The sequence below is a fragment of the Mobula birostris genome, chromosome X, assembly GCF_030028105.1.
Source record: "Mobula birostris isolate sMobBir1 chromosome X, sMobBir1.hap1, whole genome shotgun sequence".
Taxonomy (NCBI): Eukaryota; Metazoa; Chordata; class Chondrichthyes; order Myliobatiformes; family Myliobatidae; genus Mobula; species Mobula birostris.
In genome coordinates this window covers 38,174,938-38,247,026 of record NC_092402.1, presented here as the reverse complement: position 1 = coordinate 38,247,026, position 72,089 = coordinate 38,174,938, and the positions used below count along the sequence as shown (strand labels likewise).

Sequence of the window (72,089 nt, the reverse complement as noted above, 5' to 3'; positions counted from 1 at the left end):
TAAGAGGCTCTTAAAGGCACATGCAGAAAATGGAGCAATGTGCGCGATATATGCATGCAGAAGCAATCCATTTAATGAAGTTTCAACTTTCCAATTATCTGCCACACCTGTATGTTATTTTATAAGAATGAGGGGGAATCTCATTTAAGCCCATCGAATATTGAGAGGCCTAAATTAGACTAGATTAGATTATGAGGACACTCAGTCCTCATTTAATGTCATTTAGAAATGCATGCATTAAAAAAGATACAATGTTCCTCCAGTATGATATCACAGAAACACAAGACAGACCAAGACTAAAACTGATAAAAACTACATAATTATAACATATGGTTACAACAGTGCAAAGCAATACCGTAATTTGATAAAGAGCAGACCATGGGCATGGTAAAAAAAAGTCTCAAAGTCTCGATAGCCTATCATCTCACGCAGATGGTAGAAGGAAGAAAAACTCTCCCTGCCATGAACCTCCAGCGCCGCAAACTTGCCGATGCAGCACCCTGGAAGCACCCAACCACAGCCGACTCTGAGTGCGTCCGAAAATTTTGACCCTCCGACCAGCCCTCCAACACCGAGCACCGAGCACCATCTCTGCTGAGCGCCTCGACCTCGGTCCCGGCCGCCAAGCAACAAGCCAAGGATTCGGGGCCTTCCCCTCTGGAGATTCTGGATCACACAGTAGCAGCGGTTGGAGGATGGATGGGGAGAGGATGCTTCCAATAGTGGGAGAGTCTTGGACCATAGGACACAGCCTCAGAATAGAAGGACATTGCTTTCGAACAGAATGAGGAAGAATTTCTTTAGCCAAAGGGTTATGAATCTGTGGAATTCATTGCCACATTCAGCTGTGGAGGTCAAGTCATTCAGTATATTTAAAGGTGAGATTGATAGGTTCTTGATGAGTCAGGGTGTCAGGGCTTACAGGGAATAGAAGAATAGGGTTGAGAGGGAAAATAAATCAGCCACAATCAAATGGCAGAGCAGACCTGATGGGCTGAATGGCCTAACTCTGCTTCTACAGTATATCTTATAGTTATGTGATCTAATCCTTTAACCAATTAACTCAAAATTTTGCTCATGTTTACTGATCTCTCTCTGCTTTCATTTTACTACCTTAGTCCTTCATAATTGTATCTACCACAATTAAATCTCCCCTCAGACTCCTTTGTTTCAAACAAAAATAAACAACTCCCTAGATGGTCTCAGCTCATAACTATAATTCTGCAGCCCTGACAATATCTTTATAAATCTTCTTTGCACTCTCTCTAGTGTTAACAAATCTCAGAGTACACAGTATTCTAGTTGTGTCCTATACCAACATTTTACATATTTCTAGCAAAACTTCCTGCCTTTTGTATTCTTTAACTCAGTCAATAAAGGCAAGAATCCTGTATGCATTCTTAACCACCTTATTTATTTCAACATCAGGGATTTCAGGACATGCACCCAAAGGTCCCTTTGTTCCTTTACACTTAAAAAAGTATTTGACTCTTTATTGTGTACTTCTTTGCCATGTTCACCCTCCCCAATTTGGTTACCATACACTTTGCCTGCCTAAACCACTCTTTCTCACTGTCAGCCACAGTGTCAAAATTGTAATTGAGACAAATTTCTTAATTGTAGTTCCCAAAAACAAATGTCGCATAAGCTTCAGGGATTCTTCAAAATACAATTAGTGAGTGAACTATTAGAGAAAGTAAACTGATCTACTAACATTACTATACTGATCCAAGGCATAAAGGTCACCTCAACACTGAATTCCCCTTAATCTTTATTCCCAGTGTACTTCTCACAAATGAACTGCAATGCCTCAGACTGAACATTTGTTCGTTGTTGAGATGCTTGCATATGCTGTATAAGGCTGCCTCCTTCATAGTAGCTTCAGTCACAGAGAAATGCAATTGTCAGGAAGATTAGTAGAGTCAGCACCCAGGAGGAATGACTTCAACTCTGAGCTGAATTTGAGAGGAGCTCAATACATCATTAAGAGCCAATCGGGGTAATTCTATGTTTGGCTCTTGGAGCCAAAGAAAATTTTATGCTGGGGTGGAAATTGATTCCATTGCTCCGGAATGTTCACCACTGAAGACCTATCTTCTGGACTTGATCCTATTCCATCGCACGCATATGAAGTACACATTTCAGAAATACACTTCCATTTTAAAGATAGCCTTGAGCATTAGCTCAAGTATCTCATTAAAGGAAGCAAATTTAAGTGCAATTGAATAACCTTTGCATTCTATAAAATGCAGTTTGACTGGAGCCCTCAAAATGCTCATTCTAAATCTATTTCTAAATAAAAGAACACAACAGCTTGATATGAACCTGCAGGTCTTTGTGATACTTTTCAAGCCTCTACAGATTTTACTCAGGCTAACATGGATTTCATTTACTGTCTTGCTTTGGTATGTTGATGAAGTGATTAGCTTTTCTCCTATCAAGTGTAGAGAATGTTTTTGTGATTTGTTGTTCAATCTTTGAACATTAAGTAGTTTCTGCAAAGAAGAGCCAATTTTCCACACCTTCCAACCTTGGAAAATATGACATCCCATAACATAGAAAAACTATAGTAATTCATAGCTCCTATCCAGACATGTGTTTTCAATATTGGGTATCATGTAAGGAGATATTTCCAAAGCAGTTATTAAGTCACCAATCACTCTAATGTAAAGCATTAAGTAAATAGTGCCATAGAAGAAATTAGGTCCTGTTTTCTGTCAATGCAATGGCATTTTTATTTATATCAGCTCTTCTTTATCATTTATTTTAATAGATTAAACAAAGCAGAGGAAATCATGCTGTCAGCAACATGACACTGATAGCACAGAATAAAAGTGAAAGATTTAAACTTACATTTTTAAAACAAAAAATGCCTTTATCTAACTAGTTAAGATCTATGTGTCAATTGACTAACATTTGGAGTGTCATGATTTTTGCTGTAAATATTTCTATTTTGTTAATTGCTTAATTAAAATCAGGATGTTAAAGTATTTATTCTTCTTTTTATCCATCTTATTATATTCACTGTATGGTTAACATGAAACAAAGATTATAAACACTGGATATTTGAAATTGCAAAAATGATAGAAAAAGATATCAGATCTTCCTATGTCTCCAAAGCAAAAGAGGCAAGTTTAACATATTGTTTGTTGGAACCTGGAGCTAAACAACTCTTTACTACAAATGAAGGAACTGAGAAAGAGATGAGAATTAGTAAATATCTGAATTGTGAAGGTTAATCCTATCAGAGGATTTCAAAAGTTCTTTCCAAAAATATATTGTACCTTAATCATAAAATTTGCAAATATATGGGATGAAGCATTCAAATTTCACCATTCACAGTACAAGGCATATCATTACATTTGTTTACAAGATTTACTTTATATCAGCATGGCATCAGTTTTTCCTTCACATGGTGATAAGCCTGAGGTTTTTAAAGATTTCAGCTCTGTGGTGTGCTATGGCCTTAAGACATGGCTATTTCCCATGAAGATTTTCCAATGGCTGGACCAGACTACAGGGCAGCCAAGAGTCAGCTCATTGCTTCAGTGATTGATGGCATATCGTTGCACAACCCTGCGTCGTATAGAGCGTCTTCATCGTTGCTCAGTTATACAGAGAGACAGCATGGATAAAGGCTCTTCAACCCACGGAGTGTGAACTGATCTTTAAGCATGCATTTTTCCACTAATCTTAACCTAAGCCATTTTATTCTCCCCACATTCCCACCAACTCTCCAACAACCCTGTATATTCTACTACTCATCTGGTTTTGATAGGCCAACAGGGACTCAGGATATACTTGCTGAGGTTTTGTTGTCATCTGCTTTGCAGGATATCAGAGTCAGAGTCAGGTTTATCATCACTGACATAGGTTGTGAAATCTGTTCTTTTGCAGCAGCGGTACAGTGCAATACGTTAAAACTTACAGCATTAGAACAGGTATAGTTGCAGCTATATAAAGATATGAGCAGAAATTATTTGTCCAGGGAATTCAGAAGTGTAAGTGATGGTGTTAAAGTAATTAGGGAAACTACAAGGAAAATGAAGGGAAACCATTTCTGCTGCTTGAAGAAAATGGAACTAGAGATAGTGTTCAAACCAAAGCCAGGCCTTTCAGGAGAGAATTTGGAGAAGCACGTACAGTACAGGCTGAGTACAAACATCTATCTGCAAACAGTAATTTATGCTAATTGTTATTTTTTAAATTTGCAATGGATGGATTTTTTTACACTAACGGCAATAAGGGACATGGAAGAATATCCTTCAGCATAGTTAGGTCAAAGATCAAATACAGAAAAGCAGCACATGCTTATTTTTGTGTTCCCACTTTCCCATGTTTCTTTTGATGGAAGTTGAGGAGTTGGGAGGTGAGAAACTTGACAAGCAAAAAATATGACTTTGACATGTTCGAGCCAGAGATTCTATATCCGTAGCTGGACCAGTCAGGTTTCTGGTCAATAACGACCCAGGAGTTGGTGCTGGTGGATCAAGCAAAGGAAATGAAGTTGAATATAAATAGGAGCTCAGTACCTTCACTTGTATAGCATTGATTCGACTAACTCTGGAATATGTTTCATCTCTTGCTACATACAATATAGATTGCTACATTAACTGTGGAGTTGTAAACATAGTCATCAACAAAATGTCCCAATTCTTACCTTTGGACACTTCCCTGAGGAACCTTGAAAGCCATTTACTCGGAATGAGGTGATTAGTCTTCAATAACCACAGACATTTCCCCATGGGATTCTTGATGGTAGATGGTTCCTGTCTTGCCAAAAGAGAGTGTGGAGGTATGGTAGATGTATGACAAGACGGCTAAGCCAGAACTGCTTCTATAGATACGGTGAAATGAAGTTAAATTTTACCACAGCAATCTGGGAAATTAAAGTTAAATTTATCAAAATTCCTTTTAGCAAAACCTAAAAGGACCATGAAACCACAGGAATCTTATAAAATCCCATCTGTTTCACTAATGCCACTTTAGGGAATGAGATTTTGTTTTCTTTGCCTGATCTGGCATATATGTGACTCTCAAATGACCTTCTGAAATAATCCAGCAAACTATTTGGCTCAAAGGCAATAGCAATTTCCAATGCACACATATCCTAATAATAAAAACAAACACAGTCACTCTCACCTCGCCTCTAGACTTCAACTTTTGTTTGTATTTGGATGAAATCTGCACCGATTACTGGAGCTGTGTACTCTTTGCAAGGAGATTTGGTATATCACAAAAGACGCTCGCAAATTTCTACAGATGTACCGTGGAGAGCATTCTGGCTGCATGACTGTCTGGTATGAAGGCTCCAATACACAGGGTTGAAAGTGGCTGCAGAGGACTGTAGACTCAGCCAGCTCTACCATGGACGTCAGCCTTCACCATTGGGGACATCTCCAAGAGGCTGTGCCTGAAGAATGTGCCTTCCATTATTAGGGGCCCTCACCATAGAGGACATGCCCCTTCTCATTACTACCATCAGAGGAGATACAGGAGCCTGAAGACAAACACTCAATGTTTTAGGAACAGCTTCCGCCCCTCTGCCATCAGTTTTCTGAACAGCTTATGAACACTACCTCAATATTCCTCTTTTGCATATTTATATTTTATTGTAACTTATAGTAATATTTTTTATATCCTGCTCTGTACTGCGGCCACAAAACAACAAATTCCACGCCAGTGATATCCATGTCAGTGGTAATAAAGCTGATTCTGAACTCAGTGAACGGGTTACTGCCGATGAAGATCCATTTGGTTTTGATGATGCATCCCTTTGCTAATAATTGATAGTAGACTGTTTGGGTCATAAGTGGCTTAATTAGATTTGTTCTGACTTCTATGGACAGGGCGTCCTTGAGTAGTTTTCCATCAGGTCAGGTCGATACTGGTTTTGCAGCTGTACGGGAGCAGCTTGGCTGAAGATGTAGCTTGTCCTGAAGCAAATGTCACCAATGTTCTATCTTGGTTTTACACACATCGAGGTGTCGACCCAATTCTATTCATCGTCGTCATGACTATCCCTCGAGGTCGAGGATGATGGTCTTCATTCTAAAGAAGTGGCCCACAGAGCGAAGACGCCTGTGCGTGTATTTGTTTAACGTGTACTTGATGTTGTACTCCAAGAAGCACACGATACTTTACAAATCAACCAACTGATTCCAATGGCATGGAAACCATGACAATTGGAGCTGATGGATTTGTTGCAACCTTCATCCGCCTTCACAGCCGTTGAGCTCGAAGTAACTTTGTCCGCCTGTTCCACCGTTGAGGTCTTGGTTAGATTGTTCTTTGTCAGGGACCTCACCCTCGACCTTACCACCATGGGTGACCCTACCAGGAGCATAGCTCCAGACGGCATTGCTCTCGGGATCACAGGACCACACAAGCTTCTCCACCATGACAAGGTGACAATTCACGGAGAAGCAATTCTATTACAAACAAGAACAAAAGAACCAAACTCTAGAGGTGAGGTGAGAGTGACTACCCTTGATATTGAAGCAATGGGACATCACAGAGCCCTAGTTAAAATGGAAATCAATGCAAATCATAGGAACTTCTTTCCACAGGATGAGTTACAGGGAAAGGTTGACTGTGTTAGGACTTTATTCTGTGGAGAGTAGGAGATCTTTATCAAGGTACACAAAATTATGAGGGGCATAGATAGGGTAAATACAAACAGGCTTTTCCCCTCAGGTTGGGTGAGAGTAGAACTAGAGGTCATAGGTTTAAGGTGAAAGGTGAAATATTTAAAAGGAACCTGAGTGGAAGCTGTTTCACTTCAAGAGTGGTGTGAGTGTGGAACAAGCTGCAAGCGGAGGTGGTGGATAAGGATTCAATCGCAACATTTAAGAGACATTTGGATTGGTGTATGGATTAGAGGGGCATAGAAGGTCATATCCGGGTGTGGTGGATGGGACTAGGCAGCAAAAAACAGGTTGGCATGGACTAGATAGGCCTAAGGGCCTGGTTCCGTGCTGTAGTTCTCTATGACTCTGTGGCTCACACAAACAAGCAAAGCTGTTGAAGGCCCATCATCTTGGCCCCAGGATATTGTTGCATTAATTCCTTAGAGTGAGGCCCAACCAACAGCAGCTGCCTCATCTGAAGCTTTGATATTAGGGTTATTTAATAATTACATTTGTAACTTTAAAACAAATAAATTAGTCCATGTCTGCATCAGGGCCAAACAATGATCATCTTCATGAAGGGAATGTCTGACCAATTACCTCTGGGAATTCAGTGGCATTGGATCATCAACAAGGTCTCACTACTGTTAAGAAGTTTGAGTCAAATAGCAACATAAGTACAATGGGTAACAGAGCAGATCAGAGACACAGTATATGAGGAGAGTGACTTACCTTCTAACAACCTAAAGCATTTCTACCCTCTACAAGGCAAAGCATCCCATTTGATTGGTAACCCCTACCCACCCCAATTCTTCTATCCTAAGCGTTCATTTCCCCCTCACACTGGTCCATTATGGCTGCAGTGTGTAGTATATACATAGTACTCTGCAATTACTCATCCAGGAAATTCCAATAATACTGCATACACCTAAAACCTCCAGCACCAAGAATGAGGAAGTTCCAAGTTCAAAGTAAATTAATGACAAAGAAAGAAGGAACACAGGAATACCACCACCTGCAAGTCCTCGTCTGAGTTACACATCATCCTGGACAGGAATTTACACTATCTCAGTCAGCTCTAATTCCCACAACTCCATCTGCAACAGCATTGGGGGATATCTTCCTCAGGAGGTGAAAAAAGTCACTCTCCTCATATACTGTGTCTCTGATCTGCTCTGTTACCCATTGTACTTATGTTGCTATTTGACTCAAGGAAATTAAGCCGGACTGTTGATGATTGAATAAACTTTACCATATTTCATGAAAGCAGTCCTTTCGTGACGTGGAGTAGGAAATAAAATTCGGTCAAATTTGGCTTCTATATTATTTCAGATCTCAGATGAACATTGAAGTGGATCATTCACCTGAAACTGTGGTTGAAGGTAGTTATAAACATTTAGGATAGCTGGGGCTTTGGCACTCATGGTCTTTACTAAAAGTAAGAATGGAGATATTCCATCTCTTCCTTTTAATTGTTTAATTGTTCACAATATGCATAAGCCTCCATCGGTCAGGGTCGACCAAGGATGTTGCGTCCTAACTATCTAGATACTCAAGCCTGGGCAGTACAGCATGGAGAACAAGCTATTGCCCTCTCCATTATCTGATGAACCCAAAGGAATGGCAGAGACCAATACAGTTTGACACCAGCAGCGTTGCAGGAGTTGCCAGCCAGTGTTGAACTCAACGTAGGACTGCCTTAGGAACTTCAGCTTTGGATTTTTCCCTTGGGGTTTACTCCCAAAGCCTTCCCCATGAGTAGGTATAGCCGCAAGGTAGTAGAGGCTTGAGATCAAAGTTTTCCTTCTTCAAGATGAGCTGCCAACCACAGCTGACAAGCTCCATCTGCCAGAAGCGACTGGTCTTAAGGTGTCAGTAACCCACCTTTGCCCGTTCTCCTGTCAGGAGAAACGATTCAGCCAGGCTAAGTAGCTAAGCCACACGTGAAAGCCAGGAGCTGGACTTGGTTGTCAGAGGTTAATTGAGGCACACACCATTGGAAGAATTTAATAGGTAGTGGGACCTTGTCCCCATTACCAGTCCCAGCTATAACAACCTTAAGGAACCATCATAAAATATATGCTAGGTGAATTCTTAGGTACTTTGCTATCAGAGCAATTAAAATTCATTAGACAGTGTTCTTGCCTCAACGTCAAATGTTTGTGAGTTCAAATTACATTGAAGTGATTTAAGCATAATGATTAGGCACATATTTGTGGGACTGAGGCAGCACTATACTGTCAAAGGTTAAGTCTTTCAGGTGAAACATTAATCCATGTCCCCGTCTATCCTCTCAGTTATCCTTTTTTGAAGGCAACACTTCCTAACACTTTGGTTAATAATATACCATAACCAACAATTGTAAAACAGATTATCTGATCATTATCTGCCCAATTTGGCCCTTACAATTCTTATATTACTAAAGTGACACCAATCAAAAGACTTCACTTGACTTTAAGGTGCACTAGGACGTTCTAGGCTTGTGAAGAGTGCTGAACAGATTCAGGTCTTTCTTTGACAAATACTAAACCACTTATTCATCTGCACTGATCGGGGGTTCAAGAATGGAGTGAATTTGATGGGTCACAATGTGAAAGGCTCAAGAGAATGTTAGCAAAAGTATACCCAATGTTGCCTTCATCCTAATGAACACCTTCGTATGTGGCTGTATCAGTTGGTGTGTGCACCCAAAGTACGTGAGCACCAAGAGTCACTACATGCTGATGTTCTATCTGTCCCTGATGTTGAGGACATTAGGCTTGTCCCATTTAATGAACAATATCTGTCCTTTGTGGAAGAGTTCTTCCAAGTAAACACCTTTGACCACAAGTCCATCAGGAAGTGGTCAGTGCAGAATGTACTGCAGACACTGCAGGACAGGGACACAGAGGACTCTGTAGGTTTTTTCCTTGAGCAAACAGTCTAAATTATCTGGCAGAATGCTCCATTGCCAGATCTGGCCAACAAGAACGAAGACCTCACTTGGCTGGTGGTGAGAGGTGTCCTTCCAGTTAGATCTTGGGGGTGATATGGCTCTACAGTCAACATATCACTTGCAATGTACACAGCCCTTAGGACAGCTGCAGTGGAGAAGAAACAATTACCCACCTCTTTTCAGATTGCAGATCTACTAAGAAGTTGTGGAGATAGATGCAGGGATCTGTGTCCCAGTTCATCGCCGCAGTTGCAAAACAGGGGTCTCTCTGATCTATGTGCTGTTCTCAGAGACACATGCTGAAATAGACATCAAGTGCTTCTGGAACGTCATCAGCTCAATAAAGGACACCCTTTACTCTGTCCAAAACTTGTTGGCCTTCTAGCATAGCGAGATATCTGTAAGGGAATGCTTCCAACTGGCACAGTCCAGGCTGTAGGAGTAAATGCTGAGGGGCACACTGAAGCTCAGTGCAGCCAATGCTGAGTCTCTGGAATAAGACCACTGTCTAGGCTACTTCCACTAGCACACATGGAGTGGCAGAGTTGGATGGGGAAGCCATTTGAACAATCAGAGTGTATTACCTCAGGGACCCACATGAGCGGCAATGGTGCAATGCTTGTTTGTGTCTTGTTTTCTCTATAAAGTTTGCATTACTGAATTCCAACCACAAATGCAGCTGTTTTCTGCATTCTTTCTTCCTTTGTATATTTTTTGTCATGAATAAAATCTAATTTTGAAATTTAAAGAATCTGTAGTGATCAATGTCTATACTGGCTTCCCCTCAGAAAAGCTGCCAATTCACCACAATGGAACTCACACTCTGGGATGATCAGGGATGCGCCTCAGCCTATTGCAAGGCAGATAGATTAAATTAGTTTATTGTCATATACACCAGGGTGCAATGAAATCCCTTGTTCACTTGAAGCTCACGGAATAAATAGCACTCAAAGAAATATTAAATACAACAATACGTACAATGATGAGCACAAAATAGCAGAATAGTTTGAAGGTTGTAGTGCAATCCGAGTAGAGCAAAAAAGAACATTAAAGTGGCAACAGCAAAACAACTGAGGGAGGTAAAGTTAAGAGTGTAAGTATGTGGCAGCATCATCCAGAAGAGGGTGTGAAAGAGGTGATTGGTTCTGAAGTCTGATAACACTGGGGAAGAACCATTTTTAAGATTAGACATCTTTGCTTTCAAACTCCTGTATTTTCTCCCAGAAGGTAGGAAAAAGAAAGGGGAATGACCTGGGCAGCAGGCATCCTTGACGATACTGTTGGCCTTCCTGGAGCAAAGCAGGTGAAGTTAGACTGGATGGAAGACAGTGATAAGCCAGTGATGGAGGGGCCAGTGTTTACTACTCTCTGTTGGTTCTGTCAGGCCAGAGAGCAGTTGCCATACCAGACTGAGATGCAACCTGTCAGGATACTTTTGATAGCACATCTGTAAAAGTTTGAGAGAATCCTTGTGGTTGTGCTGAATCCTCATATGCCTAAGAACCTGAATATGCTGATGTGCTTTCATGATCTCTGCATCAGTGCAAAGGGACCTGGTGAGGTTGCTGGTGATATGTATACCCAGGAACCTACAGTTGTTAGTCATCTCTAAATCAGCTCCATAGATGAGGACAAGTTTCTGTTCACTTCCCCAACTTCCTTAGATGAACAGCTATCTCTTTCACCTTGTTGCTGCTCTGACACCATAACGTGAGGTTTCCAATCTCTTTCCTGAACTCTGTCTCATCGTTGTTGTTGATATGGCCAATTACAGTATCATGGGCAAAATCACTGACTACAGCCGCCTACAGGAAGACCAGAATTTGATAGGGGGATGTGGAATGTAAAAATGTTGACTACATCTCCCCCCCCCCCCAAAAAAAAATAGAAGGAACTTAAAAGGGCATGCACAGGCTTGGAGAAAAGTGAAACTCTTGAGAACCCAGTGCATTGGTGTGAGTCAAACAGAGTGAACATCAAAGGGTACCTTATTCACAAAGATGTTCATACAGCAGGGGACAGTAAGAGGGATGCCATTAAAGTACACAGTATCTGTTCCTGCTGCAGTCAAAGGCGATGAATGTAGATGAGTAACTCTATTAGGTCAAGAGCTAGAATGCCTTGTTTTTGCTTTGACATCCCTCAAGACCATCTTCTGATCCAGTGAATGATCCTTTAATTATGAGCAAACAATACTCAGACTTCTTCCAAATTGTTCACTATACACTCTATAATCAAAGGGCTCAGAAAAAGAGGTGACTCATTAAAATCCTCATGCCCAGATATAAAAAGATCTGCAGGTCACTCTGTGCTGTCCTGTTCAACTGGTAGATCACAGACAGCACAGCTTTCCAGAACTTCTGGTCCTCTATCTCAGAGGTTTTAGAAAAAAGTACGCAGAACTGGTGCAAAATAACAAATATCATGTGATATGGCAGTGATAATAAGACTATGAGAAATAGAAGCAAAATTAGGCTATTCAGCCCATCAAGTCTGCTGGGCCATTCAATCATGGCTGATTTACTATCCATCTCAACCCCATTTTCTTGCCTTCTCCCTGTAACCTTTGATGCCCTTACTAATCAAGAATCTATCAACCTCTGCTTTAAATATACTCAATGACTTGGCCTCCACAGCCATCTGGCGATTAATTCCACGGATTCACCTCCGGCTAGCTATAGAAATTCCTCATCTCTGTTCTAAAGGGACATTCTTGTATTCTGAGGTTGTGCCCTCTGGTCCTAGACTCTGCCACTATTGGGGATAGCCTTTCCAAGTCCACGCTAGGCTTTTCAATAGTCAGTAGGTTTCAATGAGACCCCCCACTTATTCTAAACTCCAGCAATTTAGGCCCCAAGCAATATTTAATAATATTATAGTAGGCAAATATAACTGACTTACATGGTACATTAAATGCCAGCAACATTATGCCTCATAACTATTTTATTAAGAAATTCTATTTTTGGGCAAGATTATGCAGATATTGAATAGACAGTAGTCAAGAGCCAGAAGGTGTTGCTTAATGTACCATTTTTTGCCAGACAATGGCAATGTATCTGCCTGAAGCAATTGATAATACTAATGACACATGAAACATGTATATGCTTTATCTTCTTTATTTTGACAACATTTAAAAGTCTGCAATAATACAATACTTTACATGGCAAGAATAGTTCTCATACATCTACATGAAACATGGTGCTTTAAATAATTTAAATGAGAAAAATAAATACAATCATTAAAAAACAATTACTTGTGTCTATGCACTTTCGCCACATTTCAAAATCCATTTAGGAGGCTACTATAGTTTCCTGTACCATTTCATCACACCATGGAAACTTAACAAATGAACTGCATACAAAAAAAACTTTCAAGCAGAAGTTCACAAAATAGCCTCATGTGGATTCATGCCCTGTTGTGATATTAAATTAAACTGAGCAGTATAATATCTGCAATATTTACAGCAATTTAACATTTATTGTTTCAGATAGTAGATACAAGAAGCAAAGTACAGAGAATGCAATAAATGTGGGAGGGAAGGGGAAAATCACAATCAAAATAAATCTGTGCTGATCAGAGAGCAAAGGTGGTTTGCCACAGGAGGGCCAAAGATTGCTTTACCTCCACCTAGCTCCCCTGACATTAGTAGGTAACATGATTTACTTCAGGATCTAGGGATTATTTCCCCCCCAAAAAAAATTGTAGTGAAAATCTTTTGATACTAAATATCTAATATATACAATCAAACTTAAAATGAGTAATAATTTACAGATGGCTCCTCGATGATTTATTCACTCTTCACCCTGGAGTGTAGCCTTTGTGGTCAGCAGGTTTTGTCTGCATTCATGAATTAACACAGATGGCAGGGAAACCTGGAAATAGGAGTGAGACTCTAACACACACTTCAGGGGCTCCCTCTGAAATTAAAAGTCGATTTTTGGCTGTTTGTTACTACAAACTTGTCAGTGTCCCTTTGCAAGGTGGAAGGTAATTAGAATTTGCATTAACCTCTGTTGATTATGGATAATGTGAAATTACTGAGGTAAAAACATTAAGTGATAGAAATGTTTTGCCCTTCAAGCGGCTTGTTTACAGACTGAAATAACTTTAACCTGAAAAGTATAACAAAGTTGCAGATGCTGGAAGTCTGAAACAAAAACAGAAAAAGCTCAAAACATTCAGAATAGTTGACAACTTTAATTTATCAGGGTTGTGAACAACTCAAAATGTTGACCCTGTTTCTCTCTCCACTGTAGATTGATCAACCTGGTGAATATTTTCTGCATTTTGATTATTTTTCCAGATTAGGAATGCTAAAGGTTGCATTGTTACCTCTTTCCATTTTAACTGATCAACAAGTAACTGTTCATGATATTAATTTAAGGGACCCCATTTACTTTGGTTATCCTGGTATTTGATCAGAACAGTTACAAGCTCAAATGAAGCACAACTGAAAATTGTTCTGTGTCTGTTAGCAGATCCAATATGTATGCCACATTAAATATTATCACACATAAAAGTCATCCTAAAGGGTAATTATAGAGTCTACTGGAGGAAATATCAGACAAGCATTTACAAGTTCCCTATAAAACATGGACAATTAGTTTTACAATAGGAAGTTGGGAACTCCGCTATTTTTGTGTGGGATATCCTATAATACATTTTGGTCAGGATATTTCATCAAATTTGGATATATTTAATCCCAGACCAAGTAGGGAGTGCAGTGTTCCCATCTATTTAAAAGAATCTTGATTATATGTTGAACTATACACACTTTAGAGTAAGTGCTTTAGAAAATGGAACAATAATGGACTTTCTGTCCAATAATAAACTTTCATAAAGTGAAACATAATATTACACTGGATATAAAGTTCTATCAGTCAGAATGATCATGGTGGTTGCTTATCCCTCTACTTTTGGACCGTGTTGCCTTCTTTTTGCTCTTTCTCCTCCTAAAAGCTGCATCTTTCCCAAACTGCTTATTGTCCGACTGGTTATGGTGGCGGGAATAGCGTTTGCACTTGCAGGAAGTCACCACTTGGATTTTGTAGGTCCTTGTTTCCTGGTTTTGGCACTCGAGTCGAACACGCTGGGTGCGAGTGTGGGCTGGTACGCACCGATAGTCAGAGCTCTGATGTCTGCTCCACCACCTGACCCGGCCAATGGAGTTAGGGAGGAGATGAGCTGGCATACACTGACCAGAGCAAATCAGCTCCTTCACTGGCTTCACACTACGACATGTGCCATCTGATATGTACCTGGTGGATCGCAGCTCTCTGCAACTGAACTCTATTGCACCTACAGAGAAAGGATCATAGCAGACTAATTAGCATTAGAACACAGGCAACTACATGCATTGCAAAGGAATAGATCAAATCATTAATAACAAGTATACAAAAACAAAATAATGCAGATGTTAAAAATGTGAGCAATAAAATTACTAGAAATGCTCTGCACCATCTTTAGAGAGAAAGTTAATAATGATCTTCCATCAGAACTGAAATGATAAAAAAATTTAACACATTTGTTTTTTTAAAAAAAGTTTAATATTTTGACAGAATTGACGTTCCTCAATAGTTCTTTGTTCAAAAAATGCTAAATCGGATGAAAAACCAGCTAAGCACTGGAAATGTTAAACATACCCAGAAGCAAGTAACAGGGAAGACAGAGTCTGGGAAAAATGTAAATAACAATGGTTCCAATGTACAGTTGTATCCAAACAAAAAAATCTTTTGTCTTTTCCAAACATCTTCTAGCCAGCTGAACCTTTCTGTTACTCCTTCCAGAGAAGGAAACATAAAAGTCCAGGCTCACACCTCAATGCAATGCAGGAAGAATACCACTTGGTATGAAGTGCCACCTTAATTAAGAGCTGTTAAATTGAGAGGTGAAGAGACAGAGTTGGATTTAGTAGATCACAATTTTAAAGAGCAAGAGAGTCATCCCCAGCATTCTGACCAATGCACATTCTTCATTTGACATTATAACAGAGACAGCTATTTATGACTGACGCATGATGCTTGAGGAAGCTTGCTGTGCACAAATTTGACTGCCTTTTCTCTTCCATTTCACAGGTGATTTTAATATAAAAATACTTCTTTGACTGTAACATGCTTTAGGAAGCCTCAAGGTTATGAAAAATATGATATAACAAGGGTTTCTATTTCCTTTCTTGTGTTCTCATTTCCTCCTCTTCCACTCCTTCTCTCCTAAGACAACTGCTCCTCTGATGTCTCTAGAGCTTGACCATTCTGTTTAAGAACCTAGGGGCAGAGGTGGACAGGTGACCTGATCACATCTGTGCATCTTTTAAATTTTCTCTAAATCTATATGTGGATTTCCATCTGAAATCATTGTAACTGATGCCAGGAAACCCCTTTCCTCACAAAACACACTGTGATGTCTTGCTGAGACATGAGGGGAAGAATTTTAAGAGATTTCACTGGCTTCTCTAGAAGATTCAATTCAGTGGAGAGTCAGAAAGAGTTAGTGATAATTTGTGTTTACATCAACCATTTCATCAGAGGAATGCCACAAAAGATGGCATCTGACATGATTGGGAAGGGTCTGAATTTGGCATGGTGCAATGCCTGTTGCCTTACTAGACTGATATCTAGTTGCATAATTAAACAGATTAGATTACAATTTGAGCTTGTTCAACCTTAGAACAAAAAAACCAAATCTATTGAGCACTGCTTTGTGATGGACATACCCCACCCCAGTGAAATCCACACAAATACTGGTATCCATAAGCTACCTAAACAAATATGGTGAAGTGTATTTGCATAAAGACTTGCTGAGAATAACTGCTTCAGATAGTCAATAAAATTTTTAAAGATCCCTTTTTGACAAAGTGGAAATTGCTACTGAGAAGCAAGCTTCAATATCTTTGGTTGTGTAGGAGGTCTTCCCTCTTAGCAACACCTTCAAATTTCACGTGTGTAATCCTCTTGACTACCTGGATAATATTAGTTTACATAAGTGATTCCATTATTTTGTGCAATGCTTCTCCATCTTATCCTTCCTGGCTCTTTACTCAGTTGCACCGCTAGAAAAGAGGTATTAAATTCAAACTGTATAATTGAAAGAACAGGTGAACACTTAGGACCTAAATCTGTTCAAGTCACGAAAAATCACCGTAGTTCAGAATAATTAATTCTACAAAGCATCTTGAAATTGAGACGTGACATTTAGCTTATCAGGAAACAGTGAGTCAAGACTAAAGAATAAATTGGAGATATATAATGACCTAACTGAATACAATAAAATTCTCGGAATGCGAATAAAGTCCATGCAGAGTAGTAATGTGCCCTTTTACAGCAGAACATTTGGAACACACTTCATTTAGCAGACTCAGCACACGTTCACAACGCGTTATCACTAATAAGACACGGCTTGCGATGCTCGTCGACGCTTCAGGTGAAGGACACCACGGGCACAGGATTCCTGAAGAAAGGGGGAGGCTTTCGGGATAGGCAGATCAGATGAAAAGACGAGTAACTGCATTAGACATGCAAAACACAAAATCAGATTGGGATTTTCAAAGAAACTTTCTTTCATAGGACGAACTAGATCTCCCGCCATCCCTTTTTACCAACGAAACTAACGAGAGATATTTAGTGATTCAATAGTTCAGAGATTGCATCCTTACCCCGCATCGGCGACGAGTGGAATCGCCGTCTGCCCCCGTATTTCGCCTGATTGGCGCTGTGATTCCTCATCTCGGTGGAAATTTCCGAGTACTCGGGAATGATTTCGGTTGCATCGTTTTTCAGGGACCCCCAGCCTTCAGGGAGACTGACACTGTCCCGGAGTAATAGGGTAGAGATGCAAGCGGCGACCAGGCAGGGCTGGAGGTGCTGAAGGAGCCCCATGATTATCCTGCATGAAACCCTGACCTGGAGAAACAGTCCTCAACATCTTCTTTTATAAGGCAGCCCCACCGGTGTTCAACGTCGGAGCAGAGGAGTTACGTCGACTTTTCTCACACCAATCTTCAGACGGGCATTTACTGAGAGGCGGGACCCGGCGCGGAGATTTGCAAACTTTAACATTTACATGAAAGTCGGGCGTGGATTTCCAAATCTAACCCCTCCCAAAGCTCCCATCATTAAAACAATAAGGACGCGCAGAAACAGCCTAAGGAATCGTTCAAACCACAATCCCAGATCCCATTTGAAGACATTGTTGTGAACGTTATCCCGAGTCAAGGAAATTGGCGCTTATTATTCGGTTAATTGTAGTTACACTTAATTATATGTGCAATGACAAGGTGATTGGGGTGGGGATTTAATTTTATATATTAATGGATGGAGGTTCCGGGGCAAGTGAACCTGAGATTGCATTTAGCAGGGAAAAGGCAGATTGTATTTACTTGCTTCTGTGGACAAACTCGTAGCCAACTCCCACCTTCCTGCATACACACACACGTCCTTCCATTCGCTCATTCTCTCATAAACATTCTCATAAATGCACACCCACTTATTCCCTCTCTTATATACGATTGCTTAATCACTCATCCTATCACTCACAGACATATGGTTTCTCGCTCAGACCTGTACGTTCAGAATCGGGTTTCTATACATCATGCATTGCACACAATTGTTGCTGAACTGAATCTCTCGTGTGCCTCTGAATGCGACAGTGCGATTGGCAAGTTTTAATGCCATTCCTCCCCTCTCATCATGGGGTGACGCACAGCAGAATTTTTTGTTGTGCTGTATTTTAAATTTATCATGTTATTCGACTTAATGTTTAAGATCCCCTTAATGACAGTTCAATTGTTTATCACATATGTATTAAAATAACGTTTGCACGCTAATAAGAGTACAATTATGGTCTTAATAGTGAACTAATTGCAGGGTTCAAAACAGAAGGGCAGTATAATCTGAAACAACAATTGTGTAATTGTTTGGATCAAGTAATCATGCCTTAAACTTTTTCTATTGTGATAATGGCAGCCAATGCTGTGGCGTCGTTCATCTGAGGTAAACATTTCACCCCAAAGAATGCGGAGATATTGTACTTTAATTTCAGTCTCTATTTCAAGCGTGACTCTCGCTCTGTAAATCTCGGTCAAACTCTTTACGTTGATAAGCAGAGTCGCCGGACAATCTCCTGGGACTTTTAGGCATGGTATTTTTTTTAACAAAGCCTTGCCGCTTCCTTTTCCTCTCCTAGGCGACGTTTCGTTAAATAAACAGTGACGAAGCCCTCAAATCTCCTCTTAACAACTTCCTAAACGTTTTGAAATAATAACCAATTGATGATTGCATTTAAATGTCCCGCAGAGGGAAAAAAAACAAGATTTTCATGTGAAAATATAGCACGTCAAAGTCTTAGCATCAGTCAGTAATTAACCCTTCCATCTGCACAAGAACTTTAGAAACTTGTACAAAAGTGGTTCTGCTGACGGACCTCTCTGATGGGCTGTCAATTATTGTTTATTCACCCACTTCATGCAAGTCACTGTCTCAGGTGTCCTTGTGGGGTTCAATGGGAAGTAATCACATTCCCTCACTTCATGTGGGAAGATGGCAGTGCATTTTAGAGGGACCTGACCAGTGCATCATGGCCTGGTATGGAAACACTAATGTCCATAACGGAAAAGCCTACTCAAAGTAGTGGATGCTACCCAGTCCATCACAGGAAAAGCCCTCCCCATTAGAGAGTATATCTACAAGGAGTGTTGCCACAAGAAAGCAGCATCCATCATCAAGGAACTCCCACCATCCAGGCCGTGCTCTCCTCTCTCTGCTGCCATCAGGAAGAAGGTATGGGAGCCTTAGGTCCCACATCGCCAGGTTCAGGAACAGTTATTACCCTTCAACCGTGAAGCCCCTGAACCAGCGTGGATAACTTTACTCACCTCAACACTGAACTGATTCCACAACCTATGGATTCACCTTGCTGGACTCAAACAGCTCATGTACTCAGTATTATTTATTTATTTGTTTGTTTATTAAATAATAATAATTATTATTATTGTATTTGCACAGTTTGTCTTCTTTTTCACATTGGTTGTTTGTCCATCTGTTTGTGTGTAGTTTTTCATTGATTCTATTGCATTTCTTTGTATGTACTGAGTATGCCTGAAAGAAAATGAATCTCAGGATAGTATATGGTGACATACGTGTACTTTGAAAATAAATTTACTTCGAACTTTGAGCTTTGATATCAACCCTGACTTTGTTCCTGCTTGATGGCCGTACAATTTCAGCAGGGCTCACTTGATATTAATTTGGAAAGTGTTTCTGCCCTGTTTCGCTCAGTTCTGATTTCACACTAGACACATGCTGGAGTATAAAATTAAAACCTGGTCCTTACCCAACACCACTATGGCAAATCTGAACCGAGGAACTCATAACTTTTATTAAACCTGATCGGACCCTGAGACAATAGTAGAAAAAAAAGGGTCAAGATGTCTTATGCATATATTGCTACTGATCAGTGCAGGGTTTGGAAAAATAGGCAAGAGGAAGTGAGAAACTTGAGGTGAAAGAGGAAAGGTATAATAGGAACCTGAGAGGCAAACTCTTTCCATGCAGAGGATGGTATGTACATGGATTGAGCTGCCAGAGGAAATGGCAACATTTAAAGGTATTTGAACAGGTACATGGACAGGAATGGTTTAGAGGGATGTGGGCTAAACACAAGCAAATGGGGCCTCTTGGTTAGCATGGATCAGTTGGGCTGAAGGGCCTGTTTCAGTCCTTTATGACTCTATAAGCCAGGTAGGCTTCTGTGCCTGAGCCCAACCACATATCTGCAAGACAGTGAGTGTTTACACACTGGGCAACATCTACACACGAGCCAGCTAACGTATGAGCAATGATAATCATTCAACACAGCCTGTGCTCCAAGCATCTAAATCACCCTTGCATTCGACAAAGGCTTCTTCGGCTCATGGTACAGCTGGTTTGTAAGAACTACTCCATGATAAGGATCAGAGGATCCCAGGTAATGTACTGAAGAGGGATGGAATGGCATTGCCTGACTCACACCCAAATGTTTTAGCAGAGCAGAGTATGCACTCCACTAAACATGAGCCCAACACATGTAGTTAGGTTATATCAGGCTTGGGTCAGGTAACTCACTCTCTCTATCTCTCTACCTCTATCGCTCTTTCTCTCACAACAGGGACAAGTTAAACTGCATCACCATATACCACATGCCCTGTGGATGTACTGTTTGGATCATTGGCTTGCTTGTTCGAGTTACAAATTCCTCAAGACTTTCTGATTAGTCACTCTTCATTGTTTCATTTCCTCCTCCCTTCCACAGATTCTCTCCACTTGCTGCGACCAGTGGAGTTACTGATAGAAGGCTGGACTTCTGCTAATGGACAAATCTAACAAATAGTTAACTTAATTTGGATGTGTCTACATTGCAAGATGGAGCAAAATACCGCTACTTGCTTCTTGCTGCCATATCACACTGTCCTTTGTACAGATCCTTTCTTTTTCACCTCTAAATAAATTAAAAACGACCTTGCAGCAGGCAGCCAGCTCAGGATGAATGAGCCTTGCAGTTTGCTGAGTTAAAAGGCCGTGATTCAATGAGTTACTGTTAGGAAGGGATGGAATTTAAATGGGTTGGCTATTTATGTTCTGTTATCCCACAGAAAACTCTCATTTCCAGCCATTGCTTTACTTATTTATCATCTCTCATGGTAGCACTAAAATCTGCAAATCATTATTAAAGATAAAGTGCACACAAAAAGTATTAAAGTTAAACTTAATACATTGTTTTGTTGGATAAACCAATAATGGAACAAACTCAGCCTCAATTACACTGACTATCTTAAATAAACATAAATAGACTGAAAGACAAAGTAGTTTTAGGCAAGTCAAATGTCACTATTTAACTCACATTTCAGCAAAGAGTCTATTGATAATATTAAATATTTACACACGAGATCTAAGGAGATCATAGCCTATCTAACCTCAAATCTGAGAATGACCCTGAAATATGTGAAGGAAATACCAATGTAGATTCTGGTTGTCAATTTTACTTTGTCAGCAGTATCAGACACCAGCTTCACAGTGGTAAATGTTCACACAACACTGTCATTTTTGCAAGAACTATTTGCAGTTTTGTAAAGGATTTTTCTCCCCTTGATTTAAGGTTAAAACGAATTGTTTTGAATGCTCCAGTAATCTTCTCCTAACAGTAACAGACTGGAATATGCTGCCAAATAGGTTGCATGAGATGAACATTTATTAAAAATTACAAAAGAAGTTATAAAACACAGGTTATAAATAAAGATGGGGGTATATGCAATATGTCTCAGTGCATTTTCAACACTAAAGGATAACAAAATAAGTAATTTGGTTATATCAGTGTGCCGCTAACCCCAAGGATCAGGAGGTTCTGGACTGCATTTCCAATCAGTGCTGTGTTAATTGATCTCAGCTGAGACAACATATATTCCAGTTTGCCTCAGCATCTCTCAGCAAGGGACATTGGCCAGTTTTCTGTTCTTAATTGATATCCAGTGACGCTTGCTGGACACCAGTTCGTTTATCAGAGAAAGAAACATATCATTCTTGGTATCTAAATTCTCTAAGTTTAAATGTTTCCAATGTTCATCTTCTAGACTCATGTTGAAAATATACACACTCAGATAAAGTACTCATGCCCTGCCAGGTCCTATGAATCAGTGACTGCCAAAATACAATGGAGAATCTCAATGTAATAAGGCTTTATGGACTTACATGAGACTTCTCTTAAGTACTAAGCCAACTCGGCAGCAGGATATGCTCTGTGCTGTGGTTCTGTTACGTATAAAGCTCCCCAGCACCTGAAAGCAATGTATTCAGTCACTTATTTTGGGATGTTGCATACAACTCTAAGGATCCAATAAAACTAATGATATAAGCCCTGAGATGAGCTTAATGGAGCTGCCTCTCTTTCTTATCTATCCATTGGCAAAATATCATCACCTCTTCCAGTCTCTATATGATGACCAACAAGTGCCTTCAAGAAATTTGCTCGTATTTGCCTGCAATATCAATCAATCCCATAACAGCATGCATTTCTCCCTTCACTGTGGAAATACGTCCAAGCTTCTGCACAGTAGTATGTTTAGAGTAAAGTTGACTGTGAAGCAAAAGAAGGGAACTGTAGGAATATTAAGGATATCCACTGGTAGCCAAGTCAAAGTGGGACAGCCATAGAATAAAGATCTGTGGTGGAGCAAAAGAAATGGGAGTTTCTCAGCAGGATTTTTGTGCGTATTGGGAAAGGAACGACACAATTTTGGAGAGGAGAGAGGTCTAAAAAGGGATGCGTTGAAGTGGATGCAGCAGTAGCAAAGTGGAGCCTTTTGACAGCAGACATGCTGAAGCAGTGAAGAAATGTCACATTTTAACCATGAAAGCGGGTGGACTCAGATATTCAGCTCAACGTCAAACTAGAAGTTGAAGTAATGAATAGTTAGCTTCACTCAGAATCAGATTTACTATCTCAGACATACTGTATGTCATGACATTTGTTGTTTTGTTGCAGCAGTACAGTGCAATACTTTAAAAAATCATGCTAAAATAAGAAATCAATTTTAAAAACTAATTAATTAATGCAAAAAGGGAGCAAAATAGTGGTGTACTGTTTAATGATTCATGGACTATTCAGAAATCTAATGGCAGGTGGGAAGAAGCTGCTCCTAAAACATGGTGTGTGCATCTTCAGGCTCCTGTAACTCCTCCCTGAGGGCTGGAAAGAAGAGGGGGCATGGCCTGGATGGAGAAGATCCTTAATGATGGATGCTTTTTGAAGATGTTCTCGATGGTGAGAGGGCGAGTGCTCCCGATGGATCTGGCTGAATCTACAATCCTCCGCAGCTTTTCCCGATGCTGGGTATTGGCGCCTCCATGCTGTGGGTTGATGCAACCACTCAGAATGAGGTCTACAGCACAAAATTGTAGAAATTTGCTAGTCTTTGGTGACATACTAAATCTCCTCAAACTTCGAATGAAGCATTCAGGATGGAGTAGTGGTGAGGTACAATGGTTAGAGAGAAAAGATAATAAATCCCGAACTGGCAACATTCAGTTCAGCATCCTGGGAAAATCAGGATAACACCACCTCAGTGGAAGAGTTGAAACATTTGATGGCATTGTGTATCACTAATACAACAATTCACAAAAATCTTCCCCGCTGCCATCCATGAAGCCATGAACACTACCTCATCGTTCCTTTTTTGCACAATTAATTTATTTTTGTTGTAACTTATAGTCATCTTTTTTATGCCTTGCCTGTACTGTTGCCACAAAACAACAAATTTCATGACATATGTCAGAGCTAACAAACCTGATTCTGTTTCTGAAGCCTACCCCAAATCTGGGGGCCACAGCACCCAGCAGAACAGTGGATGAGGAAGAGGAGACTGTAGGTGTAACTGTAAGAGACTGCAGGGGTAACAGCGCCGGTATGTGAGAGAGAAACTGTTAGTGGACAAGCTGTGGATACAATTGAAATAGTAAATGTGGAACCAAAAGAGCATAGAGCAGGTATAGAGTCCATAATCTCAGAGGTTGACAATTATGAATTAAATTGGGACAATTTGATGGACTCTATGAGGAAATCATGCTGGAGGGATTCAAGCTTGTAATTGTGAGCAGGATGGAAATGTGTTCTGGAGGGGAGAAGTCATTCAAGAACATCGGTGTTGATTATCCATTGATATATTGCTTTTGTCACTTGTTTTGTTTTCTACCATTCATTCTTGCTGTATTGTGTTTGTGAATGACACATCAGCATTATAAACTTTTTGAAACTTTTCTCTTTGTGAAATAAAATGATTTCATACATTCAGGGAACACACAGAGTATTAAATGAAATCACTTCCAACAGCTCATCAGGTAGACAGCAGTGCCATCTGGTGCCTAATAATATATTCAAAATACATACCTTGTGTCATGGGATGCCAAAAGTATCTAGACCTAGAAATGAATTTACATGTCCTGGTTACCTGGCCCGAGACAAAAGGGATCTGTCTATATATGTTGGATTTGGGTTGGGTCAGATAGAAAAGAAACTAAGGTGCAGGTGATGTGATTGCACTAGAGAACTTACAAAAAGAGATTTAGAAGATCTTGCCAAATTTAGAAAATTACAGTAGAGAGAAAATATTGGAGAAACTGGGATCATTTTCTTTGGAACAAATCAGACTGAGGTTTTGTGAAATTAGGATGGGTTCAAATGGAGTAAATAAGCATATGTATAGCCACAAGCAGGCAGCACAGGTTTATTGTGTCGGAAGATTAGAGGTGAATTGAAAAAAAAATAATTCACCCAGAGGAAACCCTAATGAGATGTTCAGTGTTGATGGGCACAAAGGTCGACATGGACGTAGTGGGCTGAAAGATCTATTTCTACGTAATATGACTCTGACTCTATCAGTGAGCTACGAGGACTTGATGCTTCAATCCCTATGGTAAGTTGGCACTCTCGATGTTGGCAGTGGGCTTGGAGTGGTGACAAGGAGGGAGGGTAGGTACGTCATCGGGGTCATCAGGTGGGCACCCTCCTTCTTTGAGGTTTCGCTGATAAGCCCACAACGTCTCCAGAGGGCTCAACGGTGCTACCTGGCGTCCCAGATACACCCCCCTCAGTTCCATACCCTCCTGTCTTCATCTTGCAGCCCAGTTGTTGTCTCTCCTTTTAATCCAAATCCAAATCCAATTGCTGCTTTCTTCTGCTGCATTTGACAAGGACTTGATTGCTTGTTGGAGGGAGTGACCCCTCACCCCCCTCTTCTTCAATAGACTGGTCGTAGAAGTAGCAATGAATCCCCTGCATCCCACTTCTACAGGGAAAATCTTCAAAATAGTACTTGAATTTGTATTTGAAGTGTTGTGTCCTTCAGAGCTCTGAATATGGAAGCAACACACATCAAAGTTGCTGGTGAACGCAGCAGGCCAGGCAGCATCTGTAGGAAGAGGTGCAGTCGCCGTTTCAGGCCGAGACCCTTCGTCAGGACTAACGAAAGGTCTCGGCCTGAAACGTCGACTGCACCTCTTCCTACAGATGCTGCCGTTTCAGGCCGAGACCCTTCGTCAGGACTAACGAAAGGTCTCGGCCTGAAACGTCGACTGCACCTCTTCCTACAGATGCTGCCTGGCCTGCTGCGTTCACCAGCAACTTTGATGTGTGTTGCTTGAATTTCCAGCATCTGCAGAATTCCTGTTGTTTCTGAATATGGAACATAGAATAGCACAGCAGCAGACACTTTGCTGCTCCATGGTATCCGTGCCAACACGTGATGCAAATCGATCCAGTGCTGGCAGGTACAATTAAACTAGATGTTGTTTTTTCAATCAGCTGAGACTCATTGTCAGCATCCTTTTTGATTCTATAACTCCAATGGCTCAGATCATTTGGGAGAGGTCATCTCTTTTTAGGAAAGACTTTATAAGACATTGAGATCCTTGAGATCCTTTATAAAGCATTGGTTAGTCTACATTTGGAGTGCTGTGAGCAGTTTTGGGCCCCATGTCTAGGAAAAGATGTGTTGGCTTTGGAGACCGTCAAGAGGAGGTTTACAAAAATTATCCCATAAATGAAAGGGTTAACATACGAGGAGCATTTGGTGGCTTTGGGCCTGAACTTTAGAAGAATGAATGAGGATCTCATTGAAACCTACAAAATATTGTAAGGTCTAGAGCATAATGAGAGCATCTAGGACCAGAGCACAAAGCCTCAGAATATGAGGATGTCCCTTTAGAACAGAGATGAAAAGAAATTTCTTCAGCCAGAGGGTGATGAATCTGTGGAATTTACTTCCACAGACAGCTGTGAAGGCCAAGTCATTGGGTATGTTTAAAATGGAGGTTAATATGCTCTTGATGAGTAAAGGCATCAAAGGTTCAGGGGGAAGACAGGAGAATGGGGTTGAGAGAGATAATAAATCAGCCATGATCGAATGGTGGAGCAGACTCGGTGGGCTGAATAGCCTAATTCTGCTCCTATGTCTTATGGTAAATATGAAGCCTCAGTGCTGTGGGTTATAATTGAGTGGACTGCTCTCAAATCATTGGGAGAGTGCAGACAACGCAGAAAACAGTTCTTATTCTCAATAAATGGCTTCTAGATTATTTTTTCCTGAACCAAGCCTGACAGAACTCACCTCCATGTGTCAGCTTCAAGGCAAGATGGATTCAGATTCACCAGCCTTGTTTAAATGTTACAGCTGAGAACATCTCTACTATGTAGTCTGAAATGTAAAGATGCTTCTTGAGAATTTTATCGGAAAAAGACAATCATGTCTGATTTCTGCATCAAGGCAAGAATACCATTGTTTAAATATTAAAGAAAAACTTTAGCTTGTTGTCATCATATTTATTATTATTATTATTATTATTATTATATACTGTTTAGTCTATGAGCTGGTGAGGCTGCACCTGGAGTACTGCATGTAGTTCTGGTCTCCTTACTTGAGGAAGGATATACTGGCTTCGGAGGCAGTGCAGAGGAGATTCACCAGGTTGATTCCAGAGATGAGGGGGTTACACTATGAGGAGAGATTGAGTCATCTGGGACTGTACTGGCTGGAATTCAGAAGGATGAGAGGAGATCTTATAGAACCATATACAATTATGAAAGGGATAGATAAGATAGAGGCAGGAAAGTTGTTTCCACTGACAGGTGAGTGTAGAACTAGGGGACATAGCCTGAAGATTCGGTGGAGTAGATTTAGGACGGAGATGAGGAGGAACTGCTTTTCCCAGCGTGGTGAATCTGTGGAATTCTCTGCCCAATGAAGCAGTGGAGGCTAGCTCAGTAAAAAATATTTAAGACAAGGCTGGATAGATTTTTTGCATAGCAGGGGAATTAAGGGTTATAGGGAAAAGGCAGGTAGGTGGAGATGAGTCCATAGCCAGATCAGCCATGATCTTATTGAATGGTCAAACAGGCTCGACAGGCCAGATGGCCTACTCCTGCTCCTATTTCTTCTGTTTTTATGTGAACAATGAATTTCTGTCTACCCACAATAAACTAATCTATGTGGCAGGACGGTTGAGAACTTTGCAACCCATTAATTACTTTTGAAGTGCATACGTCACTGTGCAGACAACCACAGTAACTGGATCAGAATGACACAATGGTCAGTTCTGATGTAAATTAGGACACTGTAGTTTTCTTGTTATCTTCACTAAGTCTAGAAACTTTTCTACTTATTAAGCAGGCAAAGGAACATTTATTTAATTTTTCATCCCATTATGTTGATTCAAAAGTGCAATAAAGCTATAGCAAAGTAATGTGTAGGTAGAAGAGGTGTGAAGACACAAGGAAAGATGATTTTGACATGTATGTCAAATATACAGTGAAATGCATCTTTTCTGACAATGACCAACACAGTCTGAAGATGTGCTGGGGGCAGCCCGCAAATGTCACCATGCTTCAGTGCCAACATAACATGCCCACAACTTACGAACCCTAACCCATATGTCTTTCAAAGACTTGCAAGGTGTTACAAATATATAACTTCCAAAGTTTAAAGATTATAATTCTTTTTTTGATGAACTGCTTAAGGAATCTTAACTTCACCTCATCCACTGTTTTGCACTGTGAAGTTCCCAGTGTGAATGGCGCTGTGATAGGTTTTTCACCCAGATTTCACTGGGTAGATTTATATCTGATGTGTGACATTAACTATATAAATGACTATTAACAATTTTTTGTTTTTGTACTTTTTAAATATAAACAATAACAGTATTTTTCCGGTTATTTGTCACAGATCATTTTAGAAAGCAATAGTGGAAGATCCTCCCACAAAATATACGACAGTCATTTGCCCAAGCTATTCATACAGTACCTTCCAACCTCTCCCAAGGACAAAGGTGTCAGCTACATGGAAACATCACCACCTACAGGCTCCCCTCCAAACTGCACATCATCCTGCCTTGGAATTAGATACGTCACCAAAGATTCCTACAAAAACTGCTATAGATGCAGTGGAGGGCACTGGTTGCATCTCAGTCTGATATGGAGGCTCTGATGCATAGGATCACAAGAGACTGTAATGGGTTGTAGACTCAGCCAACTTCATCAAGAAAATCGAAGACGTCGGTGCCTCAAGAAGGCAGTATCCATCATCGAGGACTCTTACCATGCGGGGCATGTCTTTTTAGCATTATTACCATCGGAAAGGAAGCATAGGAGCCTGAAGACCCACGTTCAACATTTTAAGAACAGCTTCTTCCGCTCTGTCATCAGATTTCTGGGTGGTCCTGTAACATATGAACGCTACCTCTTTGTTCATCTTTTACACTACTTACTTACTTTTGTAACTTAATTTTTATGTCTTGCACTGCATTGCTGCCACAAAGCTAAATATTTCACAATATAGGTCAGTGATAATCAAATTGATATCAAAATAAATTGCCTATCCTTCATTTCCACTGCATTGAAATCTTGGAACACTATCTACCCAACAGATTGTGAGAGTACCTTCATCAGGAGTGCAATAACTTCAGGAAGATAGCATAGCACCATTTTCTCAAGGGTAATTAAGTATGAGTTTCACTCATACTCATAATTAACTTCACTCATCATCAGTATTTTTAATGAAATGGTTTTGTTGAAATATGAACATGAATGTTGTTTTAGCAACACACATAAAAGTTGCTGGTGAATGCAGCAGGCCAGGCAGCATCTCTAGGAAGAGGTACAGTTGACGTTTCGGGCCGAGACCCTTCGTCAGGACTAACTGAAGGAAGAGTGAGTAAGAGATTTGAAAGTTGGAGGTGGAGGGGGAGATCTGAAATGATAGGAGAAGACAGGAGGGGGAGGGATGGAGCCAAAAGCTGGACAGGTGATTGGCAAAAGGGGACATGAGAGGATCATGGGACAGGAGGTCGGGGAAGAAAGACAAGGGGGGGGGACCCAGAGGATGGGCAAGAGGTATATTCAGAGGGACAGAGGGAGAAAAAGGAGAGTGAGAGAAAGAATGTGTGCATAAAAATGAGTAACAGATGGGGTACGAGGGGGAGGTGGGGCATTAGCGGAAGTTAGAGAAGTCGCTGTTCATGCCATCAGGTTGGAGGCTACCCAGACGGAATATAAGGTGTTGTTCCTCCAACCTGAGTGTGGCTTCATCTTTACAGTAGAGGAGGCCGTGGATAGACATGTCAGAATGGGAATGGGATGTGGAATTAAAATGTGTGGCCACTGGGAGATCCTGCTTTCTCTGGTGGACAGAGCGTAGGTGTTCAGCAAAGCGGTCTCCCAGTCTGCGTCGGGTCTCGCCAATACATAGAAGGCCACATCGGGAGCACCGGACACAGTATATCACCCCAGCCGACTCACAGGTGAAGTGTTGCCTCACCTGGAAGGACTGTTTGGGGCCCTGAATGGTGGTAAGGGAGGAAGTGTAAGGGCATGTGTAGCATTTGTTCTGCTTACACGGATAAGTGCCAGGAGGGAGATCAGTGGGGAGGGATAGGGGGTACGAATGGACAAGGGAGTCGCGTAGGGAGCGATCCCTGCGGAATGCAGAGAGGTGGGGGGAGGGAAAGATGTGCTTAGTGGTGGGATCCCGTTGGAGGTGGCGGAAGTTACGGAGAATAATATGTTGGACCCGGAGGCTGGTGGGATGGTAGGTGAGGACCAGGGCAGCCCTATTCCTAGTGGGGTGGCGGGAGGATGGAGTGAGAGCAGATGTACGTGAAATGGGGGAGATGCGTTTAAGAGCAGAGCTGATAGTGGAGGAAGGGAAGCCCCTTTCTTTAGAAAAGGAAGACATCTCCCTCGTCCTAGAATGAAAAGCCTCATCCTGGGAGCAGATGCGGCGGAGATGGAGGAATTGCGAGAAGGGGATGGCGTTTTTGCAAGAGACAAGGTGAGAAGAGGAATAGTCCGGATAGCTGTGAGAGTCAGTAGGCTTATAGTAGACATCAGTGGATAAGCTGTCTCCAGAGACAGAGACAGAAAGATCTAGAAAGGGGAGGGAGGTGTCGGAAATGGACCAGGTAAACTTGAGGGCAGGGTGAAAGTTGGAGGCAAAGTTAATAAAGTCAACGAGCTCTGCATGTGTGCAGGAAGCAGCGCCAATGCAGTCGTCGACGTAGCGAAGGAAAAGTGGGGGACAGATACCAGAATAGGCACGGAACATAGATTGTTCCACGAAGCCAACAAAAAGACAGGCATAGCTAGGACCCATACGGGTGCACGGAACATAGATTGTTCCACAAACCCAACAAAAAGGCAGGCATAGCTAGGACTCATACGGGTACCCATAGCTACACCTTTAGTTTGGAGGAAGTGGGAGGAGCCAAAGGAGAAATTATTAAGAGTAAGGACTAGTTCCGCTAGACGGAGCAGAGTGGGTCCCCCTCCCCCCCGTCTTTCTTCCCGGACCTCCTGTCCCATGATCCTCTCGTATCCCTTTTGCCTATCACCTGTCCAGCTCTTGGCTCCATCCCTCCCCCTCCTGTCTTCTCCTATCATTTTGGATCTCCCCCTCCCCCTCCAACTTTCAAATCCCTTACTCACTCATCCTTCAGTTAGTCCTGACGAAGGGTCTCGGCCTGAAACGTCGACTGCACCTCTTCCTAGAGATGCTGCCTGGCCTGCTGCGTTCACCAGCAACTTTTATGTGTGTTGCTTGAATTTCCAGCATCTGCAGAATTCCTGTTGTTTATGAATATTGTTTTAATAATTTTCATCAAAACCCTGCTTTTCCAAGTATAATTTCCTTAAAGAAAATGATAGTTGAAACTACTTTGAAATTGTCACTCTGAACCCATCACTACCATCAGGATAATGGATTTCAAAACTTATAATTACTTATATAGATTTGTCCAAAAATGAAGCCCATGAACTTCTTAATTTATTTCACAAATATAGAAATTTGATTGAGAGATATTTTGTATTTATCACTTTTTTCCCCAATTCAGATGTATGTGTAAAAATGGTGCTTGCTTGTAGTAAAAGGAAGGTGAAATCCCCTCACCAACCTAACTTTCATACAAATACAGACAATAGACGTAGTGTAAAGTAAATATTTCCCCTCCCACTCCATTACTGAATTCAAAACCTGAGAAACAAATAGCCAGAATTTTGCCTTTTTATTTTTAAACAGAAAAACATTACATAGAACAGAAACAAAATACAGATGTCAAGGCAAGTACATTTGCCAGAGATATCAGTTTTTTGACAAAACACACATTTCTTTTACATTCAGAAATAAATACAGAACTCTGAAATATATACAGGATTTCCTTAAGTGTAAAGCCTCTGGAACATATAAACCTAGTTTCTTTAAAATATACTTTTATATTGCAACAAATAGCCTATGCTTCCTGCTTACAGAAGACACTTGTATTCAAGATGGAAACTCTCACTTTTTATAAGATAACAAAAGCCTGTAGAAGATACATTCCTATCAGCCTTCTTGGCTTGCAGAGTCCCACAATGGAAGGACGAAAATGCAGCATGTTGACATGAAACCTCATCCTTTCACCACCTTTCATGGTCCTTAGTACTCCTGATCAGATATAGAGGCCTTGTACTTTAGCTACCTCATGAAGTGAAGACCTCAATATTCAACAATTATAGTCACTGAAAATTACTCCACCACAGCTATTCCTTGGCTCCTTCAGTTCAATGACTGGCATCTGGTTTGGATGTAAATTCAAAGTTCAAAGTACATTTATTATCAAAGTATATATATCATATACAACCTTGAGATTCATCTTCTTGCAGGCAGCCACAAAACACAATAGAATCCACACAACAAAGACTGTCAAACATCCACCGTGCGAAAAAGAACAAGTTGTACAAACAATAAAAAAAAAGCAATTAACACACAGAACGTGAACTGCAGAGTCCCCGAATGCGAGGCCACAGACATGGAGCGAGTTTAGCGCTGCAGCAGATCCAGGAGCCCGATGACTGCAGGCCACAGCCGCAAAGCCAGTTCAGCACTGGGGCGAGTGTCGATGGCTACTGATCACAGCTGCAGAGTCAGTTCAGTGCTGAGGCGAGTAAAGCCTCACGGAATGGTGAGCTGAACACCAGTTCATCCTTCACCCTCGGCTTCGACGCCTTGATCTTTTTAATCTGATACTGTGCTTAAATCGGCTAAATATCAATTCATTTTTCGCTCTCGGGCCCAGGCCCTGCCACTTCGATCGGGCCCGAAATCCACTCCAACAGTGGCCGCCACGGCCATACCTCCACTCTCAAGAGTCCATTTTAATGAATCTTTCAGGATAGTGCAAAAACACCAGGTCGTAGACCGTTCAAAAGCCCAACTTCCAAAGGAAAATTACAGGCTGCAGATTGCAGTGATCAGAGTCCCCCAAAAAAGTATATTTAATAGAATAGTTAGTTGTTTTGTTTGCTGCCTGCAAAGCATTGTCATGTCTCATTAGCGCCATCTTTGTTAGAGGACTAATAGTCTAATGGACTATTATTAAAACCTAGTGAGCTGGACCTCTGCCTACATCTTCAATGACATTACAAATTCACCCTATTTGCATTTATAAAGTACAATTAAAACAGGTCATGCATACTGAAATGTCACCATACTTTAGGTAGGGAAGCCTCCAGTTTGAAGATCTTCTCATCATCTACACAGGCAAATCATTTACATCAAAACCTTCATGATTTAGATAACATAATTTAGCATTTCTGTCCAAAATATACTTGTTAAAAATATTTCTTTTGTGCAATGCATGTGCTTTGGATTTATGAAACTATGTGTTGGGGTTATGCATGTAATTCAAGCTTGTGCAAATACTTCATGTGATGAGATTATTCCAAATAGCTCTACAAACTATTGTTATAAGGGAAGGGAATTGTTTAATTTTTTTATACCTCTGCCACTTGAACTTGCTTCCTCCTAAACCAAGCACTATTTTCTTGATTTTCTCAGATTTATCGAAAATCAACGTATAAGACTCTCAGCCTTTGAAGGATTCCACAAAGGAAAAGGAATTGAAGCTAATGAAAAAGGTACAAGTTAAGTATTGGCACCAACAGAAGAGCCCTTGAAGTGTGCTGGATGTGTCTCAAGAGATCCTCTGGATACGCCGTATAAAATGAAGTTCCGGTGAAAAAGATAGAATAAATTTTTCACTGGTCAAGTCTGAACGGGAAAAGAATCTGGACTTAGGTTAGCACATTTTTACTGGATCATCCATTCTTTGTAAAACAATGAAAAAAAACTGAAACAACACACAAGGTGATGGAGGTCAAGCAGCACCCACTAAGGGAAATGGACAGTCGATCTCTCGGGTCAACACCCTTCATCTGGACTATCCACAGTCTCTTGTGTCTCTAAGAGAAACTGAAGTTCAGAAGACCAGTCAATTAAGTTGTGAGGTTCAGTATAATTTTCTGCCTAGATCAATGTAAATTGAGCTACTATGGAAGAAAATGAATCTGAAAAATTATACCATTCATGTAAAATACTGGCAATTAAACTACACCATGCCCTAAAGAAGATGTGCTACTTCATGTAAAATTATAAGTTTCATTATTAATTGGACTTGGTGTTCAGGAGGGGAGTAAACAAAGCTACCTGGAAGACAGAGCATGCTTGTGGGCTTGACTCTCCCTCCGCAGAATTGACACAAGTGATCAGTCTTTTCTCTAACTTCGTAATAAACTGCTTCCTCAATGCAGGATTGTTGAAAGGGAGTTGTGTCCATTCTAGACAGCCACCTTAAATGTTATGAAGACTAACTAGTTCTGTAGAAGTTGTTTTATCTGATGCTATGGAAATAATTTCAAATACTGATTTGAATATTCCAGTTATCATCTCTATCTTCATCTGGGCAAATGCCTGGAAAGTTAACTATTTCCAAGTCTAAACATATTAAATGTGAAGAACCAAATGTGATTTTCCTACATTTAATAGAATATACAAATCTACTTTTTGCTACAATGAACAACACATCATTCTCCACCCACGGAAATATCCTCTGTCAAAGTACCCATAATGCAATGTGTGTAGAAAATGCAAAGGAAGCAAACCATTAAATTATCTGTAGTTAAAGTAAGTGCATACTCAAATTCTTCTCCAGTGGTGCAACTTCATTCATGTCATAATGAAGGTAATTGTCAAATTAAGGAGCTTCTCCCTCTTGAAATTACAAGAGCAGGAATTTCTTGACATTAAAAATATTTACAGTAATTTTGAATGATTTTTATGGAAGAGAAAGACAAAACCAGACCATAATTAGACCATCCCAATAGCATGCTGTTGGGAATTTCAATTAGAATTTAAGCTCCTTCTGCAGCAAGGTGTCTAATTTGTATCCTTATACTGGAACGAAGTAATATATATTATGTTTTTAATATATATATATTTATTATGTTCATATATTCATGGGCAATGTTATCTGGTCTTCACTAAACATCATGATACAAGTAGACACATTTTTGCCCCTAATGTGCAATTGACCTGCAATCTTCATAAAATTATATTCTCTCCTTAATATTATAATTGTTTTAACAGAAATATGTAATTCCCAGTAAGTTATGCTATTATCTCTTTTGATTGTGATTGACTGCTTTCCATACTCATCTGAGCAAACTGTACTATCATAGGTGTGATATGCAGACAGTGATTGGCCTTTTAAGAATTAACAACCACCTTCACAAGGTCAACTGCAGTAAAACATGAAATATACTGTATAGATTTTAATCCAACTGCTTTCTCATAAAGTTGATCAACCCTTATAACTACTTACAGTTTTAGAACCTCTAGAAAATCTTGCTTTTAGAATAGCTTTAGTATATTTGTCAGTTTAATGTTACAGTATTGACATTACAGGAAAGACAAACTATTTCTTGTAATGCATCTAAATGTCAGTAGGCATTTGCAAAACAGCTAAAGTGGAAAACATAGCCACATAGATACTGGAGAACATCATATTTCACAATTTAGGAATAACCATATTGTAGGACTGAAAATCAGGGATCGTCTAACGGAACTTGAATAAATAATATTGGCCCCTTTTATTTACCAAGATCTCTCCTAATTACCTAAGATTTCTCCATGGTTTAAGGAACTCCAAGACTGGAACATGAAGTCTAACAGTGTGCTCGTCACACATGTGTGTATGTTCACCCTTCAGAGACTTCAACTTTAGGAAACCATCTTTTTTAAAAAAATCTCCAGCAACTTTTCACAAATTGTTCTCTCTCCATGTGACTGAGAAGAACAAGATATTATTTAAGGTCAAATTTGAAAAGTAATTAGTGCAACTTTTAAGCTGTCATTGAATATTTCAGTTTTAACCAAAAGAATTTAAGAAATATCTTCAGAAGTCCATTGTAAAAATCAGTTCAACAAATTAATACTAACAAATTCCATTTGTTCTAAGGAGCTAGGAGAAGTTGTTGATGGAAATACTCAGCAGGTCAAGTGGCATCCATGGAAAGAGAAACAAAGTCTCAGGTACGTCTCTCCTTCCACAGATACTGCCTGGCCTATTGAGTGTTTCCAATGTTTTCAGTTTATTTCAGATCGTCTGCATCTGCAGTTTTTTTAATTTTCATATCTTTAAAATGTGTCATCAGTGGCATGATGGAGATGTAAAACTACAGAAGAATTGAAGTGCAGGTAGAAAGACTGATAAGCAAAATAATATATTTTACATGAAAGAAAATGAAGGACAAGCCAAAGAGTTAATTTAAGGAAATTCTGAATGGTCAGATTGCAGAGTACCCACACAGTATATCAAATGCAAAGCTTAAACATCCAGTCCCATCTTCTCCAACGGTACAGATGTCACACTGTAGAACTAAAACTAAAATGAAAATGAATGGAAACACAAAAAAGAGGAGGTTCTATGAATTTGTTCAGGACTGCTTCAAAGCAAGCTGATACGGTCCGTAATGTGCAGGTTTTGAAAACATAAATCTATTTGGACTAGAGAGCCTCTGCAGTGAGAAACCTACCATAACATGCCAGATTTATAGCATCCATTTACTATGGCATTGCAAGGACACCGGGCGATAAAAAAAAGCCATTAGCCTTGGTGAAAGCCCTGAAATAAATGGCAATCCTACTGTAAGTTTCCTGTTTAACGACTCTGATGCCAAATTCTGAAATGAGCAGAACAGTGTACTGGCTGATGTTGATGTTCTGCCACGTTCATCTCACGTTCTCCTACAACATGGGTTGTAAACTTCTAATTACAACTTGCTGAATATATTGAGATGAAAGGGGTGAATCTTGTGAAGATTTTTGATAATCAAAATAAACTAATTTTGTCAAACACTAAAAAATCTACCTTTATAATATAAACTCAGAAACAGTGAAAATTTGTTACCCATACTCTAAATATTTGCCACTTCTCTTGGCAAAATATCCTGTCATTAGTCTCTGTTAACATTTCCTTTGATCATCAATGTTCTCTTCCAGTGGTAAGTTAAGTAATACAATGATGGCTGAATTGTACTACAATTCTCATTGTAACTTTATTACAATCATTTCAGCCCATCAAGAGAGTGAGGGTTTTGCGGTATGGTGGAGAATGGTGGTTATACTGGGCAACAAATCTGAATATTAGGAACAATCACAAAAAGTTCCTATACAATAGTGCCTACATAGTTGTGGGTATGATTACTCCAGATTTTTAACTACTGCAGCATTAACTCATTTTTTCTCTATCATCTCAGATACATAATAAACCCATAAATGCAAAGTGATAAACGATAGGCAGCATTCAATTGCCTGCCAGGAAAACTGGGTACCAAGTTCCAGAACATTTACATTTGTACTTATATTATAAGTGATTATCTTCGATTTTTTTCATTTCTGCAAGCAGCAAGAATCAATCATCTTTCTCTTCTTGGGCAACAAGGGGAATATGTTGTAAACATGACAGTCACCTGTCTTTGGAAGACAAAACAAAGATCCCAAACCAGACTTACGCTATTTGCTGCTTGGTCACTTGACTCAATGTACTGGAAATCCAACGTATGGGATTTTCAGCTATAATGAGGTTCAAGAAGAGCCTCATATGAATTAAATATAGTAACTACACAATGTAAATATAAACATGACAGTTAAGTATAATGAATACCAGAAGCTAAGTAAAATCATTTTCTAAACTATTCTCATTTCCTTTCTATGATTGGGCATACTGGCGTGCAGTTACATGGGTTCTGGAGGTTTATCTCCCAAATTGATTATGCATCAGCCACAATCGGTAGCCTAATGAACTAATTACATCTTGCTGTGCTCCTTAATCAACATTTTGAATGAACTAACATGAGTTTTTAGATAGTCAGTTCGAGCGGAGTCTTCCATTCCCCAGCTTGTGCTTATTATAGTTAATTTCCAGTACCCACCTGCCATTGGCCAAGAAAGCGTGAAGTACATGGGAGGTAACTCAAAAAAGTTTCTATTTTATGCAGATCACTGCTGTACTAGGGATTACGTGTATGCACCTAGTCAATGGGCAAACATATATTTTAGCAACCAAATGTTAAATGTACAGCTTACTTTGTTTTCAATACCAAATGCCTTTGGAACTTCAAGCGTGTTAACCCAATAGAAGTTAATTTTCTCTGTGCATCTGGTAGCCAAGTACATTGAGCAGTTTTGCACGAGGCTGAAGCAGACAAGCAGTAGAGCTTTCGATATGATCTGCAAAGCAGGAGGTGATACAATGGCATGCAAAAGTTTGAGCACCCCTGGTCAAAATTTCTGTTACTGTGAATAGCTGAGCGAGTAAAAGATGACCTGATTTCCAAAAGGCATAAAGTTAAAGATGACACATTTCTTCAATATTTTAAGCAAGAAAATTTTTTTATTTCCATCTTTTACAGTTTCAAAATAACAAAAAAGGAAAAGGGCCCAAAGCAATCAGTACTTAGTAACACCCCCTTTGGCAAGTATCACAGCTTGTAAACACTTACTGTAGCCAGCTAAGAGTCTTTCAATTCTTGTTTGGGGGATTTTCACCCATTCTTCTTTGCAAAAGGCTTCCAGTTCTGTGAGATTCTTGGGCTGTCTTGCATGTACTGCTCTTTTGAGGTCTATCCACTGATTTTCAATGATGTTTAGCTCAGGGGACTGTGAGGGCCATGGCAAAACCTTCAGCTTGCGCCTCTTGAGGCAGTCCATTGTGGATTTTGAGGTGTGTTTAGGATCATTAAGCTAGCTGGTGGCGTAGTGCCATTAGCGCTGGACTTTGGGGCGGAAGGTCCCAAGTTCGAATCCAGCCGGCTCCCGTGCATGCTTTTCATCCATGCTGGGTTGAGCATCGAGCTAGCAAATCGGCCTCGTAAAAAAGAAATTGCCTGCTACAGAAACATCAACAGCAAAAGGTTGATGGCCTATGCTCTCTTGTGAGTTTAAGGGCAATTTCTCTCTTTCTTAGGATCATTATCCTGTTGTAGAAGCCATCCTCTTTTCACCTTCAGTTTTTTTTACCTACGGTGTGATGTTTGCTTCCAGAATTTGCTGGTATTTAATTGAATGCATTCTTCGCTCTACCAGTGAAATATTCCCCGTGCTACTGGCTGCAACACAAGCCCAAGGCAAGATCGATACACCCCCGTGCTTAACAGTTGGAGAGGTGTTCTTTTCATGAAATTCTGCACCCTTTTTTCTCCAAACATATCTTTGCTCATTGCAGCCAAAAAGTTCTATTTTAACTTCATCAGTCCACAGGACTTGTTTCCAAAATGTATCAGGCTTGTTTAGACGTTCCTTTGCAAACTTCTGATGCTGAATTTTGTGGTGAGGACACAGGAAAGGTTTTCTTCTGATGACTCTTCCATGAAGGTCATATTTGTGCAGGTGTCACTGCACAGTAGAACTGTGCACCACCACTCCAGAGTCTGCTAAATCTTCCTGAAGGTCTTTTGCAGTCAAACGGAGGTTTTGATTTGCCTTTCTAGCAATCCTACGAGCAGTTCTCTCGGAAAGTTTTCTTGGTCTTCCAGACCTCAACTTGATCACCACCGTTCCTGTTAACTGCCATTTCTTAATTACATTACAAGCTGAGGAAACGGCTACTTGAAAACGCTTTGCTATCTTCTTATAGCCTTCTCCTGCTTTGTGGGCATCATTTATTTTAATTTTCAGAGTGCTAGGCAGCTGCTTAGAGGAGCCCATGGCTGCTGATTGTTGGAACAAGGTTTGAGGAGTCAGGGTATTTATAAAGTTTTGAAATTTGCATCACCTGGCCTTTCCTAACAATGACTGTGAACAAACCATAGCCCTAACAAGCTAATTGAGGTCTGAGACCTTGGTAGAAGTTATCGAAGAGCTCAAATCTCTTGGGGTGCCCAAACTTCTGCATGGTGCTCCTTTCCTTTCATTCACTCTAAAATTGCACAAAACAAAAATAATACACTAATCTTGCTTAAAACGTTGAAAAGAATGTTTCATCTTTAACTTTATGACTTTTGGAGATCAGTTCATCTTCTACTCACTTAACTATTCACAGTAACAGAAATTTTGACCAAGGGTGTCCAAACTTTTGCATGCCACTGTAAGGTAGTTTAGGTCATGCGAGATTCAGATGATGCCGGTAATATTAAAACACTGTTTATATGATAAAGTATTTGAACAACTGACAATATGAAAGGCATCGTATTGCTACAGTCTTGATAATGTACACTTTGAAGACACAGAAATAATTACAACAACTTGCAAATTCAAATTAGTTAACTATGGCCAGGACCAAAGCTTTTCTTCAATTTTCTTCAGCAGGACCATTAAGTATCCCTTCTAACCAACCCTTACAATATTCTATGCTGGAAACAAACCTTTCCAAAACTGACAAAGTAGCATATTGAGATATTGGTGGAGCTTTACCATAGTTAAAGGGATTAGATTCTCCAACAAACTTAAGTGTCATACTTCACAAACCATCAAATGGGGTCCGGGTTAGCGATATTACAAATACTCCTGGTTTGGACCTAATTTTTCACAGGATTGTTATAGTGATATTAGGATCAATGATTTCAGTTCAAGGACTTTAACAGAACATGACGAAGGGAACAAACTGCCTGCACAGTATTGATTAAATTAATGTTTTTATTACCATGCAGAGGAACATGTGCTTAGGCACATGCAAGTATGCAACATTTGAGAGGAAGGATTCTGAAGGGTTAGTCAAAATATTAATTAGTTTTCACCCCCTCAGAGGAACTAAAGGCAAATAGCAATAAGAACAGAAAATGCTGGAAGCACTTAGCGGGTCAGACACATTATTTGGAAAGAAAAGCAGAATTCTGGGACCCTTAGGTTTTTTGCCTTTCATTTACAGACAAGTGTAATTATCTAATGGCATCCTTGTATAAAGATGTATGGATAATTAATTTGATTTTTATCAATTCACACAGCAAAAACATGTCCGCCCCAAAATAGGGAAGAAAAGGGAACATCTGCAGTTCTGGGGATGATTAAATGGAGTTTGACACTGATCTACAATGTGCTAACTTGTCAATAATGTCAAACATTGCAGCAACCAAGTAAGGTGAACGACAGAAAGAGAGTTACATTTATATAGCACCTTTCCCATCCTTTATAAGGTGCACTATAGTCAATAAAGTACACCATTACAAAGCCACTGAAACGTAGGAAAATTTGTTTGCTTATAGTACTCAGTTGATAACTGCATCAAGCCCAACTAATTGAGCTAACTGCAAGACCTAGGCACTAAAACACTGGGATATTTCTAACAGATTCACATCATTAACTGTAACTTGGTACAGTAACTGAGCACAATAAATTAATTTTCCTGCATTACAATCCAAAACTATGATCCCAAAGACCAACACGCATCAACCCGAATCCAAGGGTCCTACTACATTTGGAGACAATGGAATTATGTGTTAAACATAATGCTGGGTCGCTGCTATCTTGACCTTTTCCTAAATTCCTTCAAAGTAAGTCAATCCCACTGAAGAAATTATTGAAACAATGAAACTTTATCCCAGCCCTAAATTCAACACACATTTGGTACACTGAAATCTCAGGTATCTATTAATTCTCATCAGGCACTGGCTACTTCCAAACTGGCTAAGACTAAAGTTTACCCTCCTTAACTAGTTTTTCATTTAATTGACAGAGTTGGCGCAAGAATCCATCATTTGGCCCAATCTCCCTTTTCTGACGGATGGTTATCAGAGCCGTTTTGACATCCATTTTGTGTCGCAGCATGAGATAAGCAATTACAAGAGTAGGCGAACGACTGTATCCTTCACGGCAATGCACAAACACTCGCCCTGGGGAGGAAGAACAGTGTACAATTAGCTGCTGATGCCCTGCAAGCGAACAAATCAGCATCTGCCAGTCAAACATAACACTGGAGGAATGGAACGGGTCAGGCAGCATCTACAGTGGGAAATAGGCAGTCAATGTTCCAGAATGAAACCCTTCATCTGGATTCCATTTCCTCCCATAGATACTGAGTTCCCCCAGCACTTTGTGTGTTACTTCAGATTCCAGCATGTGCAGTTTGTGCTGGAAGGGTGAACCTGCTCTTGTGCATTTTCAGTTGCTTTTCAATGTCCTACATCTTTCCTGTCACCCTTATTTTTTATATCAATTCATGCCTTTTCTTGCCGGAGCTGAGTTATTAAAAAGTCCGTTGAGCACAAAATGAAAATGCAACAAGATTGGCATTTCTGCAAGCTTGGTGTATGGTTTAAATCCCATGAACTTCAGAGTCAAACCATGTTTAATGGTGTGTGATCTTGCAAAATTCTACAAGTTAAAGGACTCTGAATAAAAGACCTGCTTTTAATACATAACTACCAAATGCACCATGAGTACTTTCTCTCCTCTCCCCCATTACCATACAACAGTATATATTAGTTTGGTACGAGTATTGTTCATTCAAGGGTAAACAAAACCAATCAACTGAGTAAGAAACAATATTTTTAGTTCATTTTCAGGACCTGGATATTGCTAGCAAAAGCAGCATTTATTGCATATCCCTAAATGCACTTGATAAAGTGGATATAAGCAACTTCCTTGAACTGCTGCAGCTCACAACGAAGCATGCCCTCTACATTGCTGGGTTGGGCGTTCCAGGATTTAAATGCAGTGGAAGGACCAGGGATGTACTTCCAAGTCAGGATACTGTGCAGTTTTGGAGGGATCCTGAAGGTGAGGAGATCACAGGAACCTGCAGCCCTTCTCAATTCTGATGGTGAGTCTGAGACGTACCTTAGAGTACTTTGTGCGAGTAACCGGAGTTCATTTTGAAGATGGTACGCTCTGCAGTCACTCTGTGCCTGAGGTGGAGGGAATGAATACTTAATATGGTTAATAAGGTGTTAGTCAAGTAGGCTGCTTTGCCCTTGATGATGTTGAGCTTCCTGAGATTTTCTGGCACTACGCTCATCCAGGTAAGTAGCAACGGCTCCATCACACTCTTTACTCGTACGTTGTAGATGGTAGAAAGGCCTTGTGATGTCAAGAAGCTCGTCACACATCACAAGAATTGTAACCACAGTGGTTATGTAACTGATCCAGCTGATTGTTAATGATGGCCCCAGAATATTGATGGCAATGGTAATGCCAATAAGTGCCAAGTGTTGGCAGTTAACCAGTGATCAATAACAAAAATATTGCTTGAATAATATCCAAACTACCTGCCAAATGAGTCCAGCTGGCCTTTTGCCTTAAACTTTTCAAATCCAAATCACTTTCCAGTTCACTTAGAATGGATCTGCACAAAAGAATGGCAGTGCTTTCCTTTAAAACTCAACATCTTCAGCCAAGCTACCAATATGGTGACCTCGCTGCAACTACAGAAAATGGTCTGAAAAAGCAAAGAAATAACCTCACTGCTCCAAAACCACTTAGAAGATTAAATATTGAACCTCACATGTTCTCCAATGACATAAATGGCTTTATAGGCCCATTGCATCCTAATTGAGACCAGTCATTAATCTAATCATTTGAGGCATATTTACTTGTAAGATTACTTCTTCAACATTGACAGGGAAAGATCACAGGCAAGTCTCATTCAGATAGCTGAAATATCTGTGGTGTATTCGTTTGTTGACCTTACTTGAAACAATAATTTACAGATTTCTCTGGTAAAATGCAAGTCATAAAAACAAAGTTATAAAAATATTTATAATTGCTCTCCGTTTAATCAGTGGTATACAGTGGTACTCTCTCTCTTTCCTCTACTTGAATGGATAGGACTGAATTTCCAGGGATGAATGAGGGGTTCAGAGTTTGCAAACCAGAACCGTCAGAGTACAAGGAGAAATGAGGCATTAAAATGTGCAGCTGCTAATCTCTTAGGTTGGAAGTGCTGTGCACATATCTTCCAGCATATTTTCTATTTTATTGCCTTGCTTATTGGTCCCAAATTCACAGTATTGACCTCTGAAGCATATTAGACAATTGAACCAACATTCAGGCTTACAAAATGCAAGTCTTAACAAAATGCAAAAATCTGCAGGTGGCATATATCTGAAATTAAAATAGAAATTTCTGGAAACACTCAACAAGCATGTAGATCTGTGGAGTAAGAAACAAAGGGCTCATGTTTTAGGTTCATGATCTTGTACAATGCTGATTATCTCCAGCGTTTTCTGTTTTTATTTGTGGCCTTACCAGAACCTACCTGCAAGCCCAAAACTGCACCTTAACAAAAAGTACCATATGGCTCTGAACTTCAATATCATCATGAAAATATTTGTGCTACAAATAAGCTCACATTATAATGCACTATGGGAATGGCATTGTTGTTCAGTGTTAATGTATCAACAAAGCCTCTTGATAGGCCTCAACTTCTTTGATTTCTTAATGTTGCACTGTACCTTTGCCAAATATCATTTGTATTTTATCTGCAAATTAGATCAAATAACTTTCAGGTAAGTTAAATTTAGCATACAGAGATGAATAATGGTCCCTTCCATTCTGTGATCAGTATTTCAGAATTCATCAACCTCCAAATCTTTTCCAGAGGAAATGCTGAACAGGTCATCAGAAAGTGGAGATCATTACAAGGTTACAGTTCAGAATTAAATAGCTAACATCAATCTCCATTATCTCCTAATGGTATTTATTATAAATTGCTGATGACCTATAGCTTTCAGATTCCCAATTTCCTTTTCCCTATTACTCAATTATTCCTATTACCATAAATTACAGAGCATTTTGAGACTGGAACTCTGCAGATATATCAACTTGTTGTCAATGCATAACACAGATGAATGATATTTCAGTGCCACCATACTGTTTTACATTCTGTTTAATTCAGTTCAATCCCTCAATTAATCTTGCTCCAAAATGCCAAGTATTAATAAATTATTTGCAAGGAAGAACAAAGGAATTTGATTTTTGCAAGATGGGAAGTGAAAGTACTTTTGATTCTGAATCAGTTAGTACACATGAAGAACAAATTTATTGTTGTTCCAGAGCATAAAATGCCCATCTCTAATTGTTCTTAAGCTAAGTCGCTTGCTTGGCTATATAAGTTAGGGGTTACCACAATCTTTTTCCCAGGGTCAGGAATCATGAACTAGAGGACATAAGTTTAAGGCGGGGAGGGGCAATTTAGTAGCAACCTGAGGGACATCTTACAAGATAGTGGCCAGTATATGGAATGAGCTGCCACAGGAAATGATTGGGGCAGGTACAATGACACCATTTGAAAGGGACATGATAGGAAAGGTATAGAGGCATATGGGCCAATGCAGGTAAGGGGGACTAATTCAGATGGAAATCCTGATTGGCATGCACCATGTGGGCTGAATGACGTTTTTTCCGTGCTGTATGACTCTCTGTCTCTAATGAACCATCCGGAGTCACAATTAACCCGTGCTGGGCAGTAAAGAGGGATTACCTCCCTCAAGAAATCAGGTTTTTAACTGATACTTCTTTTTATTCTACTCTTTATACAAATAACTTAATTAAATAAATTTAATTTATTTAGTTTTCCCTAGCTACCATAATGGATAGGGATTTTTTGAGGCAATATGTTGTAACTTCATACAGTACATCAATAATTTGGTGGACAACTGGCTTGTATTAGCAATTAGTTAGATGTAAGCCTACATGGAAGCTTGATTTTCTAATCGAAACTAAACTAAGCTAAGCTTGATTTTCCTTTTGAAAGAAAGATTAACCTAATGCTTTATATGGCAACAAGTTGTGCAGTTGAGATGACAAATTCACAGATAAAATAGCAAGTTATCTATAGTAACAGTTTAGCTACACACTTTGACTCACCATCCTTTTGTGCCAAGGCCTTGTCAATGAAGTCAGCAGCTTCTTCAAAATATGCACTCAGGTCAAATGCTTCTGTGTCGTTGGCTCTAATTCCATGGTATGTTATCCCTGACCCTGCGTAGAACTCCGCACTGGTGTTAACGTGCATGAATGAGTTGCCTTCTGCACTGTTCAACACATGTGTTATCCCCAATCGCTCTAACCTCATAAGATTTTGTGCAACAAATCTGAAAAATAAAAGATTAAAAAAATAGCCTTAGACTCTCAAAGGTTTTTGAAACTAATGTTGGAGGTCACAGCTCTGAACCGTCAGCTAGGGTTCCTTCTCCAGAGATGCCACTCGGTCTGCTGAGAAACTAACGGTCACAAGGCCATAGAAAAGTAGAACACAGAAACAGGCCATTTGGCCCATCCAGTCCATACAGAAGCCACTTAAACTGCCTGCTCTGATCAATGTGCACTGGGACCACTACCCTCCATACCCCCCACCATGCATGTATCTACCCAAACATCATTTAAACGTTGAAATCGAGCTCGCAAGCACCACTTGTGCTAGCAGCTCATTCCACACTCTCACCACCCTCTGAGTGAAGAAGTTTCCCCTCATATTCCCTTAAACTTTTCACCTTTCATCCTTAACCCATGACCTCAGGCTGCAGTCCCATCCAATCTCAGTGGAAAAAGTCTGTTCGCATTTACCGTATCTCCTCTCAATCTTCTACGTTCTAAGGAATAAAGTCCTAACCTATTCAATCGTTCCTTATAACTCAGGTACTCCAGTCCCAGCAATATCCTTGTAATTTTTCTCTGTACTCTTTCAACCTTTTTTTCACATCTTTCCTGTAGCTAGGTGACCAAAACAGCACACAATACTGCAAATTAGGCCCTGCCAATGTTTATACAGCTTCAACATAACATCCCATCTCCTGTATTCAATACTTTGATTTATGAAGGTCAGTGTAGCAAAGCATTCTTTGCAACCCTAGCTACCTGTGACACCACTTTCAACAAATGATGGGCCTGTATTCCCAGATCCCTTTGTTCTACCACACTCCTCAGTGTCCTACCGCTCACTGTATAAGACCCACCCTGGTTGATCCTACCAAAGTACAACAAAGGTCTATAATTTCCTGGTTTCTGTTTAGAACTTTTTTAAACAGCGGCACAACTTTGGCTGTCTTCCAGTCCTCCTGGTACCTCACCTGTCACTAAGGATGATTTAAATATCTTTGCAGGAGCCCTGGCAATTTCTGCACTTGCCTCTCAAAGGGTCCGAGGGAACACCTTGTCAGGTCCTGGTGATTTATCCACCCTGATTTGCCTCAAGACAGCAAACACCTCCTCCTCTAATCTGTATAGGATCCATGAAGTTGATACCTCTTCGCCTCGCTTCTATAGACTCTATGTCTGCTTCCCCAGTAAATACAGACACAAAATATTTATTTAAGATCTTCCCCCATCTCTTTTCGATTACCATTTTGGTCTTCCAGTGGACCAACTGTGTCCCTTACAATCATTTTGCTCTTAAAATATCTGTAGAATCCCTTAGGATTCTCTTTCACCTTGTCTGCTAAGCAACCACATGCCTTCTTTTAGCCCTCCTGATTTCTTTAACTATTCTCTTGCATTTCTTATACTCTGTAAGAACCTCATTTGTTCCTACCTGCCTATACCTGTTATGCAATTCTCTTTCTCTGAACCATGGCCTCAATATCTCTTGAAAACCAAGGTTCCCTACACTTGTTTTATTCTGACAGGCACATACAAGCTTTGTATTCTCAAAATTTCGCTTCTGAAGGCCTCCCACTTACCAAGTACACCTTTGCCAGAAAACAGCTGGACCCAATCCACACTTGCCAGGTCATTTCTGATACCATCAAAATTGGCCTTTCTCCAGTTTAGAATCTCAACCCATGGACCAGACCTATCTCTTTGCATATTTACTTTGAAACTAATGGCATTGTGGTTACTGAATGCAAAGTGTTCCTCTTTACATTCTGATGAAGGAAACTTTCCTGAACACATTTGCCAAACTCTATCCCACCTGTTCCTTTTACAGCATGGCAGTCCCAGTCCATATGTGTAAAGTTAAGCAACACACACAAAACGCTGGAGGAACTCAGCAGGCCAGGCAGCATCTATGGAAAAGAGTAAACAGTCAACATTTTGAGCAGAGACCCTTTGGCAGGACTGGAGAAAAAAAGCTGAGGAGTAGATGTAAAAGGTCAGAGAGTGGAGAGAGAAACACAAGGTAAAAGGTGAAACCTGAAGGGGGAGGGATGAAGTAAAGAGCTGGGAAGTTGATTGGTGAAAGAGATACAGGGCTGGAGAAGAGAGAGTCCAAAAGGAGAGAACAGAAGGCCATGGAAGGAAGAAAAGGGGGGGGGGGGGGGGAGAAGCACCAGAAGGATGGGCAGGCAGGAGATAAGGTGAGAAAAGGAAAAGGAGATGGGAAATGGTGAAGGAGAGGGGGAGTGGGGGGCATTATTGGATGTTCGAGAAACCAATGCTCATGCCATCAGGTTGGAGGCTACCCAGACGGAATATAAGGAGTTGTGCCTCCAACCTAAACGTGGCCTCATCGCAACAGTAGAGGAGGCCATGGATTGACATATGGGAATGGGAAGTGGAACTAAAATGGGTGGTCACTGGGAGATCCCACTTTTTCTGGTGGATGGAGCGTAAGTGCTCGGTGTCCGGTGCTCCTACTGTGGCCTCTTGAATATCGGCGAGACCCAACATAGATTGAGAGACTTCGTTAAGTACCTGTGAGTCATCTGCCAGAAAAAGCGGGATCTTCCAGTGGCCATCCATTTTAATTCCACTTCCCATTCCTATGTCAATCTATGGCCCCCTCCACTGTCATGATGAGGCCACACTTAGGGTGCAGGAACAACACCTTATATTCCATTTGGGTGGCCTCCAACCTGTTGGCATGAACATCGATTTCTCGAACTTCCAGTAATGCCACCACTCCCCCACCCCCACCATTTCCCATCCCCTTTTTCCCCTCTCACCTTATCTCCTTGCCCATCCATTGCCTCCCTCTGGCACTCCTCCCCCCTTTTCTTTCTTCCATGGCCTTCTGTCTCTTTCACCAATCAACTTCCCAGCTCTTTACTTCATCCCTCCCTCTCCACGTTTCCCTTATCACCTGGTGTTTCTCTCTCCCCTCCCCCACCTTTTAAATCTACTCCTCAGCTCTTTTTCTCCAGTCCTGCCGAAGGGTCTCAGCCCGAAATGTCGACTGTACTTTTTTTCTAGATGCCTCCTGGTCTGATGAGTTCCTCCAGCATTTTGTGTGTGTTGCTTGGATACCTTTCTTATTTCTCAGCTCCACCCATAATGTCTCACTAGATGAATTTTTCAGTCTGGCCTGACAAAGCACTGCCATGATATCTTCCCTGAGTAGTAATGCCAGCCCACTCCTTTAGTTCTGTTGCATCTAAAACAACGGAACCCCGGAATATTGAGCCGCCAGTCTTGCCCCTCCTATAATCAAGTCTCACTAATGGCTACAATGTCATACTTCCAGGTGTTGGTCTATACCCGAAGCTCAACTGCCTTTCCTACGATACTTTTTGAATTGAAATACATGCACCTCAGGATACTAGCCACACCATGCTCAATCTTTTGATTCTTGACTTTGTCGGGAGGTCTTACCAACATCTGTCTCCACAACCTCTCCATGAACTGTTCTGGCACTCTGGTTCCCGTCCCCCTACAACTCTAGTTTAAATCCCATCGTGCAGCACTAGCAAACCTTCCTGTTTAGGTGTAAACAATCACGTCTGTACAGATCTCACCTTCCCTGGAAGAGACCCCAATGATCCAAAGATCTTATGCCCTCCCTCCTACCCCAACTCCTTAGCCATGTGTTAAACTGTGTAAACTTCCCATTTCTGGCCTCACTAGCACGTGGCATGGGTAGCAATCCTGAGATCACAACTGCGGAGGTCCTGCCCTTTAACTTAGCATCTAACTCCCGGAACTTCCTTTGCAGAACCTTGTCACTTGTCCTACCCATATCATTGGTACCTACACAGACCACGACCTCTGGCTGTTCACCCTCCCACTTAAGAATGCTGAAGACTTGATCCAAAATATACTGGACCCTGGCATCCGGGAGGCAACGTACCATCCAGGAATCTTGTTCTTGCCCACCCTAACTACAAAATCCCCTATCACCACAACTCACCTCTTCTCCCTCTTTCACTTTTGAATCACAAAGTCAGATTCAGTTCCAGAGACCTGACCGCTGTGACTTTCCCCTGTTAGTTCATCCCCCCGACAGTATTCAAAGTGATGCACCTGTTGTTGAGGGGGATGGCATAGGGTTACTCTGCAATGGCTGTTAAACCCTTTCCCCCTTCTGACTGTCACCCAGTTTCCTGTGTCCTGCACCTTCAGTGTAACTACCTTCCTATATGTCCTATCTATCACTCCCTCAGCCTCCCGAATGATCTGGAGTTTATCCAGTTCCAGCTCCAACTCCTTAATGTGGAGTGTTAGAAGCTGCAGCTGGATGCACTTCTCACAGGAAGGCAGGGAGACACTGGAGGTCTCCCTGTTTTCCTACATCCTGCAAGAGGAGCATTCCACTACCCTGCCTGGCATCTCTGCTGTTCTAACTGAGCAAGTGTAAAGAAGGGGAGGGGAGAGAACCTCCACCTACAGCTTTTTTTTGTCATCTCTGACTGAAACCTCCCCTCACTGAATCCTCAAAGAGCTGAAGCCTCAAAATCTCCACTCTAACTCTGCCCACTCCAACAATGGCCACTCTGCTTTTCCAGCCTTACTTTAATTTGTTCTTGTCAATCAAACCCAAGCACTGATTGGCCCCTGCTCAAAGCTCCAGAACTGCTGCAAGTTGCTGTCTTTTCTACTTGATCAGCAAAGATTCTAAAGTCTTCTGGTTTTGTTGTACATGTTCCAATCTACAGTACTTAGTCTTTAAAAATTACTTACTGACAGGCTTAACAGGTGAAACAAAATTGCCCCACAGTCAAAATATCCGCCTCATATGTTTGCTAATTCCACTGCACTGGATTGGATTCTACACTAATTAAAATTTACTCCAAATTGCCATAATAGCAGCATTAACTGAAATTGTGTTTGCCATTTGGAATATTTTTATTTCCATGTGTTTTGAAAGGGTGAAAGGAGCAACTTCCATAAGGCTTCCTGATAAGACCTGAGGTTAACTCTATCCTCAGATGCTGCCTGACCTGCTAGGTACTTACAATCCATTCAGTTTACATTTTGCTTTTTTTTAAACTTTTGAAAGAGAAATGAATAAACACTTAAAATGGAGAAATTTGCAGGGCTGTGGGTAAAGAGCATGGAAGTGGAGTTAATTGAATTTGCCAGAGTTACAATAGTAGAAATCATTCCCTTTTGCCCTATACAATCCCATCGTAGAATTAGCTATAAAAAATATGACAGAAATGTGAAAGTACTGTTTAACCGAGAGACAATTACCATCCAGTTGTGAAATGAGTCCTTTGGCTCTCCAACTGGCCTGTGCTGTGGGGATGAATGTTTTAAGCAGACAACTGTATAGGGCAGGAGATGGAACAGCTGGAAGCAAGAGACCATTGAACAGCACCTCTAGATTTTACTCTACTGCCTCAAGTATTTACAGAAATAAGTAAAGATGAATTACAAACAGAACCAAAATACTACTAAAAGCAAACAATACTAGAAACATTCAGAGGACCAAATGGAGAGAGGGGGGGAAAAACACCTCAGCATTTCCTTTAATTAGAGATTCTCAGGAAGTGGTATTTGGTATAATGCATTGTCATCCTCTTTTATTTTCTCTCTCTCTGAACTTGTTTGCAATCTTTAGCAAACCAACATCACCCTCTCTCATTTGACACTAATATGAGTGAATTATATTTTTATTGCTCCCCCATCTATCACAGACATTTCTCTTTGCTCACCTGACCCTTTCCCCCTTCAATGCAACCTAAAGCAAGCCTGTTTTCCCAGTGCATTCAAAAGGCCATCATTCTGAAACGTTAACTCAGTCTCATTCTCCATTGATGCTGCCCAATGCTTAGAGTTTTCTGAGTTTATTTCACAGCTATAACATCTGTAACTTTTTGCTTTTTAATTCAAATACTATAGATGCAAGACATCTGAAGCCAAATCAAATATTCAACATATCAGGCTGCATCTGCAGCAAGTAAAACAGCTTTAAAGTCAATGACATTTCATTAAAACCGGGCAAGGTTGGAAGGAAAACAAGGTTACGTTGCAGAGTAAGGGCGAGAGATGGAGTACCACTTCCCTAGTAATGCTCCCCAACTCTTTCTATGCTGCATTGACGACTGCATTGGTGTTGCATCAGGCACTCTTGCTGAGCTCATCAATTTCATCAACTTTACCTCCGGCGCTACAGTAGCGTAGTGGTTAACACGATGCTATTACAGCTCAGGGCTTACCGAAGTCTGGAGTTCAATTCCGACACCATTCTGAGGAGTGTCTGTACATCCTCCCCAAGGAATGCATGGGTTTCTCTGGGTCCTCCAGTTTCCGCCCACACTCCAAAGGTGTACAGGGTAGGTTAATTGGTCATTGTAAATTGTCTCTGATTTGGTTAGGGCTAATCGGGTTTGTTGGGGGTTGCTGGGCATGGCTCAAAGGGCCAGAAGGGCCTATTCTGCATTGTATTGCTAAATAAATATATCTCTGTCTCCACTTAAGACTGCTGAATGCAGCTCATTACCTAATAGGAGCAAGGAACCACTGCTTCACCTTAAAGCATTGTTATGTAGCCCTGGATGACAGGAAAGGAAGGGGTAAAAGCCAGATTTTGCATTTCCTGCATTTGTGGAGAAAGGTGCCACGGGAAACAAGAGTGGGTGTCAGTAGTAATGAAAAAGCTAAAATGTCCAAGCAGAAATGATCCCTTTGGAATTTTGAAGGGCGGTGGGGGGGGGAAGGGGAGACAGGAAAATTTGGACAGAGTTACTAAATGGTGTGTTAGCTAAAGTGAAGTACCAAAGTAAACTTGGGATAATTATTTCCCCAGTTTGCAGCATCAATCCAACCCTTCAAATGCATTCATTTTGGTTTTACTCTTTGGCAGAGTTTCAACTAGAATTGAAAAGCAAACAATTGCAGATGCTGGAAACCTGAGATATAAAGCAGATTCTGGAAATACTGTACTCAGTATGTTAGGCGGCACCTGTCGAAAAAGAAACAGCCAGTGTTTCAGGCCGATAACCTTTTGTGAGACCTTGATAATAAAAGCAAAATGCTAGAGACACACAGTATTTTGGCAAACTTTGCTAGAACTTTGATAATGCTGATTTTTCTTTAACATCACAGGAAGCAAAACAGAGAACTGACCAAACTTGTCCCTGCCCTTATATTCCCTACACAAGCGATCACAGCTTTTGTTGCCAAATGAAAGCATGAAATTCAGATTATTCTACCTTATCAATTAAAAGGAGGGTAATTAAGTATGACCATATTAGTCAAACTGTAAAAAGATCCACTGACTAAACCAGTAGTACAAGTACACCCAGAAGAGGCAGATCATCAAAAATACTGCACATCACTTGCTCAGTTCTGCAGTACCAACTATTACCTTTAATTAATACATCTTAATTATTACATTCACTTTTCACCTTGTACAAGATTTCTATTGTAACTTATATGAATCCCTGATTATAAATCTATAATTTGTACACATTCACCACAGAAATTGAATGTAACTCCTTCATGACTATTTCGGTAATAACTAATCCATAGTTTTTAAAAAGTATGAAACAAATATAAATCTTTGTCTTTTTTTAAACTTGCGGATTATTCAGGACCTAGGCATTTCTGGCCTATGCCTAAACGCCCTTGAAAGGATGGGGGTGAACTATTGCTGTCCTTCATGGTGCTTCTGAGATGGGGGTTACAGGATTTAGACCTAATGAGATAAAGGAATGTCAACATACTGTATTTCTGAGTCAAGATGGTATATGGCCTCCAGTCTCCATTGTGATAAGATGGACTCTTGACCTCACCTCATTATGGCCTTGCACTATATTGTCTGCCAGCACTGCACATGCTCTGTAACTGTGACATTTTATTCTGCTTTTGTTTTTCCCTTATACTATCTCAATGCACTGTTGTAATAAAATGATCTGCAAGGACGGAATGCAAACCTAAGTTTTCACTGTACCTCAGAACATGCAACAATAATAAACCAACTTACCAAGATGTAGATGGTAGTGCTGTCATCTGCCCGAGTCCTTGGTGATGAAGGGTGCAGGTTTTGGGAGATGCTGTTAAAGTTGTCTGGGTGAGTCGCTGAAATGTGTCTTGTAACTGGCACATGCCACAGCCACTCTGCTTCAGTGGCGGAGGGAATGAATATTCAGGGTGGTGAATGAGGTGGGCTGCTATGTCCTGGAAATGTGAAGCTTCTTCAGTTTTATCCCCACTGAATTCATTCAGGCAAGTGGAACACTTTTCATCACACTCTAACTTGTTGAGTGCAAATGGTGGAAAAACACTGGGGTGTCAGGAGGTGAATCACTCTCCACAGCATACCAGATTTCTGATTTGTTCTTTAACCACAGTATTTATGTGGTTCATCCAGGTAAGATGTTGGTTAATGGTGACCACTAGGACTTTGATGGTGAGGACTCAGCCATGGTAATGCTGAATTTACTTAGTACATCTACTTTCTTGTCCCTTAACTTTCTCCTCTTCAGGTAGTACCTTATGCTTACACACAGACCAAGGACATCAGAAGGTCTTCAATCTCTCAGTCCAAAGTGAGCTTTTTTCTTAAACACAAGAGAATCTGCAGATGCTGGAAATCCAAAGCAATACACACAAAAAGCTGGAGAAACCCAGCAGGTCAGGCAGCGTTTATGGAGGGGAATAAACAGTCGACATTTCGGGCCGAGCCACAGCATCGGCCATTTATTCCCCTCCATAGATGCTGTCTGACCTGCTGAGTTTCTCCAGCATTTTATGTGTGAGCCTTTTCTTTCTGTTGGTAGTGAACAAAAGGAGGCTTCATCTGGAGGACAGGAAAATTTCAAATGTCACTCCACTTTTCAAGAAGGGAGAGAGGCAAAAGAAAGGAAATTATAAGGCAGTTAGTCTAATCTCTGTGGTTGGGAAGATGTTGGAGTCAATTATTAAGGATGTGGCTTCAGGGTACTTGGAAGCACATGATAAAATAGGCCAAAGTCGGCATGGTTTCCTTCAGGGGAAATCTTGCCTGGTAAATCTGTTGGAATTCTTTGAAGAAATAACAAGCAGGATAGACAAAGGAGAATCAGTGAATGTTGTGTACTTTGTTTTTCAGAAGGCCTTTGACAAAGTGCCACATGAGGCTCCTTAACAAGTTAAGAGCCCATGGTGTTACAGGAAAGATATTAGCCTGGATAGAGCATTGGCTGATTGGGAGGCAAAGAGTGGGAATAAAGGGGCCCTTTTCTGGTTGGCTGTCGGTGACTAGTGGTGTTCCACAGGGGTTTGTGTTGGGACAACTTCTTTTTGAGTTATATGTCAATGATTTGGATGACGGATTTGATTGCTCTGTGGCCAAGTCTGCGGACAATATGAAGATAAGTGGAGGGGCAGGTGTGTTGAGGAAGTAGAGAAACTACAGAAAGGACTTAGACAGATTAAGAGAATGGGCAAAGAAATGGCAGATAGAATACAGTGTCGGGAAATGTATGGTTATGCGCTCTGGTAGAAGAAATAAAAGTGTAGCCTATTTTCTAAATGGAGAAAAAAATTCAAAAACCTGAGGACTTGTGAGTCCTCATGCAGGATTCTCTAAAAGTTAATTTACAGGTTCAGTTAGTGGTGAGGAAGGCAGATGCAATGTTAGCATTCATTTCGAGAGGACTAGAACATAAAAGAAAGAATGTAATGTTGAGGCTTTATAAGGCACTGGTGAGGCCTCATTTGGAGTACTGAGAGCAGTTTTGGGCCCCTTATCTAAGAAAGGATGTGCCAACGTTGGAAAGAGTTCAAAGGAGGTTCACAAAAATGATTCTGAGATTGAAAGGCTTATCACATGAGGAGCGTTTGATGGCTCTGAGCTGTACTCAATAGAATTCAGAAGAATTAGGGGGGAATCTCATTTGAGTGTTGCAAGGCCTCGATAGAATGGACGTGGAGAGGATGTTTCCTATGTTGGGGGAGTATAATGGCGAAGGGCACAGCCTCAGAATAGAGGGATGTCCAGTTAGAACAGAGATGAGGAATTTCTTTAGCCAGAGAATGGTCAATCTGTGGAATTCGTTGCCACAGGCAACTGTGGAGGCCAAGACATTGGGTATATTTAAGGCAGAAACTGATAAGATTCTTCATTAGTCAGGGCATGAAGGGAAATGGGGAGAAAGCAGGAGATTGGGGCTAAGAGGGAAATGGATCAGCCATGATGAAATGACGGAGCAGACTCGATGGGCCAAATGGCCTAATTCTGCTCCTATATCTCGTGGTTTTATCGTCTACACGAGCTTGAAGATTAAAAGATTCAAGATTCAAGTATATTTATTTTCAAAGAATGTATAAATTATACACCTTGAGATTTATTTGCTTACAGGCAGCCACAAAGCAAGCAAACAAAAGCAAAGTATTAATTATCAACCTCCTCAAGTTAGGACAGCAGAGTGGTGCAGTTATCAGAGCTGCTATTTCACAGCTCCAGCCACCTGAGTTTCATCCTGATCGCTGGTGCTGTCTACGTGGAGTCTGCATGTTTACTCTGAAGGGTCCTTCAATTTCCTCCCACAGCCCAAAGAAGTGCATGCTAGTTATTCATATAGCTACTGTAAAATACCACTTACTAAGTGGATGGTGGGAGATCAGTCAGTGCAGATCAGTAATAGCATCTTCTTGACGACAATCAACACAGGCACACATCCAGGGTGCATGCTTAGCCCACCACTCTACTCTCTCTGCACTCATGACTTATGACTAACTACAGTTCAAATGCCATCTAAATTCACCAAATGACACCGTTATTATTGTTAGACTCTCAGACGGTGATGTGGAGGCACACAAGAGTGAGACAGACAGATCAGCTAGTTGAATGGTGTGCAATAACAATTTTGCATTCAATGTCAGCATAGTCAAGAAATTGCATGTGAATTTCAGGAAGGAGAAACCAGGAGAATGCACACCAGTCCTCACTGAGGAGTCAGTGGTGGCAAGGCGAGCAGCTTCAAGTTTCAAGTTCTGGAGGGGGGGGGGGTCAACAGCTCAGAGGATCTATCTTGGGCTGAATACGTTGATGGAATCATGAGAAAAGCATGTCAGCAGCTGTACCTCATTCGGAGTTTTGGGAGATTTGTTATGTCACCGAGGACTCTTGCATGTATGGTGAAACAGCCATTCTGACTGGTTGCATCACCGCCTGGTATGGAGCCTACAATGTGCAGGATCAAAAGAGGTTTCAGAGGGTTCTTGGCTTAGCAGTTTCGTGGCCTCAACCCTCTCCAGAGGTGGCATCCATCATTAAGGAACATCACCATACTGGACATGCCCTCTTCTCATTACTACCACCAGGAGACAAGAGCCTGAAGATCCACACTCAACATTTTAGGAACAGCTTCTTTCCCTATGCCATCAGATTTCTGAATGATCCACGAACACTACCTCTTTTGCACTATTTATTTTTTCCGAACTTACAGTAATTTTTGCTACATGTCTTGCACTGTACTGCAACCACAAAACACTCACAACATATGTCAGTGATAATATACCTGATTCTGACTCTGTTGTAGAAATAGATTACAGTGAAAACTAGTGGGGAAATGGGATTGGTTAGTGAACTGGCACAGACTCAATGGGCCCAATGGCTTTGTGAGGAAATATAAGATACAGACAGTAACAGAGTGGCCAGTCTTAGCTGATCACATTCGATCAAATATACAACAGGCAGCATTCTACACTTGCATTAACAGGGAGCTTACCTTTGTTTCAATAACTAAAAAGTATAATAAGGACAAACAGCAAGTGAAATTTTTTTTGAATTTTTTTTCTAAAAATCATTGGATTCTGTGACGGTAGGAGGTGCCTGAAGTCTGTCCGATGACAGCATACCTCAGCTTTTCCCTGGACTACTCTGCAATGTGACATGCTGAGTGATTATTCAATGTTTTTCAAGACTTTTTCCAAAGGTTTACATTTGCAAATTGTACAAAATTGTGCAAAACTGCAAGAGTCCGGAAAAGTCAGGCATGTTTAACAGCCTCTCCAGAGATGATCTGCCTGCTCACCAAGTGGTCTGCGCTCTCACAAACAGTGCAGCAAACCAGCAGCTGTCTGCCACTGTGAACTGACGTGATTTCTATAATTAGCTGTGTATGTTCCCGGCAGATGTAGCATTTCACTTGGGCCATATTACTGTTATTAATAAGTAAATGAATCTGACCACACTTTAAAATCCTACTACATTCCTTTCTAATGAACTGTTTAATTTGAAGTAAATTTCAGCTGTAATAAATGCAACAGTACTAAAGAAGATATACATACAAACATGAATTCATGTTGAAATCATTGTAATAAAGAGCAGAATAAACCATATGACCTTGAAAGGAATATTTCAACATGCAAATACTCTTAGGTGGTCCTAAAAATAAAATGACTTAAAAAGCATCAGAAATAATCTTCTTGTTTATGAGTTCCATCTCAGCAAGGCATCCAAGAATGATTACTTGCCCCATAAAGAAATTACATTAGTGTAAATGGGTGGTTGAAGGTCAGTATACACTCAGTGGCCACTTTATTAGGTACACCTGTACACCTGCTTGAAATGTAAATGCTTGTTAATGTACTTTGATAATAAATTTACTTTGAAATATCTAATCAGCCAATCATGTGGCAGCGACTCAAGGCATAAAAGCATGCAGTCATGGTCAAGAGGTTCAGTTATATTTCAGACCAAACATCAGGATGGGGAAGGAAATGTAATCTAAGTGACTTTGACCATGGAATTATTGTTGGTGCCAGAAGGGGTGGTTTGAATATCTCAAAAACTGCTGATCTTCTGGGAATTTCATGCACAACAGTCTCTGGAGACTTTTACCAAAGGTTTATGTTTGTATATTGTACAAAATTGTGCAAAACTACAAGAGTATGAACGTCCAGTTAGCGGCAGTTCTTTGGCCGAAAATGCCTTGTTCATGAGAAAGGTCAGAGGAGAATGGCCCAGACTGGTTCAAGCTGACAAGAAGGTGACAGTAACTCAAATAACCACAAGTTACAACAGTGGTGTGCAGAAGAGCATCACTGAACACACATGTCAAAACTTGAAGTGGATCAGCTACAGCAGCAAAAGATTACAAGCATACACTCAAAGGGCTGAAGGGCTGTTTCAATGCTGTACCTCTCTGTGACTTGTTGCCTCAAAGTGCCAGTTTTCATTGATTTTACCAATTAAAATTTTGTAGCAATGAATCTATCTCTATTTCCCCTTGAATTGTACACTAAGTATCATTCTCTAATGAGAAGTTTGACTATCCAAGTCACTTAAAAGTGCAAGGGTGAAACGTGTTTCTTAAGCTAAGGCTAAGTTCTGTGAAGAAGCTGTGAGGTGAAAGATTCTTGCCCGTAACCCATTCATCCAGCATGTCCTTTTGAATAAACAGCAACCCGGTCAATGAAAGCCACCTTCCCACAGGTTGTGGGAAATGAAGTGAATGCGGGTCACCAATGGACTGAGAGTTCCAGAATCACACTGATTGGCATCAAGAATCATGTTCCAACCCTCATTTTCATTTTCTGATTTTATGTGTGATATAAAGAGCCCTAGAAAAAACATGCTAAGGATTCATTTGTACATATCAAACAGGCTACTGTTTATGGGATAAAGCAAAGGTCAAGCTACTGGACTCACTTTGTGATGAACTACGCATACCCAACTCAAACAAGCAACCAATAATACCCTCCAAATCAGTTTGTTGAAAGCAGACAAGTTCTTCAAGCTCTGTATCTATGTCTTCATGAAGAACAGATTTCTTCTAACTATTCTTCTATTGTCTTCTAACTTTCCACTGTATGTAATTAAGTCACCAAGTAACCTTAATACATAATTATTTGTAGCTCAAACCAATGTATGTATATGGAAAGATCCAAAGGTGAAACCTGTTTACTGACAGAATTCTATTAATATAGGATTTTCGAAGTAAACTAGTTTTTTGGTATTTTATCAGAGGCAAAAGCATTTCTGCGCAAATGTGATTATTTAGATCTCATTCTATCCATTAACAATGATGCAGTAACATACAAAAGTGAGTTAGAACATGGCTAGGTAAATGACAGACGCACCATATCAACCACAATTAATGTTTCTGATGAAGAAATCTGGTGAGGAACTTTTCACAACGGTCACTATCCGTTATTCCTCATATCAGCTTTTCTCCAATGTCAGAGATGGTGTGAAGATGCCTATACATAATTTGCAGACGCCAGGACATTTGGGCCTATTTTTATTCTGTGAAAGACGACCCGACACAGTAATTCAGCTGTGCTACAGCTAAAATAAATTGCAATCTGTACACATTCTGTCTCCTATGTACCGACGTCCCCTCCAGTGTCTTGTTTTACCTCAAAATCCAAAATTCAATGGTATTGTGAGTTATAAATTGCATACAAAACTAACACGAGTTACTTTCTGTTGAAATAAATTATACTCTTTCATTTGCTCCACTCTACAATCAGATCATGACTCCACCTGCGATGCGTAATCCTTGCTACACTCTCATTATAGAAATCTGTCCACGTGCCTATTTCACCTTCACAGATTACAACTGACACAGCATCTATGGCATGTTGTGGACAAGGTTCCAGGTTTCCACTTAGCACTGTGTAAAAACGTATTTTCTGTTTTCTCCCTTCCACTTACTCAAGGTATTTATCAAGGATCCCTCCCATCTGTCCTACAATCTCTTTGACCCCCTACCATCAAGCAGGAGGTACCACAGCATTAGGGCAAGAACTGGGAAACAGCTTCTTCCCCCAGTCCATGAGACTACTGAACTCTCTGCCACCAACCACCTCTCATTACGTATGAAGCGCCAGTAGTAGTACTGCCTACTTTTTTAACTTGTGTCGTAAATGTACCTGATGCTAAATGTCAATCTTCTGGAATATATTTATTATTTGTTAATTTATTTTTGGTAATATTACCTTATGTGTTGTGTGTGAGTCTTAAGTACTATTTTGTGCACCTTGGTCCAGAGGAACATTGCTTCATTTCACAGTATATGTGTATACAGTTGAAATGACAATGAACTTGAACTTCTTGGTGTTGACTCTGTGTTCAGACACTATGGCTTCTCAATTGCAATGAGCTAATAATTTGCCCCTTTGTTCCATATTCTCCAGCCAGAAGAAATGGTTTATTTTCATTTACTCTATGAAAGCCTTTGATTTCCATTGGTAGAGCCGAATTTTATGCAATTATCTTAAAATTCAACCACTTAAGACCAAAAGACATAGGAGCAGAATTAGGCCATTCAGCCCATCGAGTCTGCTCTGCCATTCTATCATGGCTAATTCCAGATCCCATTCAACTCTATACATCTGCCTTCTCACCATAACCTTTGATGCCCTGACCAAATCAGGAAACTATCAATTTTCACTTTAAATATACCCACGGACTTGGCCTCCACCGGAGTCTGTGGGAGACCATTCCATAGATTCACTACTCTCTGGCTAAAAAAAAATCCTCCTTATCCCCCCACCAGAGGAAACATCCTCTCCACATCCACTTTATCAAGTCCTTTTAACATTCAGTAGGTTTCAATAAGATCCCAGACATCCTATCCTGCAAAAACTCATTTCAGGGAGGTAACGCCATCAGTTTGCGGGAGACTCCGGGAACTTCCGGGAGAGGTGGGATGTCTGCAATAGAGTAGCTCCTTAGCAGCTAGTTTAAATAATGTTAGCTATGCTAATGAATGAATGACACCTGTTAAACTCACCTCAACATGTCTTTTACAGTCTTAACCCACCATGGGCAATAGAAAAGTCACTGTTGCAAACAGTGCAGCGAGCAACACTCATTATTTTTGACCCCTATTAGGCAGAGGTACACTTTAGTGTAGTCTGGGGTGACGTACGTTTTATATTTTCTTTTTCTGGAACATTCTGCCATGGCGTGCTCTCACACACTCTCTCTCTCTCTCTCGCAAAAATCGATTTCCGGGATATTGTATATAATTTACAGGCATCAGGGAGCCACTATCAATATGCGGGAGGCTCCCAGAACATCCAGGAGGGGTGGGATGTCTGAGATCCCCACACTAAATTCCAGTAAGTACAGGCCCAAAGCTGCCAAACGTTCGTCATATGTTAACCTTGTTAAGACCTTGAAAGCAATTTCAATTGGAAGTTCTTCACTATCCTCACTGGAACTTGTTAGACTATATATTAAATATAGCACATCACCAAAATTCCAAGCACCTTCTGAAAGAAATTGATTTAATGCATGAGTAATGATGACAAATTCACAACTGTCTCATAGGCAAAAAAAATCTTCTTAAGGAAATGCATGAGAAAAGAACACTGTTTGCACTTGGAAAATAAAGTTGTTTTAACACTGCTTCTATGTGTGCTAAATATAATCTGACATCATTACGTGGTTACTGTGCTTACTTCATCAGTCCTTCCTGAAGGTAACACCTTGGCTGAGAGACTACCCACTTAAAAGGTCAAGAATCATGTTACTGACCTTGTGTTTATTTTATTATTTAAAACCATTACTGCAAAAGAAGTCACAAAATTTACAGAACACTGCATGGTGCTTATTTTGATGCAAATCCTGTGGCATTTTTGAAAATACTGTTTTGGCCAAAGAGTGGGTACTTTATAGACAGATCTTCATGAACTTCTTCCCAAGGTCAACCCAGTGTGGTTTTCTCACCCGTTGTTCAAACGCAGGACATGGAAAACTGTGAGAGAATGTCCCTCATAGAACTGCACAGCACAGAAACAGGACATTAGGTCCACCTCGTTCATGCCAACCATGATGTCTATCTATGCTAATCCTACTTGCTTGCAACAGGTCCATACCCTGATACTTTTCCAATCTGAATTCCTCTCCAAAAGCCTTATTGATTTATTTAGAGATACAGTGCAGAACAGGCCTTTCCGGCCCAACGAGCCGCACCATCCAGCAACACGCCTATTTAACACTAGCTTAATCACGGTGACCAATTAACCTACTAACCGGTACATCTTTGGACTGTCTAAGGAAACCGGAGCACCCGGAGGAAACGCGTGGTCAAGGGAGAACGTGCAAACTCCTTACAGACAGCACCAGAATTGAACTCTGAACTCCAGAATGCCCAGAGCTGTAATCACTCCATGCTGACCGCTATGCTACTGTGGCACATTCTAAATGTTGTATCTCCACTTAGCAACCACACTTCAAGCCAAAACCTCACTTGTAGTGCACATACAAGAGTTGTATTGAGGCCAAAGTGCACAATAAAATTTATGATTTGTTGAATTAATGTTCTAATATTATCTTGCTTTTTCCTTTAGAAGTCCGGCGGGACCATTACAATAAATGACTAGGTTACTTAACTGTTCTGGCTGTGTTCAATCCACCACTCTATATTTTCTCAAAGGGTCATCAAGTAATAATGAGGTCTGCCCAGGCACACCAATCCCATCACCACCTCCCCTTACAACCTCTCTTCTCCCAAAGAACATCACCCAAGAAAGAGAGAAAAACGATAGCGTCAACATCAGGTCAGGGAAATGAACATAGACCTGGACTTAGCCGTCTACCACCTTTTTGAAAAGATCATAATAAAGTTAGTAAAGACTTCACCATACTAGATAACTTGTGTTTCACTGCACAGCCATTTTATTTGCAATATAGCATTTGAAGGTTGCAGGTGGACCTTCGCCTGAGGCTGCATTTAGACTGTGAAATCAGTTGACACCTTCATTATATGTATAAAAAAATCAACATTGTTGCAACTTTCATCCGTTCCTCGATAGCAACAGGGCAGGCTGTAAACTAAACACGACGTATAATTTTGCTCCTCTCGTATAATCCAGAAATCCATTTCACAGAGGTAAGTCGAAGCTTCGATATCCAGAAAAAAAGGTTACGTGCACTTAAAAAATTCTAACACCACGTTTTAAAAGAATTACAATAATTTATATCTAATGCACATTTTTATTTACGTAATTACTAGGCATGGTACATATATAATGTATTTTGTATACGTACACAGATTCGCACGCATATTTCACAGGGCCACAGACACAGCAGATAAAATGTAAGCAAATCGTTGGGATCAATTATCAACTGCCAGTAATCAACTAATATCTCAAAGGCTAGAAACGGTGTTTTAAAGAAGCTTAAAAAACAGCCGGCAAGCGTGATCAGCAATCTCATTCAGATCAATGGAACCTACAATCGATTTACTAATGAGAAAACTAAGAGTGGGAGGGAGAGTGGTTGCAATGCTTCAAGTGTGCAGCAAGCAGTAAATAAAATACTTACGCATTGCCCACATATATTCTGGAGTAAACTTCATTGCAGTGCTGGGCTGGGAGGCTGTAAAAGCCACTGTCGTTTGCTAGAAGCTCGTTGAGTTCCTCTACCATCAGCCGGTGCTCTGACATGGTCCGTGGCTGCTGCTGGTCGCACTAGGGACAGCGTTGCTCCTGAACAGGCTGCACGCAGGGAGATGGTTTATTTTCCACAAATGTTGTTTGCAATCCTACCGCTGTCAAACTTCCTGCACCTCCCGCTGTCAGATACAAAGGATGGGCGAGAGAGAGGGTTGGGGGCGGGGGAAGAAAAGAAATACCAAAAGAGATAATCAGCCTTTGCCAGCCACAACAACAACGCCTTTCCCTCGCAGTCACCCACACACACGCGCGCAGGCCACACATACCAATCCCACGGACTACATCTAATGAAAATGCGAGGCTGCAGCAGCCCGCTCCAACCGCCGGGCGTTCAGCTCTACATTCGCCACACACCGAAGCTCTATGCACCCCTTCAAGAACGTAACAAACTTTGTGGCGTGGCCACCAAGGGAGGAGGAGAATGCCATTTGGATGTTTCCGACTGATAGTGTCAGTGGAAAAGGGCGGGGATCTCTGTGCTTGTTTACGTTCCTGGATGATTAGGCTCCTAGTGGTTTTAGGATGGGCATGGAAGTGCACCTCAGAAAGGATGTGTGTGTCTCTACGCCTTCCTCAGCCGAACTGCTGTTAAAAACTTCATACGTGATTTCGTTATCCCGGGATGAGTGACTCCCGTGCTCCCCAATTCCAAAATCACAACGTTTCCTCTCACCCCTATACTCACTGACCTTGGATGGCAATAACTCGATGATGTTCCAAGACCAGGGGTTGCAGTGCTAATTTTTTAGGTGCCGGAGCTAACAAATTGCTTGCTATTTCCTATATCCTCTCTCTATATATGTCACAATCAATTTGTGTACCTGCTCATTTCACGTACTGGGCAACTTCCTTGCCCCATTTATGTAATGAGCAGGTACACAAATTGGGTATGACATATGTATATGAATAGGGCTTCTTATAATGTCAAGCACTAAATGATGAAAGAAATATATGAATTCCAGGGCTCCACAGAAATATACTGATACTTAAGACATTAACAAGATTATAGCCTATCACTACATTTCAGTGTATAACTGGTACAATAAAACATATACTTAATTTAATAATATGACAAACTATTGCACGGTTGCACTCACTAATTATTAAATATAATTATCAAGCAAGTAAAGAAAAAGATGGTAATCATGTATTTTACCAATTTAAAAGTAATTACCTACTTACCAAATGCCACCAATGAGAAATTTCACAATAATTTCCACAAAGGATCAGGCATAATATGTTTTCGGGGATCTGAAGCAACTCTTGTCCTGGTGTCATCTGCTGATCTGTGGTACCGCAGCCATGATGTGACATACGGCTCAGGATTCCACTGAACTAGAGGAGGTCCATGTCGTTTAATAACATAAGTGCTGATACATGATTTATGAGAATCCTTGACCGCGTTGTTGTTATTATCAAGTTCATGTGACTGAATCCTCTCTCATAGTCAGCGGTACTAATAGGAACATCTCAATAATGGGCATAAATCTTGGGGGATGCAGCGTCCACGATCCTCCACATAATCTCCGAAGGCATTTATTATAGAGGAAGAAGAAAGCTTAAACCTCTTACAGGGAGGTGATATTGCAGTTTCTCTATAATTAGGCGGTATTTCAGCAGGCCAGTTATCTTTATCAAGGACACATATTTCATTTAGCAGGGATTTAAACATACTTTGAGGTTTAGAAGTTTGAAAACCTTTCAAGGATGTTGCCATGAACATACAGTGCTGCAAATTGTTTATAAGACGAGTAAGAAACTGTAGATAATTAATGGAGACAATTTTATTGTTGCTTGTTAAGGTAATTTCTCCAAACTTCCCCTTTTCAACTGCCTCTTGAGCTTCTAGAGTTTTTGTACCAGGTTGCTCTTTCAGTCCATGCAGTGATCTTACCGACCTTACGGCCCACTCCGGCAAGCGACATGCCACTTTTCAAACGATCTAAGGTTTTTGTTTTCTCGGTGAACAATGCACAAACAACGAGTGCTGGAGAGAGACTGAGGATCTGTGAAATTGCGGGAGGCTGCAGCAGGGTATGCTGGGACAACAGGTTGAGCGAGGAGGAATTTCACAAATACCTAAATAACAAACAGTCACAGCTCCAGGATTTCACCAAAAACGATCAAATATCCTAATGTTTACCCCACCAGCCACCACTTCCTCTCCCCAAACCCCGCTTCCATAAAATTCCCTCTATTTAATATGTGGCCGCTGTTAAATTCCCTGCTTGTTTATGTTGACTTTTTTTTACAGAGGTGCCAGAGCGGCACTCTGGTGAGCTCCGGCAGCACTGCACCCCTGTCCAAGACTCACGGGATTGGCTTATAGAGAGAGGTTGGGGAAGCTAGGACTATTCATTGCAGTGTAGGAGAGTGAAGAGTGATCCTATAAAGATGTGTAAAACATGAGGCATATAGATAAGGCAAATGGTTGGGGAATCAAGAACTAAGGCGCATAGAGTTAGGGTGAGAGGGGAATGATTTCATAGGAAATCAAGAGACAATTTTATTTCCACACAGAGAGTGGTCAGTAGGGGCTGACAGAAGATATGGTTGAGGTAGGTACAATAACGACATTTGGACAGGTACATGGATAGGAAAAATTTAGAGGGATATGCGTCAAACATGGGCAAGTGGAACTAGTAGCTTAACCACGACGCTATTACAGCTCGGGGAAGGGGTTGGAGTTCAGAGTTTAATACAAACTATACAAACTCCCCATGGAATAGATGGCTTTTCTCCAGGTCCACCTATTTCTTCCCACAGTCCAAAGACGTACTGGGTAGGTTAATTGGTCATTGTAAATTGTCCTGTGATTAGGTTAGGGTTAAATCACGGTTGTTGGGATGTGCAGCTTGAAGGGCCTATTCCATGCTGTAGCTCTGAATAAAACAAATCTTAGCTAACGTGGACCAGTTGGGCTGAAGGCCCCTTTTCCATGCTGTATGGCTCTATGACTCAAATGCTTCTGATTTAAAATCTTTAATGTTTCTACCATTTCTTTTCTCCTCCAGTACCCCATCTCTGCCCACTTCCATCCAAGCACACCCACCACAAAAACTTGCTTCCACATGAGAGGTGGTCAGTTTCAGCCAGCAGTTCTTGCATTAGACTCAGGGTTGTTGGTCTTTGGATTCCCTTATTCCACTGAATTGTAGGAACTAAGCTACTGAATGTATTGAAAGCTGAATACAGGGAAATCGAGTATTATGGGAGATCCAGAAAGGCAATGGCAAAGATTTGATCATAGGCAGTTGGATCAGCCATGACCTTATTAAATGGTGAGGTAAACTGAGAGGTCACGTGGTGCATGAATTAGTCATTCTTCCAGTTGTTCATGAATTACCTTACTTCATGAATTCCTTTCCTAGACCTCTTCACCTCTTGGTTTCTCTCATCTCCTTTATGATTCTGTTTAAAGCCTATGGTTTCTGTAGGCTTTTGTCAAGATAGGGGAATTAATGAGCTCATAAAGTTACAGAAATGTCTCCTGTGCCATTATTTTTCTGTGATTCTATCATCTTTCCCATTTCCTCCTTGTGTCACTTGCTATCAAAGTTTGATAACTCTTCCTGTGACATTTTGCAATGTTGAAGGGTACTGTTAAACTGGGCATTGTTAGAACAATGCCCAATGCACAGAGACAGAGAAAAATACACAGATCATGTAAACAATAGAAGCGAGCAACAACATTTTACAGGAGAAGGCCATTAGGCCCACTCTGCCTGTGTTGCCCTACTTAATGACACCCAAAATGCATCCCATCCCACTTTCTCTCTCCATGAATTATATTTTCTGCTGAATTCAAATATTTATTCCTTTTCCTTCAACTATTCCTTCAATGAAGCATTTCACAGCTTCTGCTTTAAAAAATTCACACCTCTCTCTTCACTTATTTTAGAAACTATCAAAATCATGCATCGTAAAGTTAAGTTTATTTATATATTCTTGGGATATGAGTGCCTTTGGCAAGATGATCTTTTATTCTGCATTGTTTAATGTTCCTGAAACGAGTTGCTTCCTAAAACATTTTAAAAAGCAGTAATATCTCTGCTATTACATAAAGGCCAGGCAAAGTAAGATTGGGAGTTTCCTTTTTCAAAACTCATTGATTGGCTTTATACAATATCTGTCACTATTGCCAATTTTTTTTTGAGAATTTAAATTCCGTAACCTGCATGGTGGGATTTGAACTTGTATTTCCCAATCATTAGGATTATTAAAATCAAAGAAAAATTCACGGAAAAATTGCAACACATGAGGCCTGTTATCCATGTCTATCTAAAGAGAGATAACCTGTCTAATCATACCTTCCAGCCTTATATTCACAGATCGTCATGAACACATGCAAGTACATTTTAAATGTGAGGAGAGTTTCTGCCTTTACTTCCCTTTCAGGCACTGAGTTCCAGACAAATTAATGCAACTGTTTAACAACTGTTGGACAAGAGCCTTTAGATTACCTTGACTGCTGTCCTTTGTGTCTGTGAGCTTTGTTGAGATTTGCCCCTCTAATATGATGAACTGAGACCAAGGCTTGGGCCTACCCTGAGATGCTCTGGGGATTTGGATCTAAGGACTCAATTTTGTTTTGAATGCTGTTGCTCACTCCTATAATTTGCATGATTTGTGTATTTTTCTCTTTCTCTGCGCATTGGGTGCTGGTCTTTTTTAATTGGGTTCTTTCAGGTTTCTTGCTTCGTGGCTACCTGTAAGCTAGCAAATTTCAAGGTTGTATAATTTATACAATCTTTGATAATAAATGTACTTTGAATCTTTGACAACCTCTGTGGAAACCTGAGGGTGCTCCAAAGACTGTACCTTGAACTAAGAACTAAGTTTTACCTTCAGTGTCCTTTCAGAAATCAAAACTATCAGAGCTGATGCAGGATGTCTACCTAAAATGTTAGTCGTCATTTTGTCTCCAAAGATGCTGCCTAACCCCCTGCAACTGGGAAAATGATCAAAGAAGATCTTGGGAGTGTATGAAAGGAAATGGATTGCAGGGATATAGGGAAACAAGAAGGGAGAAAGGATGGCTGTGATGGGAGATGACATTAACCCAATAGGCTGAATAGTCTCCTATGGTATAATAGTTATGATTTTTGACAAAATGTCATTATAACAAAATCTATTGTTTGAAATTATAGCTCTTGTTTCTTTCATGCATTATTTTTTGTGTTTTATCTGCTTTTTCCTTATCTTTGATTATGATCCCCTGAGCTCCAATCATCATCCTAGACGTTATCCAAATAGTCATGTCATACATCTCACAAACAAGAGAAAATCTGCAGAAGCTGGAAATCCAAGCGACACACACAAAATGCTGGAGGAACTCAGCAGGCCAGATAGCATCTATGGAAAAAAAATAGTACAGTCAACGTTTTAGACTGAGACCCTTTGGCAGGACTGGTGAAAAAAAGATGAGTAGATTTCGCAGGTGGAGGAGGGGAGAGAGAAACTCAAGGTGATAAGTGAAACTGGAAGGGGGAGGGATGAAGTAAAGAGTTGGGAGGTTGATTGGTGAAAGAGATACAGGGCTAGAGAAGTGGGGAAATCTGATGGGAGGGGATAGAAGACCATGGAAGAAAGAAAAGGAGGGAGGAGCTCCAGAGATATGCAATGGGCAGGCAAGGAGATAAGGTGAGAGAGGCAAAGGGGATGGGGAATGGTGAAAGGCAGGAGCCATTACTGGAATTTCAAGAAATCGACATTCATGCTATCAGGTTGGAGGCTACCCAGATGGAATATAAGGAGTTGTTCCTCCAACCTGAGTGTGGCCTCATCGCGACAGTAGAGGAGGCTATGGATGGGCGTACCGGAATGGGAATGGGAAATTGTCTCCCAATCTACATCGGGTCTCGCCAATATACAGGAGGTCACACCAGGAGCACCGGACACAGTATGTAACCCCGTGGCCTCCTCTACTGTTTCGAGCCAAGAATCAGGACTCATCAACTGTACTCTTTTCCATAGATGCTGCCTGGCCTGCTGAGTTCGTCCAGCATTTTGTGTGTGTTGCATGTCATACATCTACCTCATTGGCAGATGTCGACTGATTTTGGAACATGGAGGATATCACAGATGAATCCAATAGCTACAAATTGGCCAATTTAAGAATTAAGGAGATGTGAAGTAAATGTTTCTGCAATTCCAAATTTTAGAATAAATTATTACACAAATCCTTAGGAAGGAATTGGAGGCAAGGCAATATTAATGTGAAATTGCTCCTCACTGCGAATGCAAATTTTTTGAATCATGCAGCCTGTTCAGATAGCAGAACAGAAAATATACTCTCATTGACAGTGGACCATTTTAAAGCTTCCTTGTCATCCATTCTTTGCTACTAACTTGCTGTTTATTTAAATAAGCACACATCCAGTCATCCAAACCAAAAGGTAACTTAAGTCCCAATAGGATTGTTGCTTTGTTCTGTTCTTCTCAAAGGAAGAAACATTTCACAAATGTATATGTTGATCCTGGATTAAACACCAATTACACTAATCTGTGGAATTGTGCTGTTCTGATTTTCAAAACCTCTACTGGCTGAAATTTGGAAAGTTGTTAAGATTAAGATAGGGTTGAACAAGGTATATAAGGTTGGAACGTGTTTTCAAATGAGCTGGTGTGATCACAACATTCTAATCTGATGCTCATTAAACAGCACTATTGCACTTAATAATGTGGTGGCAGCATGTTCCCCCAATTCAACATATGCAAATCAATTGACATAATACGATAGCACACGTCTCCTGGCACTTACTGGGCAGCTGCAGTTACTGAACACAGTCTGAAAAGGGGAACATAATATAGAAGCACAGTTGGTGCAATTTACAGAATGACGCTATGAGAAGGATGGCTAAAATGGTGTTAGGAGAAGGGAAGGACTATGCACTAAGATTCTATAAGATGCTCTATTGTTTTTGAGCAGCGGCCAATCAGCGATAGGAAGTGAAGACATAGCTCACTCAGGTTTGCCAACTGAGTACATGAGGCATCGATTCAACAGGTTTTGATAGGTACATTTAATGTCAGAGAAATGTATACAATATACATCCTGAAATTTTTTTTCTTCACAAACATCCTCAAAAAAAAACAGAGGAGTGCCCCAAAGAATGAATGACAGTGAAATGTTAGAACACCAAAGTCCCCCCACATGCACAAGCAGCAGCTAGGCAATGACCCCCCCCCCCCCACTCCACCAGCAAAAAAGCATCGGCGCCCTCCACCAAGCACTCAAGTGTGCATTAATATGGACACAGACTTGCAGTACCCCAAAGGCTACTCCTTCACCCAGTAATTCAACAGACCACAGACTCTCTCTTTCCCTAATAAGGGAAAAAGAGGTGTACCCGTTTCACAGCAAGAGGGGAGACATAACAAACAACTCGCTGACTTATAGTGTTAAAAGTCTGTTGCATCACTTTTTCCGAGCTCTGTGCCCAAAGAACCCAGGTCTCTGGGCACACAGCCAGCAGCCAGCTTGCTGCTTTTGATCTTCTGTTTCCCACGACACATCAGACGGCAGCACCAACCTTGAGTCACCCACCTCCAGAGCCACAAAAAACTGGCACCCTGAAGGTGCAGTAGTCTTCTGGGCTGTGTCCTTGGCATATCGATTAGTTGTGAGACCCTGAGAGCAGGTCCCATTCCCACAAAGAACAGAAGTCTGCATGTAACTTCAGGTCAGGGTCTTCAAAAGAACCCTAAA

At 40.7% G+C, this 72,089-nt stretch overlaps 2 protein-coding genes across 2 annotated transcripts; both read right to left on the bottom strand.

The window, feature by feature from the left end:
- Positions 1 to 12,673: 12,673 nt before the first annotated feature.
- Positions 12,674 to 17,513, bottom strand: sost (sclerostin). The gene is made up of 2 exons (XM_072248632.1): positions 17,216 to 17,513; positions 12,674 to 14,862 (listed from the first exon to the last, which is right to left on the bottom strand). The coding sequence occupies exons 1-2, from the start codon at positions 17,436 to 17,438 to the stop codon at positions 14,441 to 14,443; spliced, it is 645 nt and encodes a 214-aa protein (XP_072104733.1). The 5' UTR covers positions 17,439 to 17,513; the 3' UTR covers positions 12,674 to 14,440.
- A 20,769-nt stretch (positions 17,514 to 38,282) lies between these two features.
- On the bottom strand, positions 38,283 to 64,849 carry dusp3a (dual specificity phosphatase 3a). The gene is made up of 4 exons (XM_072248848.1): positions 64,645 to 64,849; positions 64,248 to 64,497; positions 45,746 to 45,972; positions 38,283 to 41,772 (listed from the first exon to the last, which is right to left on the bottom strand). Exons 2-4 carry the CDS (start codon positions 64,367 to 64,369, stop codon positions 41,573 to 41,575), a joined length of 549 nt encoding a protein of 182 aa, XP_072104949.1. The 5' UTR covers positions 64,370 to 64,497; positions 64,645 to 64,849; the 3' UTR covers positions 38,283 to 41,572.
- Between the last annotated feature and the right edge of the window lie 7,240 nt (positions 64,850 to 72,089).

Excerpts from the sequence above, each read along its gene's own strand:
- sost (XM_072248632.1), bottom strand. The coding sequence starts at position 17,438 with ATGGGGCTCCTTCAGCACCTCCAGCCCTGCCTGGTCGCCGCTTGCATC. Across the intron at positions 14,863-17,215 it reads CCACTCGTCGCCGATGCGGG|GTGCAATAGAGTTCAGTTGC; the intron begins GTAAGGATGCAA and ends CTTTCTCTGTAG.
- dusp3a (XM_072248848.1), bottom strand. The coding sequence starts at position 64,369 with ATGTCAGAGCACCGGCTGATGGTAGAGGAACTCAACGAGCTTCTAGCA. Across the intron at positions 45,973-64,247 it reads AGAATATATGTGGGCAATGC|ATTTGTTGCACAAAATCTTA; the intron begins GTAAGTATTTTA and ends TTTATTTTTCAG. Across the intron at positions 41,773-45,745 it reads GGCCTTGGCACAAAAGGATG|GGCGAGTGTTTGTGCATTGC; the intron begins GTGAGTCAAAGT and ends CTTCCTCCCCAG.